The following is a 69381-nucleotide window of genomic DNA, read 5'->3' on the forward strand; positions in this document are numbered from 1 at the left end:
ATGATGATTTAAAGACAAACTTTCATGTCGCGAAGTTTGGTTTTCACGGGTTCCAAAGCTGCATTTTCCGGTGCGAGGGCGGCATTCTAGCACCTTGGGACCCCAACATCTATCGGCTTTCTGAGCGATCGATCGATTATTTTCAATCAAGGAAAACAAACAATCATAAATCTAAACCCTTTATAGTGTTTTCAACGCTGTTTTCAACATCTATCGGCTTTCTGAGCGATCGATCGATTATTTCCAATCAAGGAAAACAAACAATCATAAATCTAAACCTTTTATAGTGTTTTCAACATCTATCGGCTTTTCGAGCGGTCGATCGATTACTTTCAGTCAAGGAAAACAAACAATCATAAATCTAAACCTTTTATAGTGTTTTCAACATCTATCGGCTTTTCGAACGATCGATCGATTACTTTCAGTCAAGGAAAACAAACAATCATAAATCTAAACCTTTTATAGTGTTGTTGAAAACACTATAAAAGGTTTAGATTTATGATAGTTTAACCTTTTATAGTGTTTTCAACATGTATCGGCTTTTCGAGCGGTCGATCGATTACTTTCAGTCAAGGAAAACAAACAATCATAAATCTAAACCTTTTATAGTGTTGTTGAAAACACTATAAAAGGTTTAGATTTATGATAGTTTAACCTTTTATAGTGTTTTCAACATGTATCGGCTTTTCGAGCGTTCGATTGATTACTTTCAATCAAGGAAAACAAACAATCATAAATCTAAACCTTTTATAGTGTTGTTGAAAACACTATAAAAGGTTTAGATTTATGATAGTTTAACCTTTTATAGTGTTTTCAACATGTATCGGCTTTTCGAGCGTTCGATTGATTACTTTCAATCAAGGAAAACCAACAATCATAAATCTAAACCTTTTATAGTGTTTTCAACATCTATCGGCTTTTCGAACGATCGATCGATTACTTTCAGTCAAGGAAAACAAACAATCGTAAATTGAAAATTGAAAACACTGTAAAAGGGCCTTTTACAGTGTTTTCAACGCTTGAGTACTTGAGTGGGTAGGTACTAGATTAACGTCTCATATCAATCTATTTTCAATTCTCATTCTGTATGTTTATTTTGTTGTAAAGTTTTCTCAAGGCGTGATTTTATAGTTTCGCCTAAGGCGTTAAATTTGCTCGGACTGGGTCTCGGGTCGGATTAATGTATTTAACTTTAGGATCTTTGTGATTTTTCAATTACATAAAACTATAGAAAACTCCTTATTGAAAAATATACCTAGGTATACCAACACGTACTGACTGACTTCGTCAAGCTACGATTGCATAACGCACAGAATAGATAAAAGGAGAATAGCAAAAAGTCGAAACTCAAAACTACATCCGCTTCCATAATAATGTACCAACCTATAGCTACGTCATACGCGCGTCATGAATTTGATGTCACACGTATACGCGCGCGGCGCTCTTATTACTTCAACACACTATTTCAACACTATTTTTCAAGGCAGCTTCCTCATGTGATCAGGTGGAAACAATAGTGTAGTTACCAGTTACCTAATCATGTAAGCTCGACTTTCCAAATTAAAAATCTCAAGTTGCCCATGGATACGAAACGTCATCTGAGGAGTAAAATTTCATTCAGATCGTTAGTAAATCCATTTTGTTAGAGTCTAGATCTTGAACTCTATGTTATTGAGCAGTAAGTTGCGAATACTAAGCAACATTTAGATCGGATGCACAATCCTGGACCATATTCGTAGTCAAAAGGGGATATGTCTCAAAAATGGTTCCTATTTCGATGTATTTAGGTTTTCAGCGTCCATCATTATGGGAGATATGCCGTTTTGTAGGATGGAACGTATCTATCATGTGGGCGAGTATCGATCGGTGCGCGAGTGCGCGGCAGGACTCGGAGTAGAGCAGTAAACATGGGCACTGTGTGCTGAACACCTTGAGGCATGCAGACGTTGCTAGCGCTTCTCGCGACAGCCCTCGCGTGCGTCTTAGCCCGCCCACCAGGTAAGCAAACTTTTTCATAACTGCAAATATCAGTGCGAATTTCTACAATGCTTGCTGTGCGATTAAAGTAAACAAAATACACTGAAGCGAGAGCTGTTTTTTTTCTAACAACTGATGAAAGAGCGATTGACACCTGTTACGCTTTGTGTAATAATTCATTATTCAATGATTAGTATATGACTCAATTTTTTTTATCGCATTTAGTTTTTTATTCATTCATTCTTGATCCTTCATTATCTAACGGGGGCTTTTGTTTAACTCTTTGGTTTACTCTTATCGCTTGTACCTATTTTATTTTCCATTCTGTTACCATTTGTATTACTTACTGGTTATGCCATGATAATGCGTCTTTCTATCGTACAACTAACGGTCTGTAAGTATTTTATCTATAGTTTTTAGAATATATTCATATCACTAGTAAGTTTAATTTTGCTGGACTATCTAGACTCTAGAGTAACAACTATAACTTTGACTTTAGCTTTTGGCTGAGAATTTTACGTGATTTTTAAAAAGTCATAAGAGCTGAAATAAAAATACCATAGATCATCCCTTCCTTTAAAAACCTAAATATAATCCTTCATCCAAGATGTGGATAAAGTAGCGCAAAAAAATTGACATTTAAGAAACATTAGATAATTAGTATTTATAGTAGGTATTTGTAAATAGTGCAACTTTGAAAGTCTGGAAATATTAATTATTATTTGATTTTTTCTCTCATTTATTTATGTTTCTCATTTCACCTTATTTTTAAAAATGTTCACAAAACTAAAATAACAGAAATAACAAAAAATTAAATAACAGAAACAATAAAATAACAAAAACAACAGAAAAAATAACAGAAACAACAAAAAATGAAATCACAGAAACAACAAAATAAATAAATAACAGAAACGAAAGAGTTATTTGATTATTATTATTAGATAAAAAGAATCCGGGCTACAAAAAGATAATATTTGAAGTCAGAACTCTAAAAAACTTACTTGTGGTTTGAATTACAATATATGATTGAGCTGCTGTTTTGAGCGTCTCTATGATCGAGATGAGAAGTGAGCATCAAAACTCTGTGATGGTGTATGGCTGAATAGTCGAATTTGAATTCATTAATTGCTTTCTTACCCGACTACGACAAAGCCAAAGGGAAGGCTTAATAGCAGTCTATATATTATATGTATACGTATGTATGGATGTTTGTATCTACGTGTTTTCCACCGTAACGCCTGAACTAATGAACCGATTTTAGGGAATGAGGTGTCCATCGATTCGTCACAATTTATACGAACAAAATCATTATGACAGATGATACTTTCAATCGTCCGTCCATCCATCTGTTGGTCAGTCTGTCTGTCTGCTATTTTTTCACTGCCCATCCATTTAACCAATTTTGATGAAATCTAGTACAGATCCAGCTTGCATTTCAGGAATAAGCTGCTTTTTGTCTCGGAAAATTATAGAGTTCCCGCGGGATTGTTGAAAAACCTTAATCCACCTGGGTAAATCGCGCTTATCATCTTTTTGGTACGGATGTATGTAGCTTGTATTCTTGAGACGGGCATAGGCCACTTTTTATCCTGAAAAACAAACATTATTCACGGGATAAAAAATAAATAAATCCACGCAGATGAAGTCGCTTTATCGTCGTAGTTTATTATAACGGTATTATCAAAGGAATTATTATTAAACGCACTAAACCTGCCTATAAATTTAAACTCCTAGGTTAGTATATGGAAACATTGGTATTAGGATTTAGGGTAGGGTTAGTTAATTAAAGCACTTCAATACATAAATCCGATTTTATTGCAATATTTTCTCTATGCACCTATGCTGAAAACCATTAAAATCGAATGGTGTAACTATAACAGCTAACAAGTATGAAATTATTATTTTCTATTTCCATTAGTCCCTAGCCGTAGTTCAATTATTTACAGTGAGGATGCTTGTCTTCCACAGGTAGATTGTGGGAAATCATGCGAAATGTTATTTTATTTCAGCCTTGCTTCCTATGAAAAATCACTAGGCAAAATCTCACAAAGTTTTAAAATTATTTTAATCCCGTTTTATTCTTGTTAGGGATGAACATTTAGGGTGGCAACGAGACCCTATTAATATGCCTCTCTTGTCTATCTGTCCGTCCGTTTGTCTGTGCGCGGGCTGTATCTCGTGAAATATGTAGAGAGTTGAAATTTTCACAGAATATCTATTCTTATTGCCGTCATAACAAAAAATTATCAAATTCCAAAATGGCTGCCATGAACATTTAAAAAAGTAGTATTTCTTGTACGGAACCTTTTTTGTGCGAGTCCGACTCGAACTTGGGCGATTTTTATCATTGTTGTTAAAGTCGAATAAACAACATTTTTATTATATCAAGCTAATATTGACCAGAGCTGGCAACATAATTATATTTTATAGCCCAAATGCGGTAGGAGTTTAGTTACCTGTATTTAATTAGTTGATTTGTGTCGCGACCCCCTGGGAGAAACAATAGGTCGATCAAAGGTAATTGTTTTTTAGAGTTCCGTAATGAAAGGTTTCTTCGGGACCCTGATACTATCAAGCCTCCGCTGTCCGTCCGTCAACGGATTGTATGTCGTGAGCCATAATAGGTAGAGAGTTGAAATTTCACTGAATTTAAATTTCTATTTCAATAGCAAATAATAAAAATTTAAAAAGGCACAAAAAATGTTATTTTTTGTCACTGTTGTTGTGTTCTTGCTGTTGTAGGTACGGAACCCCAGAGTTCGATTTGCATTTGACTAATTTTTAAAAAGATTGTCACTAACTCCTGTTTTTATTTATTTACTAGCTGTGCCCGCGACTTCGTTCGCGTGGAATAGTGACTTTTCGGGCAGCGTGATTCTTTAAATTGACATAACTTTTTTATTTATGAACCGATTGACATGAAATAAAACCAAACCAAAATCAAATGTTAAGTGAAGCTTACTACAATATATTAGTGAAAACCGTATTTAAATCGAATAAGCTGTTTCTGATATTAGCGTGCACAAACAGACAAAAAAAAATAATTACAATTTCGGGTTCGGCATCGATATAATAACAACCCCTGCTACTTTTTTTTATATATTTCCATTGTACAGGCACCACTTTTCTACAATTTTATTATATGTATAGATTATTAATTTTATTATTAAAAGGGTTTCATAAAAATATTTTAAGTATTAATTTAGATTTAGGTGTTACTATACCCAGAGTAAGTATAGACCCAAGAGACCCCCCGCAAAAGATTCCATAAAAAATTACTTTATTTAGATTTTAGAAAATTACTTTACCGTCGTTATTTTATTTAACTTAACGTGTTATGTTTCTTTGTTATGTGTGTATGTATGTGGTTAAATTTCATACAGTAACTGAATTTCAGACTAGTATTGTACAATTAACTTATCTTTACGATACTCGTAGGCATACAAGATCGTTTCACTTCTATGATACATTATCATCTGTAAACTCAGATCTCTCTTAGTGCAGCAAATTGGTTGGAAAGCAGTTGTCCAGGTTTTGCTCCACTTGAGCTGTAAAGAACCATAATTTGAACTAGAGAAGTAGATGTACTTGCTGATAATACTACATAATACCATCTCTTCGATGAAATAGACTCATTTTGTACTCTCTATAGTATAATACCTGTTTTATAGTCATTACATAATCACAATCATCGCTAAACTAAGAAACGGAATATTTTTCTATCGTTAGGTAACTCAATGCAAAAAAATCTATTTACGCCACCAAAACTGCCAATTTAAACCCCATATTCAAAAAAGGGTATTTCCCCTATTTTTATAAAAGGGCATAAATTATACGTTTAGAGTTTAGACCATTGATTTTGAAAGAGCCACCCCTGTTTAGACTTATAACAATAATGTCCCCCGACCGAATTTTGGCGCCAAATTTCGATGACCGAATTTCGGCCCGGCGCGCGGCCAATCTCTGGAGAGAGATCAGGCGCAGGACAGGCTTTACATGCTCTCCGAGGCACGAGGATTCAAATAACTCCGGGCTAGTAAGTACCTACTGAGAATTTCTTAACAAAAAAACCCCAGTAGGTACCTATTTTTGGCCCGACCCGGGAATTGAACCTGGGGTCTCTTCATCAACAATCAAACATGCTAACCACTAGACCAACGAGGCAGTTTACGTTTAGACTATTGACATAGTAAAACTGTTTGTTTACACCGGTATTCGATTTCTCGTCACGAGTTAGATTCGCATACGCGACCCTGACACGGAAGGCAAGTAGGTACAGTAAAATTTCGATTGTTCGTTACCGCCTGCAGTGCTTTCTAGCGTGAAAAATGCGTTAGCTCTGATATGTGACATGTGGAGTCCACTGACCCACCCCAATCGTCTTATCTGTTGATCGAACGGGTTGATCCCTCACCATCTAAGCTCACAGCCAGGGTCACCTGACGCCGTGACCCCCGGCCGTTTGGTATCCCCTGCCAGGGTGTAATCCTCCGCCCGGTACAAATATGTGTTTATGTATCTTGTATGTAGGTTTATTTATTTTAATGTATGTAACTACATAAATTATATCTGTTTTGGCTTTAATATGTATCTATTTTGTACACGGGCGAGAGGGTAAGTAGTAAGGATAATTAATAATAACTTCACTACACTAACACCAACTTATCTGTTGGTGACAGCGGCGCTAGTGCAGAATTTGGCGTGGAGCCCATGCGACTCGCACTCTCATTCGCGCCGCGTGGCAATCAGAGGCCCTTTGAAAAAGGACCCCAGATGGGTTCGAAACTCAAAACGAATTCAGGCATACTCTGACTATTAGCTATTTATACCTATTTATCTTCCCTAGAAGTAAAATCCTTCGCCAATTCTCTACAACTTGATGTGCAATACTGACAAGGTATTGTTTTCAGCGATCACGGATGGCCCACCGATCGCCGGGGCCTCTCCGGGGCCCCAGCGGCAGCGGGCACCCATTCCGCCTCCGCGAGAGTTCCTCACAGAGTACATCCTCCCGCGTTTCCTGGTGCCCCACTACCTGGGCTACGACGAACAGCTGCGCTTTCCACGGCCTTTGGAGAACAACTTTCTGGACCGGGTAAGTAGTTTCAAAATAATGAAAAAGTCAAAATCAACATGAATTTATAGTCCAGTCATTTCGTGCTCAAAAAGAGGCTTATCTGGAAAGTTTTCTGGGAGTTTTGCCGCCATCTTGGAAAAACGGCGTCCAAAAACAGTTTTTTGACGATAACTTTTTTCCGACTCATTTTACGATGAAAATGGTTATGATGCCCTTTTTCTAAGATAGTGGCAAAGATACGAGGTGGTAAAATGAAAATTCGGAAAGAGCACGTCGAAATCTAGAAAACCACCAATTTGCAAAACTCCCGGAAAACTTTCCATCTAAAACTTCCAAATGACTGGACTATTATTTCATGTAGGTATAAGACAGCAAGTCTCTCCTGTTTTGTCTCTGTGACTCCACCATCCACCGGTTCGGAATGAAGATTCTACGGAGAAGAGCTCCGCAGTTGCTCTTTTCAAACCGTAAAATTAAACAAAACCAAAAAATTACAACAGATATGTAACAAAACAACTCCCTATACCTACTATCTATACTATAATAAATATATCCTGTGGGCAACTGAAAGCTTCATTTGAAAGAAGTTTGATATTGTTAGGATTCTATACCCAAACGCTACCAATGGGACCTTATTATATATACTAAGCTTCCGCTGTCCGTCCGTCCGTTCGTGCATCCGTCCAGAGCTGTATTTTTTGAGAACCTATTGATAGAGTTGAAATTTTCACAGCCTTCATACATTAGCCACACTGTTTATAAACAGTGAATATGAAGTGAGTGATATGAAGGCTGTGGCAGAATGTGGACTTTTGCCGCTAAAAACCGAAAAATTAAAAAAAAAATCAAAATAGCCGCCATGAAGATTAAAAAAAAAGTGTTATTTCTTGTGCGCTGATACGGAATCCTTGTTGTGTGAGTCCCCTCGCACTTGGCCGATTATTTTTATGTAATACCCAATGTGAGCATTAGCTAGAGCCGGTAATATAAGCTGGTAATATAAGAAATGGCTAGTATAAGGCCGCAATTATACCTGTAAGTACGAGTATTACTCAAGTAATTAATAGCTTAAGTAATTAATTGACATTGATTGACAACTTTACTAAGGTAAATGCACTTATATCAGTGTTTACATTAGTGAATTCGTCGTAAGTTATTAATTTGTCATATAAGCTACTTACATGAGTAAAACTTACAGATATATCCGCGACCTGAGAAGAAGGATCTCTTTTATTTTCAATATCGATTTTGTTCTTGAATATGATTAAAAATAAACACCTATGTTACGTTGATTGTGATAATATTGATAAGTTAATAGTATAAGGCCGCAATTACACCTGTAAGTACGAGTATGACTCAAGTAATTAATAGCTTAAGTATAATTAATTGACATTGATTGACACCAAATTTACTAAGGTAAATGTACTTATATGAGTGTTTACATTAGTAAATTCGTCGTAAGTTATTAATTTGTCATATAAGCTACTTACATGAGTAAAACTTACAGATATATCCGCGGCCTGAGAAGATGGATCTCTTTTATTTTCTACTAGCTGATGCCCGCAGCTTCGCCCGTGTGGATTGGTCAGATCCCCTGCAGCATCAGGATTGAGGAGTTGGACTCCAAATTTTTTATGAAACAATGATGTGGCAAAGTTCCTCTATCGATTAAAAAAGAAATGACGCAAATCGGTTCAGAAATCGCGGAGATTTCGGTGTACATAGGTAGAAAAACACAACTCCCTTTTTGAAAGTCGGTTAAAAAGTAGCCTATGTTACACCCTGGTCAATCCTCTACTTGTCTGTGAAAATCCCGTCAAAATCGGTTCAGCCGTTCAAAGATTAGCCTTTTCAAACAGACAGACAGACAGACAGACAGACAAAAACTTTAAAAACGTGTGATTCAGTGTTGGTATCGTTCAAATAACCATATGAGCTTAATATGAGGTGGTTATTTCGAAATTACAGACAGACACTCCAATTTTATTTATTAGTATAGATATCGATTTTTTTCTTGAATATGATTAAAAATAAACACCTATGTTACGTTGATTGTGATAATATTGATAAGATAATAGAATAAGGCCGCGAGTACGTAAGTTTTAGTTTTAGTCACGTAAAAATGGAGTTGTGCTCCCGTCGCGTTTATTCATTATTATTATTTAGTCATATTAGTTTTTTAAAATGATTAGCTCCATTTTTAAAGGTATTTTCATTTACTGTTCATTTTATTTTATTTTACTTTTATTTTTAATGCAAAAATTTAATTTTCCTACTGTAGGTATCTGCATCATATTTTGGTTTTCTGTTTGTTATGGGTTGTGATTTTACTGACTGAAATAAAATTCATTTATTTACATATTTATTTACTTAATCTTATTTACATACTATCTCATTACTATCTCTAACACAACAATAAAATCAAACACGTTCAACTTTATTATAGCTAATATAACTTCAACTTCATTATAGCTCAACTTTATTATAGCTAATATAAATTTGAAAAACATTTGGCATTCTTCTGTAAGTATGTATAAGTACCTACATGCAAACTTAAATTAATATCACTATCGTATACATTGCAAACGCTGGCTGAACCCTACGAGATAGGTTTAAATAATGTAATTACTACAGTATCTTTCTTGAAAAATCTTTACTTGAAAGGATCCAGTTTAAGAAATTAATTCTAGTATTGACTATTCTCACAAATTAGTCGATACTAGAATTAATTTCTTAAACTGAACCCTTTCAAGCAAAGATTTTTATATAAATCTGTGAGGATGATACTGCCATTGTCGCAATTAAAATACCATAAGCCTAAGTTGTCATAATAATTTACAAATTGCGAAAAACCAAATTAAATTTGAATTTCGCGGGCAGACCCGTCGCTTCCACCTTAGAACGGGCATGAGACGGCATCACTATTTTTTTTAAGTTTGCATGTAGGCATATGTATGGAGCAGAAACGTGGACACTGACAGTTGGCCTCGTCCACAAACTAAAGGTCGCTCAGCGCGCTATGGAGCGAGCTATGTTGGGTATCACTCTCAGGGATAAAATCCGGAACGAGGAAATTCGCAGAAGAACAAAAGCGACCGACATAGCTCAAAGGATTAGCAAGCTGAAGTGGCAATGGGCAGGTCGTGTCTGTCGTAGAACCGACGGCCGATGGGGCTGACGTGTTCTGGAGTGGAGACCGCGTACGGGCAAGCGCAGTGTGGGCCTACCTCCTGCCTGCTGGACCGATGACCTGAAGAAGGTGGCGGGGAGCGGGTGGATGAGGAAGGCAGAGGACCGTGTTTGGTGGCGCGCTCTTGGAAAGGCCTATGTCCAGCAGTGGACGCATACAGGCTGATGAATGGATGGATGGATGTAGGCATACACATGGAGACGATGTAGTGGGAGTCGTAGCCTCGGCTTAAAACCCGAAGATGCCTGAAAAAAACATATTTTTTTTGACTACATTAACTTAGTATAAAGTAATAAATACCTACCTACATCTCTTTTGCCCCAAAAGAGAAGGAGGAGTTCCGTCCTCTTTTTCAGAAACTATTCATTAAATCATCACCAAACTGACGTGGTATTAACCTGATAGTATAACCTTTGTAGAAAAAAGATATTGTGAAAATCGGTTCTTTGGCGGAGTTATGGAGTACAAACGATAAATGCTGTTACCCGTTGAGTAGTTCCATCTTCTATTTCCGAAACCGTTCATCACATCTTCACCTAACTTACACGGTACTAGCCTGATAGTATACAGCCTTTGTAAAGAAAAAAGAATGGTCAAAATCGGTTCAGATTTGATGAAGCTATAGAGTAAAATAGAGTCTGATCCCGTATCGCGAAGAATCCCATATTTTCGGGATAAAAACTACCCTATATGTATATGTTAACCCAGGAAATAAGCTAACACTGTGCCTTTCATTTAAATCGTTTCAGTATTTTTCGCGTGATGCGGACATAGACCGACAAACAGACTGACAAAAATTCCAACAAAAAATGTTTTGGGGTCTATATCGATAATAATATTTCCTCCGATTATAATTTTATTATAAGTATAGATAAGGTACCTACCGGATTCGTGATTAAAAGCTGATAATCGCCCGGCAGTTCGGGCAGGTATATGCCCCTGTCCTGATCCACTTTTTGAGACATGCTCGGTGGAATGTGTGGGTGCAGAGAATGGAAACCTCCTGGTGTCTGCACACCACATCCAAACATATCGAGCATGCCTCATCACTCCATGCCCTTTGCAAACTGAAAGAAAAATATACGAATACAACTTTACTTACTTACTAAATACTTACATTAGAATTGTAACTTTATAAATTGTGCCTTATGTCGACGACACTACGATGGTGTGCAGAAAAACTCAACTGAGTTTACGTTACCACAATCGTAAAAAACCTATAAGTATATTCTTTATAACAAAATAAAGAAATAAGTCAATAAAATAAAAAAACAAAAACCTACAGGTTATATATTTTGCAGGGTAAATCAAAAACTATTATGCATAAAATAAATATAATTCTAAGTATCTGTTTCCCTTTTATATGATATCCCACTTGGTATAGTTATCTTACTTTGAAAATTGAAACACATTTTAATTTTTTTGTAATGTAACGTAACAAATTCACGGTTTCGGATTTTTTCTTTACTTGTGCTCTAAGACCTACCTACCTGCCAAATTTCATGATTCTAGGTCAACGGGAAGTACCCTCTAGATTTTCTTGACAGACACGACAGACAGACAGACAAACAGACAGACAACAAAGTGTTCCTGTAAGGCTTCCGTTTTTTCTTTTGAGTTACGGAACCCTAAAACACTTCACGAACAAATAACATCTTTACCTATTAAATCACATCAAGATGGCGCTGTCTGTCATTAACTTGCAGTTGGAGCAAAAAGGCTTGACGGTTTTTTATTACATAACTAGTGAGAAACAAAATAGGCCTGCAGAGGCGGTTCATCTAGACGGCGATTCGCCTTATACACCCTTCAATTAAAATCAAATAAATAAAATGAAAGAAAAAGAATACTTACAACGCTTGCGACTCTTCTCCCTCGTCGTCATCACTGCTGGATAAATCGACGATGTCGATTCCATTTGGTCTGCTGTCGTTGACGAATAAAAGTATGAATAAAGAAATCACATTATCAATAGGGATCATATAGATAGATAAATATATGAGCAACCTAAGATAGGAATTGCGCTTACTAGTAAAATTAGTCACTTTAACTTGCAGTTAGAGCAAATAGATTTCTTGTCCGATGGTACAGCCTACAGAGCCCTTCGTGCGTAAGTCCGAGACAGACTTGACCGGTTTTTAATTACATAACCAGTGAGAAACAGAATAGGCCTGCAGAGGCGGTTCATCTAGACAGCGCCCCGTGCGTCGCTTGGAGTGGAGATACCCTTTATACATCCCTTCATCCCTTCGATTCAAATAAAGTAAATATTATATTCAATAAATAACACTGACAATGCCTGGGACTTATCTCCCTCGTCGCTACTGATTTCATGTGGCAATTCCTCGCCGAAGCTAATGATACTAATCTGACCTGGTTGACGTCGCTGACGAATAAAAGTATGAACAAAGAAGAAAATCACATTAAATATCAATAAGGGTCATAGATATACTATAAGCAATCTAAAGCCTCGATGACACGGGGCGAGTTTACAAGCTGCTAGCGAACTCGCTGCCTTGTAACTTGTAAACTCGCCACGTGTCATTGAGCTTTTTCACAATCTGCTTTTGATTATAAGATTGTAAAAACGCTGCTTGAAAAATAGAAAGCCGGGCTAATTTACTCGCCATTCGCTGGCGTGTTGGCCTGTAAGCTAGCTAGTAGCCACGTGTCATCATCACTGCTAGTAAACTAGTTGCGAGCATCTGCGTTTTGGCAGTTAAAGCTAAAATGTCAACACGCTAGCTAGTTGGCTACTGAGCGAGTGGAATGTTTTGTGTGTCATCGACACTCGCTTAATCGCTCACTCGCTAGCTTTTAAACTCGCCGACTAGCAGCTCGTAAATTAGCCCAGTGTCATCGAGCCTTAAGATAAGGATGGCGTCTACTAGTCAAATTAGCAACATTTCATTAAGCTTCAAATCGCTATTTAAGTATAGTTGGCCTTTTAAGTTTGTTCAAACAAGATAAAGGTCAAAACTAAAACCCGGCTGCGATCGTATTATTAAACGCTGAAATATTACAGTAAAATTGTTTTCCTGTCGCTTGGTATATTTTAATGTTGTTACATATACAAGAAATGAAGGCAATTGACAAGCTACCGTTTAATTATAATATCACTAGTGAGATTGTAATATCACGGCTTTGACAATACCTATACCTGCGAAATTTAAAATACGGGATGTATTAGAGGTATTCAACTCAAATCAAATAAATATTCAAAAACACTTACACTATCACCATATCTTCGTCCTCGCCGTTGCTCTCTTCGTTCGTTTCGTCACTGTCGAATAAAAAGAAAATCATATTAAATATATATCAATAGGGATATAGAGATAGCATGAACATTGAACAATCTAAGATAGGGTTGGCGCCTCCTAGTCAAATCACCAATTTTTGTCCAACTTCAAATCATTCTTTTAGGCTGGTCAAGTTAGCTCAAAAAACCACCCGAGTGCGAGTCAAATTCGCACACCGAGGGTTCTGATAATTCAAAAACTGTAAATGCATAAAAATAAATAAAAATATATTTTAGAATGTACATTGTACAGGTAAAGCCCTTACAGATGATACCCCACTTAATATAGTTTTCTCACTTTGAAAATTATAACACTAATTATTATTTGTTCATTAACACATTTTATTTTTTTTTGTGATGTAACCAGAAATGTACATATTTTAAATGAAATTGCTGCAAAGATATTTTAAATGATATGCTGCAAAGTACAGATCCTAAGCCGTAAGGATTTGGGAATTTTCGCTGGTGGATTAATACTGTAGGTACCAAGCAACGACTTTATGATAAAACTCACAAGTCCCAGCTCTTCCATTCTGATAATGCAGGGTACAGCACTCTTAAGCCATAAAGATTCAGAAACTGCTCTTGGTGAAATAAGGTTTATAATATCAAACATAGACTACAACATTCATCTGAAAGTCGTAATTCTTCAATACTGATGCTCAAGGTACTGAGCTCTAAAGCCGTAAGGATTCGGGAGGTTTCGGTTAAAAATTGATACTGTAGGTATCAAGCAACCATTTTATGATTTAACTTTCAAAATTCAACTCTTTGACCCTGATGATGTAGGACGCAGCACTCCTAAATCGTAGGGATTTAGGAACTGTTCCTGGTAAAATAATATTTAAAATCTCGAGCATAGACTATTGACCTTCAAGTCAAGTCCCAACTTTTCAATCCTGGCGCTACAAGGTGTTGAGCTCCTCCTGTAAGGATTTGGGAACTTTTGGTGGTGAACTGATACTGTAGGCACCAAGCAACGACTTTATGATTAAACTCGCAAGTACCAACTCTGCAACCCTGATGATGCAGGGTACAGCACTTCAAAACCATAAGCATTCAGGAATTATTCCTGGATAAATAATACTATTTAAAATATCGGGCATAGGCTATAATCATTGAACTCCAAGTCCTCAATCTTGATGTTGTAAGGTACTATACTCTGAGTTTAGAAAATCAAACTTCAAATTGCTCTTTAAGTATAGTTGGCCCTTTAAATAAATAATTAGTTCAAACAAGATTAAGTTCAAAACTAAAACCCGACTGCGATCGTATTATTAAACGCTGAAATATTACAGTAAAATTGTTTTCCTGTCGCTTGGTATATTTTAATGTTGTTACATATACAAGAAATGAAGGCAATTGACAAGCTACCGTTTAATTATAATATCACTAGTGAGATTGTAATATCACGGCTTTGACAATACCTATACCTGCGAAATTTAAAATACGGGATGTATTAGAGGTATTCAACTCAAATCAAATAAATATTCAAAAACACTTACACTATCACCACAGGTTCGTCCTCGCCGTTGCTCTCTTCGTCCGTTTCGTCACTGTCGAATAAAAAGAAAATCATATTAAATATATATCAATAGGGATATAGAGATAGCATGAACATTGAACAATCTAAGATAGGGTTGGCGCCTCCTAGTCAAATCACCAATTTTTGTCCAACTTCAAATCGTTCTTTTAGGCTGGTCAAGTTAGCTCAAAAAACCACCCGAGTGCGAGTGAAATTCGCACACCGAGGGTTCTGATAATTCAAAAACTGTAAATGCATAAAAATAAATAAAAATATATTTTAGAATGTACATTGTACAGGTAAAGCCCTTACAGATGATACCCCACTTAATATAGTTTTCTCACTTTGAAAATTATAACACTAATTATTATTTGTTCATTAACACATTTTAATTTTTTTTGTGATGTAACCACAAATGTACATATTTTAAATGAAATTGCTGCAAAGATATTTTAAATGATATGCTGCAAAGTACAGATCCTAAGCCGTAAGGATTTGGGAATTTTCGCTGGTGGATTAATACTGTAGGTACCAAGCAACGACTTTATGATAAAACTCACAAGTCCCAGCTCTTCCATTCTGATAATGCAGGGTACAGCACTCTTAAGCCATAAAGATTCAGAAACTGCTCTTGGTGAAATAAGGTTTATAATATCAAACATAGACTACAACATTCATCTGCAAGTCGTAATTCTTCAATACTGATGCTCAAGGTACTGAGCTCTAAAGCCGTAAGGATTCGGGAGGTTTCGGTTAAAAATTGATACTGTAGGTATCAAGCAACCATTTTATGATTTAACTTTCAAAATTCAACTCTTTGACCCTTATGATGTAGGACGCAGCACTCCTAAACCGTAGGGATTTAGGAACTGTTCCTGGTGAAATAATATTTAAAATCTCGAGCATAGACTATTGACCTTCAAGTCAAGTCCCAACTTTTCAATCCTGGCGCTACAAGGTGTTGAGCTCCTCCTGTAAGGATTTGGGAACTTTTGGTGGTGAACTGATACTGTAGGCACCAAGCAACGACTTTATGATTAAACTCGCAAGTACCAACTCTGCAACCCTGATGATGCAGGGTACAGCACTTCAAAACCATAAGCATTCAGGAATTATTCCTGGATAAATAATACTATTTAAAATATCGGGCATAGGCTATAATCATTGAACTCCAAGTCCTCAATCTTGATGTTGTAAGGTACTATACTCTGAGTTTAGAAAATCAAACTTCAAATTGCTCTTTAAGTATAGTTGGCCCTTTAAATAAATAATTAGTTCAAACAAGATTAAGTTCAAAACTAAAACCCGACTGCGATCGTATTATTAAACGCTGAAATATTACAGTAAAATTGTTTTCCTGTCGCTTGGTATATTTTAATGTTGTTACATATACAAGAAATGAAGGCAATTGACAAGCTACCGTTTAATTATAATATCACTAGTGAGATTGTAATATCACGGCTTTGACAATACCTATACCTGCGAAATTTAAAATACGGGATGTATTAGAGGTATTCAACTCAAATCAAATAAATATTCAAAAACACTTACACTATCACCACATGTTCGTCCTCGCCGTTGCTCTCTTCGTTCGTTTCGTCACTGTCGAATAAAAAGAAAATCATATTAAATATATATCAATAGGGATATAGAGATAGCATGAACATTGAACAATCTAAGATAGGGTTGGCGCTTCCTAGTCAAATCACCAATTTTTGTCCAATTTCAAATCGTTCTTTTAGGCTGGTCAAGTTAGCTCAAAAAACCACCCGAGTGCGAGTGAAATTCGCACACCGAGGGTTCTGATAATTCAAAAACTGTAAATGCATAAAAATAAATAAAAATATATTTTAGAATGTACATTGTACAGGTAAAGCCCTTTCAGATGATACCCCACTTAATATAGTTTTCTCACTTTGAAAATTATAACACTAATTATTATTTGTTCATTAACACATTTTAATTTTTTTTGTGATGTAACCACAAATGTACATATTTTAAATGAAATTGCTGCAAAGATATTTTAAATGATATGCTGCAAAGTACAGATCCTAAGCCGTAAGGATTTGGGAATTTTCGCTGGTGGATTAATACTGTAGGTACCAAGCAACGACTTTATGATAAAACTCACAAGTCCCAGCTCTTCCATTCTGATAATGCAGGGTACAGCACTCTTAAGCCATAAAGATTCAGAAACTGCTCTTGGTGAAATAAGGTTTATAATATCAAACTATGCAACTGAGTGGCCAAGAGTAATACAATGCAATCAGTATTGTTATTCTGTTGTCACAGCTATTTTTTTTGTATGTGAGAAACAGAAATAAATAATAACATCTATCAGAAGTACACATTTACTTAAAGTAATTTTAACACAACTCATAATTGGGTAGTTAATATTTTTTATAAAAAAATAAATGTAAAGATACCAATTTTTATAATAATCTATCTTGAAAAATATAAAATCATTATATTAGGTATCATTTGAAATTAACTGAAAGCTATAAAGTGCGCGTGTGTTGATCATGGTAGGCATATTGCCCTTTTGTCTATATTGCGAACATGATATAAAATGTATATTTGTAATATTTCTTTTAACTAAGTATAAGATTATTTTGTACTGATAATAAATAAAAGTCCACAACCAGATGAATTGCAATGCGACGCTGGTTTGGAAAGTATTATTGGAAAAAAAAAAAAAAAAAAAAAAAAAAAAAAAAAAAAAAAAAAAAAAAAAAAAAAAACATAGACTACAACATTCATCTGCAAGTCGTAATTCTTCAATACTGATGCTCAAGGTACTGAGCTCTAAAGCCGTAAGGATTCGGGAGGTTTCGGTTAAAAATTGATACTGTAGGTATCAAGCAACCATTTTATGATTTAACTTTCAAAATTCAACTCTTTGACCCTTATGATGTAGGACGCAGCACTCCTAAACCGTAGGGATTTAGGAACTGTTCCTGGTGAAATAATATTTAAAATCTCGAGCATAGACTATTGACCTTCAAGTCAAGTCCCAACTTTTCAATCCTGGCGCTACAAGGTGTTGAGCTCCTCCTGTAAGGATTTGGGAACTTTTGGTGGTGAACTGATACTGTAGGCACCAAGCAACGACTTTATGATTAAACTCGCAAGTACCAACTCTGCAACCCTGATGATGCAGGGTACAGCACTTCAAAACCATAAGCATTCAGGAATTATTCCTGGATAAATAATACTATTTAAAATATCGGGCATAGGCTATAATCATTGAACTCCAAGTCCTCAATCTTGATGTTGTAAGGTACTATACTCTGAGTTTAGAAAATCATACTTCAAATTGCTCTTTAAGTATAGTTGGCCCTTTAAATAAATAATTAGTTCAAACAAGATTAAGTTCAAAACTAAAACCCGACTGCGATCGTATTATTAAACGCTGAAATATTACAGTAAAATTGTTTTCCTGTCGCTTGGTATATTTTAATGTTGTTACATATACAAGAAATGAAGGCAATTGACAAGCTACCGTTTAATTATAATATCACTAGTGAGATTGTAATATCACGGCTTTGACAATACCTATACCTGCGAAATTTAAAATACGGGATGTATTAGAGGTATTCAACTCAAATCAAATAAATATTCAAAAACACTTACACTATCACCACATGTTCGTCCTCGCCGTTGCTCTCTTCGTTCGTTTCGTCACTGTCGAATAAAAAGAAAATCATATTAAATATATATCAATAGGGATATAGAGATAGCATGAACATTGAACAATCTAAGATAGGGTTGGCGCTTCCTAGTCAAATCACCAATTTTTGTCCAACTTCAAATCGTTCTTTTAGGCTGGTCAAGTTAGCTCAAAAAACCACCCGAGTGCGAGTGAAATTCGCACACCGAGGGTTCTGATAATTCAAAAACTGTAAATGCATAAAAATAAATAAAAATATATTTTAGAATGTACATTGTACAGGTAAAGCCCTTTCAGATGATACCCCACTTAATATAGTTTTCTGACTTTGAAAATTATAACACTAATTACTATTTGTTCATTAACACATTTTATTTTTTTTTGTGATGCAACCACAAATGTACATATTTTAAATGAAATTGCTGCAAAGATATTTTAAATGATATGCTGCAAAGTACAGATCCTAAGCCGTAAGGATTTGGGAATTTTCGCTGGTGGATTAATACTGTAGGTACCAAGCAACGACTTTATGATAAAACTCACAAGTCCCAGCTCTTCCATTCTGATAATGCAGGGTACAGCACTCTTAAGCCATAAAGATTCAGAAACTGCTCTTGGTGAAATAAGGTTTATAATATTAAACATAGACTACAACATTCATCTGCAAGTCGTAATTCTTCAATACTGATGCTCAAGGTACTGAGCTCTAAAGCCGTAAGGATTCGGGAGGTTTCGGTTAAAAATTGATACTGTAGGTATCAAGCAACCATTTTATGATTTAACTTTCAAAATTCAACTCTTTGACCCTGATGATGTAGGACGCAGCACTCCTAAATCGTAGGGATTTAGGAACTGTTCCTGGTGAAATAATATTTAAAATCTCGAGCATAGACTATTGACCTTCAAGTCAAGTCCCAACTTTTCAATCCTGGCGCTACAAGGTGTTGAGCTCCTCCTGTAAGGATTTGGGAACTTTTGGCGGTGAACTGATACTGTAGGCACCAAGCAACGACTTTATGATTAAACTCGCAAGTACCAACTCCGCAACCCTGATGATGCAGGGTACAGCACTTCAACACCATAATCATTCAGGAATTATTCCTGGATAAATAATACTATTTAAAATATCGGGCATAGGCTATAATCATTAAACTCCAAGTCCTCAATCTTGATGTTTTAAGGTACTATACTCTGAGTTTAGAAAATCAAACTTCAAATTGCTCTTTAAGTATAGTTGGCCCTTTAAATAAATAATTAGTTCAAACAAGATTAAGTTCAAAACTAAAACCCGACTGCGATCGTATTATTAAACGCTGAAATATTACAGTAAAATTGTTTTCCTGTCGCTTGGTATATTTTAATGTTGTTACATATACAAGAAATGAAGGCAATTGACAAGCTACCGTTTAATTATAATATCACTAGTGAGATTGTAATATCACGGCTTTGACAATACCTATACCTGCGAAATTTAAAATACGGGATGTATTAGAGGTATTCAACTCAAATCAAATAAATATTCAAAAACACTTACACTATCACCACATGTTCGTCCTCGCCGTTGCTCTCTTCGTTCGTTTCGTCACTGTCGAATAAAAAGAAAATCATATTAAATATATATCAATAGGGATATAGAGATAGCATGAACATTGAACAATCTAAGATAGGGTTGGCGCTTCCTAGTCAAATCACCAATTTTTGTCCAATTTCAAATCGTTCTTTTAGGCTGGTCAAGTTAGCTCAAAAAACCACCCGAGTGCGAGTGAAATTCGCACACCGAGGGTTCTGATAATTCAAAAACTGTAAATGCATAAAAATAAATAAAAATATATTTTAGAATGTACATTGTACAGGTAAAGCCCTTTCAGATGATACCCCACTTAATATAGTTTTCTCACTTTGAAAATTATAACACTAATTATTATTTGTTCATTAACACATTTTAATTTTTTTTGTTATGTAACCACAAATGTACATATTTTAAATGAAATTGCTGCAAAGATATTTTAAATGATATGCTGCAAAGTACAGATCCTAAGCCGTAAGGATTTGGGAATTTTCGCTGGTGGATTAATACTGTAGGTACCAAGCAACGACTTTATGATAAAACTCACAAGTCCCAGCTCTTCCATTCTGATAATGCAGGGTACAGCACTCTTAAGCCATAAAGATTCAGAAACTGCTCTTGGTGAAATAAGGTTTATAATATCAAACATAGACTACAACATTCATCTGCAAGTCGTAATTCTTCAATACTGATGCTCAAGGTACTGAGCTCTAAAGCCGTAAGGATTCGGGAGGTTTCGGTTAAAAATTGATACTGTAGGTATCAAGCAACCATTTTATGATTTAACTTTCAAAATTCAACTCTTTGACCCTGATGATGTAGGACGCAGCACTCCTAAATCGTAGGGATTTAGGAACTGTTCCTGGTGAAATAATATTTAAAATCTCGAGCATAGACTATTGACCTTCAAGTCAAGTCCCAACTTTTCAATCCTGGCGCTACAAGGTGTTGAGCTCCTCCTGTAAGGATTTGGGAACTTTTGGCGGTGAACTGATACTGTAGGCACCAAGCAACGACTTTATGATTAAACTCGCAAGTACCAACTCCGCAACCCTGATGATGCAGGGTACAGCACTTCAACACCATAATCATTCAGGAATTATTCCTGGATAAATAATACTATTTAAAATATCGGGCATAGGCTATAATCATTAAACTCCAAGTCCTCAATCTTGATGTTTTAAGGTACACAAAGCAAAACTAATCGGTAACCCGGCAACACAACGAAGCATTATGTGTGTGCATAACTCGTTTACTTATTATTTTACACCTATCTCTCTTTAATGCATTGTCGGTCTCTTTTCACCATATCTACTTGCAATAATTTACAAATTACATGTTTCACTGATTTCCCCACAGCAGGCACCAGGTAGTATTGCCGCTTACCCACGCTGATAGAATCCGATCATCAAAGCACAATAATGTTAGAGTAAAATGGCCTTAAACCGAGCTCACAAAGCGATAAATTATGCGGTGTAGATATACCTATAGATTACATTTTTTAAATCTACCCTACCTATTTTATAAATTATTGTCAAATAGAACTTGAGCACGCGGATTAATAGATCCTAGTAGTGAATTAATTTATGGTGTATTGTGTTATTTTTCACACTGAATAACTACTGAACTTCTCACCACCGTGGAACACTTATTTATCTTTGTTTAAAAAGCAGAGATTGTTATTTGAGCGGAATATTTCGATAACCGAAATCGATGATATCGGTAAGTAAACAAATATAACCTACTCGTATTGAAATTATGTATATGCTTTTTATTTATGTGTATTTAGTATTTTGTAAATGTTAGCGTAATGTTTTTAGTCCATTTAATACTTTTAATCAGACGCATTATAATATAACAATGTAACCAATATACTAAATACTAGCTGATGCCCGCGACTTTGTTCCCGTGTATATAGGTTATTAAAAATCCCGTGGGAACTTAATAATTTTCCGGGATAAAAGTAACCTATGTATTAATCCAGGGTATAATCATTTACAGATGAATACCGTGCGCTTGTGGATCTGTCACTACGGAGAAACGAGTAGAAACGGGGCATGTAGACAATTGTTGACCTGGGCCCAAACCATCAGCTTATAAGATGGAGTTACATCACCACGAAGAAATCGTTGCAATGCATATCGTGGATTCCTTTTTGAATACTTGGTTGACAGCGACCAAGCACAATGTAGCTCTGCAAACTGTGCGGAACCATTTGCGTGCTGCCGGAATACATTACGAAGAAAATATTACGAATGGTTTGCACCGGGAACATAGACTTTCATTTTGCAATGGAATATATATTATAAACTTTGACTGATGTAATAACGTTGTTATTTTTACCAATAAAAAATCTTTTGAGTCGGACAAGGATGGACGTAAAATACTATAATAGAACTACAGGAAAACGATATATACTTTGAATAAAGTGGTAACTTCTACCTGGGAGTCTCTGCGGGGCAGCATAGACTTGCTGGAATATGGTTACTAACATGACGAATCGATTACAAAAAGTAATAGCTTACGAGAGTGGCCTACCTTTATACAATATTAAATGAAGTATAGGTAATTAATTTAATTCTATTTGTGAGTGATGTTATTGTTATTGTAGTTAGAAGTTATAATTGATTTTGATTTCTATCTAAGTAATTAACATGTTGATTCATCTCACAAACCTAAAAGTAACCCAAAACGTAAATAAAAGATTACGTTCATACTTGACTGACTTTTAGCATACTTCACATCGATATTGGTTTTAAATTACTGTAGGAGTAATAGGAGTAGATAAAGTATGCCAATTTTTTTTCCTCTTTTGCATATCTTCTGTTAATTTGATGTGTTAATTTTTGACAAGCGTCTTATTTATTTCTTGCTTATTATAATAAATTATGAACTGCACAAAAGACAAATAAATAAATAACTTCTAAAATAGAAAAGTTTTATTATTTTTGTTTTTTCTTGCTTATAATTATATTGTTTGAAAGTATAATAATTTTAACTGTATAAAGAAGACAAAATAAATAAAAAAGCAATCGCCCACTAGGATTAGAACTCACGGCATTTTTAAGAACTTCAACACTGTTACCACTCGGCCATCAGAACTATGTTAACCGATGCGAAATTTGCGACCCTATACGACTGGTAAGGTTATCTAGAAGTGTGAGTGAGTGTAGTAAGTGTGAGTGTATCTATTATCGGATAGCATCGTGTCGTATCTTTGTGTGTTATACATACGCGCGCATTAGTATGCTCTGTCAAGCGAATTATTTTTCCGAGTATACTATACTCTGAGTTTAGAAAATCAAACTTCAAATTGCTCTTTAATTATAGATGGCCCTTTAAATAATTAGTTCAAACAAGAAAAAATTCAAGAACAAAACCCGACTGCGATCGTATTAATAAACGCTGAAATATTACAGTAAAGTTGTTTTTCTGTCGCTTGGTATATTTAATGTTGTTACATATACAAGAAATGAAGGCAATTGACAAGCTACCGTTTAATTATAATATCACTAGTGAGATTGTAATATCACGGCTTTGACAATACCTATTTACCTGCGACATTTAAAATACGGGATGTATTAAAGGTATTCAACTCAAATCAAATAAATATTCAAAAACACTTACACTATCTGGTAATCTTCTTCCTCACCGTTCGCTCCATGTTGCGATTCGTGGCTGTCGAATAAAGAAGAAAATCACATTAAATATCAATAGGGATCATAGAGATAGCATGAACAATCTAAGATAGGGTTGGCGCCTCCTAGTCAAATCACCAATTTTTGTCAAACTTCAACTTTTAGGCTGGTCAAGTTAGCTCAAAAAACCACGCGAGTGCGAGTCAGATTCGCACACCGAGGGTTCCATACTTGGGTATTCTTTCCAATATTTTGCGCGATAAATCAAAAACTGTAAATGCATAAAAATAAATAAAATATGTTTTAGAATGTACAGGTAAAGCCCTTTCATATGATACCCCACTTGATATAGTTATCTCACTTTGAAAATTATAATTTTAATTATTTTGTTCATTAACACATTTTAAATTTGTTTTGTGATGTTTAACAAGTGTTTAACCACAAATTCATTGTAATGTATGTATGAATTCGAGCGAGCATAATATATCTATACTTACCAATAAATCCTGGTGGTCAGACGTTGCAGAAACACGTTGCATCCCGGGGACGGGCTAGTACGGATAGGCTACTTTTGTCCTGGGAAATCAAAAGTTCCCACGGGATTTCAGACCCTAAATCCACGCGGGCGAAGCTGCGGGCATCAGCTAGTAATAAAATAAACTAGAAATCCAAGTGAGAAGCTCGCCCGACTTCATACTTACACTACACGTATAGAAACAAAAATTATATTTTACTTTTTAGTGTTTGTGGTTTTTGAAGTGGATTTTTTTTCTTTTGAATTTTTTTTATTTCACAATTTTTAGTGGCTCCACTGTACTATAATACGGTATACCCAGTTCAAACCCTACTGTTTACTAAGCTATTACACTAAACGCAAGCAATTTACTGTTATCCATTGAGGAGTTCTGTTCTCCATTTCCGAAGATATTCATCAGATCTTCACCAAATTTATATAGGACCACCAAACAAAAAAAAATAATTTCCAAATCGGTCCAGTCGTCTTACAGTAATCGGGGAACATACATAAAAAATTGAAAAAAGATTCCGATGAATTGAGAACCTCCTCCTTCTTTCGAAATTGGTTAAAAATGTACAACGGAACACTTTACTTTATGTGGCATTGTAATTTGCAATGCATGCTGAGTATAATAGCTAGTAAATGAATAAAATAAAACTATGACCGCGCGGGTGTGCGGGGCGTCCTTCCTGCACGACTCACTTCATACCCCAATTGCCATGTTGATCTGTCGCGAACAAAAGTTGTTTTGCGATCACTGTATAATATCTATTATACTATATATATTTATTATACTATTTAAGTAAGTAGGTATTTACCTTTCAGACTCTAGAAGGTCCACAAATAAGGGATAGGAGGGATCGAAGAACAATCGATTTTCTGAGATTGGAGTAAATATGAACTCATCTCCATTCGACATCTTTTTATTTTTCTGCAATAAATATTATATTAATTTAGAAATTTATTTCAAGTAACAGACTCTTTAACTGATGATAAAATACGTCAGATTTTCTAAAAATTGTTAGTGAAATAAAAAACCGGCCTATTACGAGTCAGATACGTGCATCGAGGGTTCCGTACCCGGGTATTTTTCCCGACATTTTGAACGATAAATCAAAAACTATTATGTATAATAAAATCATAACCCTTCCTTTCGGGTAAAAAATAAACGAAAATGTGTTTTAGATTGTACTTAGAGGTAAAGCCCTTTCATTTCATACCCCACTTGGTATAGAACTTAGCTTACTTTGAAAATTGAAAATATTAATTATTTGTTCATGAATACATATTTTTTTTGTGATGTAACCACAAATTCACGGGTTTCGGATTTTTTTGCTTTATTTGTGCTATAAGACCTACATACCTAGTACCTACCTGCCTTTCATGATTCTACGTCCACGGGAAGTACTTTGACAGACACGACAGACAGACAGACGGACAGACGAACAGACAGACAGACAACAAAGTGATCCTATGAGGATTCCGTTTTTCCTTTTGAGGTACGGAACCCCATAAAAACTAGTAAGTACCTAATAAAATCGTGTTGTGCCTGCCAAAAACAACCTAAATTACGTTACACTCAATTAAAGAACTTCGTCATCAGTATGAAACTGTCCAGCAATTTCTGGTTTAAAGGTCTGAATTCAGTCCTCTGTAATGAAACCCTTTCTTCAGTAAAGTAGCAATTTACGAGCAAGTGGGAGTAAAGTACTATTTTTAAAAAATATGTAGGTACCATGGACCTATAAATACTCGTAGTTACATACGTATACCTACTTAGTTACTTAAAACTATAAAGCGATGAAAAAAGTCAAAACTTATATTGTAGATATATATACCTACATATCTACAATATAAGTTTTGGCTTTTTTTTTGGCTTTAAATGTCCATACTAAATCGTTATTACCTACAGACTACCTACCTACCTTATTAGTATTTTTTCTTTTTGGTTTGGAAACGAACATCGAATTTCACGAGATAGGCCTAAAATCATCTGTTCAAGCAATTACTTTAAACTTATTTCATAACAACAGGTAACAACATGCTTATTACTTTATTTTATAATGCAGGTATGTTAACAATTGGTTATCACAAAAACTACTTCTTTAAATGTCGATATTTTGACCCAATTTTGTGGATTGTGGTCGAAGGGAATGCTTCATGTTACGGGATGTTAAATTGAACGTTGAATCTATCACCGACATTATCTTTTACATGCAAACTGGATGGACATATCGATATCTAATAAGTCATTTGCTGTGATACGCGGTACCCGCTTGCATTAAGCGAGGTCGAAAATAGAAATTAAGTTACTTACGAGTACACTTATTAGCACTTTTTCTAACTTTTTATTTTTAACTACAGAAAAATTTACTAAAAACTTTTTAAATATAATAAAAATTGCATTTACGGCCAGCGCACTAGCAAGCAGATCAAAAGAAGTCAGAATGGAATGAATGTTCTTGCATCTCATTTGCAGTTTCGTTCAATAATGAATAATACTTAGATTCCTCATAATTTATCAATTTTCAATATTCCAAAATATTTAAAAGTTTTACTCCAAATATCATAAATATGTCTTAATTCTTTTGAATTCTAGATTTTTAAAATACAATACTCGATACAAAAACAGCTTATTTTAAAATAATTTTTGCGTAGATTACTGAACGCATCCTTCTATATTCGTGGTTCTGTCAGTTTCGTTTAAAATATTTCGGAGGTGGGTATTTTATAAATTCAATCGCTCTTGTTAACTTTTGTTAGTTTCAACTTTCAACCACGGAGTTAGGAATCAGAATAGCTTGATTATTGTGGTTTCAACTGTCATAATAATTTGTTCGTGTGCGAAAGTGATATTAAATCAAGTAAATCAAGACCCAAAATGGCGTACTATGAAGTGTTGTGTAAAAGTAAATAATGGATTTGCATCATTGGATGAGGATAGACCCAAAATAGGTTTGTTATGTATAAACGGTGTCTCGCCGCGTGAGCAATATACAGTGTGTTTTTTTTAACTTGGACAGTATGGGGAAATCTGAAACCATAGAAGATACAGGGAAAGCGTCTTAGGAACCATTTGCTCTTTTTTATGAAATCAATTCTCGCGGAGTAAATTTTTTGTCAAGCGTGAGTTGTCCATAAAAATTAATGAAATCGACAAATTTTTTTTTAATGCCGATCGACTCAGTTTCATGTAAGGATCATTTCATTGTATCGAAACAAATAAATCGGGACAGCAGAAGTTTGTCAAATTTGAGTAAATATTTTTTCATACAATTTCTAAGTAACTGGTAGGTAGGTAGGTAGGTAACCTAATAACACTAGTGGCTCAATAAATGTTTAATATGATATCTTATCTTGTCCTAATTATTTTGCGCGTGTCATTTTGGCATGGTAAATTTTTTGGTCAAGCGTGAGTTGCCCATAAAGTCAATAAAATTGACTATTTTTTTTTAAATGCCGATCGACACAGTTTCATGTAAGGATCATTTCATTATATGGAAAGAAAAAAATCGGAACAGCAGAAGTTGGTCAAGTAAATGTTTTTTCATACATTAGGAGGATGCAATGTATACCTACCTACTAAAACATAGTGGAACGACTTACTCGTGCAAAAGTCATTCAAAAAATGTTCCATAATTGAATATCATGTTGATGCGATTATACGAAATTAAGGGTAGGGTATCTACTATCTACCCTTATTACTTCCTGCTAGTACTTAGGTACTACTTAGCAGGAATTGTATTGAAAACATTTTATTAAATTTGACTAACTTCTGCTGTCCCGATTCTTTTCTTCCGATACAATAAAATGATCCCTTCATGAAACTGAGTCAATTACATTTAAAAAAAAAATTGTCAATTTAATTGATTTTTATGGACAACTCACGCTTGGCCAAAAAAATTGACTCCGCCAAAATTGTTTTCATAAAAAAAGAGCAAATGGTTCCTAAGATGCTTTCCCTGTATCTTCCATGGTTTCAGATTTCCCCATACTGTCCAAGTTAAAAAAAACACACTGTATGTATAGAGGTCCATGTGAGAATTGTGAACTTTGAGTTCAATGATGTAGTCTATGCTCGATATTTTAGATATTATTTCACCTGGCTCAGTTCCTGAATAACTATTGTTTAGGAGTGTTATACCCTGCATCATCAGGGTTGAAGATTTGGAACTTGCGAGTTAAATCTTTAAGTGCTATTTGTAACTTGGTGCCTACAATATTAATTTATGTACTTTAAAAAGTTCCAGAATTTGAGTATCTTAGACGGCAGCTTCAGGTTTAAGGAGTTGGATCCAAAAATTATACGAGTGAATAGAGCATTTATGGAAGTCCGTCAAAAATATAACTTACTAAAACGGAGTTTCATTTATAACGAAAAACGTATAACTTTCCAAAACATAGGATTTTTTTATTCATATAGATGTAGATTTGTTGTGTTAGAAACCTTCCGGACATCCTTGGAACACCCTACTAAAGTTTCATCACAATCTGATAAGTGGTTCAGCAGCAACGCATAGATGACAAACATACAAACATCGATTTTTATTTAAATCTAAGAAGATTTATCAAAGCTAATCTTGAAGAATAGCGACGGAAATGTCTGTCAAGACAAGGGAATCAGAACCTATGGAGTTCCTACTTCCCATTGATCTAGATTATAGAATCGTGAAAGTTGGCAGGTAGATAGGTGCTAAAGCACAAGTAAAGCAAAAATCCGAAAACCGCAAATTTTGTAGTATTGTACATAAAAGTGTTATACTCGTAAGTGTTGTACGATGGTATGGAACCGTTTGTGTGCGGGTCCGACTTGGACTCGACCGGTCATTTAAATTCCAATACAAGTAAGATAGCCCTTAATTGCATCTCGCCTGGTGGTAACTGATGTTGCAGTCTAAGATGGAAACTGTCTAACTTGGAAGTAGAGAAGTACGGCAGTTATATTAAATCCATACCTCTTATCGGTTCCTATACGGCTGACGGCATCGTTCCGGAACGCTAAGTCGTCTGGTGGCGCGGCTTTGCCGGTAGGGTGGTCACTTGCCATGGCCGTAGCGTCCTACTAGACCAGACCTTAAATAAATAAATTAATTAATGGTCTTTATTTGCAAAAAAATATGCTGACATAAATTTTTCACTATTAACTCCCAAAGAAGTAAGAACTGTGTTAAATGGGAGTTACTTAATGCCATCCCTGTTACATTTGTCCTACCTTGTCAAATTTAGCAATCATCTGAAAATTATCTAGTTAGCGGTTATTATACGTCTATGCTAGTTAGTCTAGTCCATAAGAACAGGCACAAGGATATGAATAAAATAAATAAAAACTAAATGAAAAATTAAAGTTAACAAATTTGTGTTGTGTGGTGACTGGTGTGTGCGTGTATTGGTATGTGAACGCATGTGTGTGTGTACGAATTGTGAAATTCTGTAAATTGACTCTGCCGGGAATCGAGCCGCGGACCTGACGCCACTGCACAGCGCTCACCACTCCACCAGGGAGGTTGTCATAGGTACCTAAAACAAACAATTTTTTTTAAATAAACTTATGCCTACTTTTGAATGTAGTAAGTACTGCACTGGTTCGCAATTCCCTTCCCACTCACAAGAAGAACAACTAGAAAGGCGAAACTAGGCTGTTGCTCTTTACAAATAATAATCAATTTATCATACGACTTGACATTGAAATAATCCTACTTATATTTCGGTAAATAGATTCTTATTATTTACATATAAATAATGTACTTAGATAAGTTTTTAGGGTTCCGTACCTCAAAAGGAAAAACGGAACCCTTATAGGATCACTTAGTTGTCTATCTGTCTGTCTGTCTGTCTGTCTGTCCATCCGTCCGTCCGTCCGTCCGTCCGTCCGTCCATCCGTCCGTCCGTCCGACTCTCACTTGGCCGGTTTTTTACGGCTTATAATATATATTGTAATATGAATCCCAAACAAAAACATTTCATATGAGTAATAAGGGCCAGTTCCTATCAAAAAGTTTCGGCCATTAAAAGTACTGATATCAAAAATTATGGCCAGTTTTTAAAAATTTATAACACCTCCGACAAGTGAAGGTAACTAGAAAAGAGCTGATGACTTTCAAACGGTTGAACCGATTTTCTTGGATTACAGCAAAGAACACTCTCGATCAAGCCACCTTTCAACCAAAAAAACTACACTAAAATCGGTTCACTAGTTTAGGAGCTACGATGCCACAGATAGATACACACGTCAAACTTATAACACCCCTCTTTTTGGGTCGGGGGTTAAAAATATGTTCATGAATCAATAAATAAGTATTTTCAATTTTCAAGGTAAGATAATAGTACTAAATAATGGGATATTGAGAACTTTATCTGTACATTCTGAAACAGATAGCCAAAAGCCATTCACTTTTCACCTAACCCCTATCCGTATTCAATTTAGCACGACCACATAATTAATAAAACTTACCTGTTCTCTGTTCTGTTTTCTGTTTATATTCTGTCTTTTGTGAACACGACCCACAAAGGGACTGTGAGGCCTCAGAGATCGATTTGCAACTATTTAGGCATTGTAAGGTCTACATCTTCTGAGGATGCTCCGGTGTCGGGGCGAAACGTGCGTCGAGTGGTTTTGGGATCTGTGTGGTGGCTGCATGGTACCATATAGATTTGTCTGGTTTAGCGGATTATAGCAAATTAAGCTTTCGGTTCCTTGCATATGATGGATTTCCGCAAAGTAACGCGTGCTTCTTATACAGCAGCTATACTCTAAGTGTGTTCCGCGGAACCCTAGGGTTCCGCGATACCTCTGTAGGGGTTCCGCAAGAATTTAGAAAAAAAATCAAAACACCTCTCTCTGGTCGAACGTTTTGACTACGCGGCCGCGCGTAGGTATATTTATTTAGGTATTTATTTATTTGTATTTGTAGAAACATGTGTTACCTAGAATACCAGCTATTCTGCTAATCGTTCCTATCGATCAATTGAGCTATCCCGTGGCCGATTTTATGATCAAACTTGACCAGATCACATATTCACAGTAAACTGTCACCTCTTCCTAAGTAAACAAAGAAAAAACGATTTATTTAAAATTTAAGCGTTAAGAAATTTCTTCCTTGTGCTATTATTTTATCGTGTTTTTAGCTAATTTTCAACTTATTTTAAAATTTTGTACATCATTAGATAGCTGAGAATATGTAGAAGCTTTGCAAATAATTTGCAGGCCAAAAATTTCTGTAACTTTAAAAAAAAATAGCATTTTTGGCAAAGTAACCCAATAGAAATTATGAAATATTGTAAATTGTACATTTTAAAAGAGCAACCGCCGAGTTTCTTGCTGGTTCTTCTCGGTAGGAACAGCATTCCGAACCAGTGGTAGATTATTTTGACGATTCAAAAGCACTTGTAAAAGTTTAATTGAATAAAAATAATTTGAATTTGAATTTGAATTTGAAACTGGTACAGTCTTGGATCCCTAACCGGGGAACCTACAAAGATTATTTTTATTTTAGTATTCACAATTATTAATTGAGATGTCTAGTACTTAGAAATTAAATAAAAAGTCGGCAATATGCCTTACTTTTTTTTAATGAATTTTAAAAGAAACAAATACGTATTTTTCTGAAAACGATCAATAACTCAAAAACGGGCGGTCTTTGCCCATAAGTGTTTAGAGGTCATTTGTAGCATTTGACCTCCTCTACAACTTCTCAAAGAGAAGGTAGCGTTTTTCTGGACTTCGTGTATAAATATCGCACATATGGATAAAAAAATACTAAAAATTATTTCCCCGCTTCAAAACGTTTCTGATTTTAAATCTATACTAATAAATAAAATTGGAGTGTCTGTCTGCAATTTCGAAATAACTACCTCATATATTTGAACGATACTAACCCTGAATCACACGTTTTTAAAATTTTTGTCTGTCTGCTGTCTGTCTGTTTGAAAAGGCTAATCTTTGGAACGGCTGAACCGATTTTGACGGGATTTTCACAGATAAGTAGAGGATTGACCAGGGTGTAACATAGGCTTTTTTAACCGACTTTCAAAAAGGGAGTGGTGTTTTTCTACCTATGTACACCGAAATCTCCGAGTTTTCTGAACCGATTTGCGTAATTTTTTTTTTATCGATATAGGAACTTTGTGACATTGTTTCATAAAAAAATTGGATTCCAACTCCTCAATCCTGATGCTGCAGGGATGGGATTTAGAAACTGTCGGTTATAAATTGTTTGATATTGAAGGTATCTGTACCAAGTAAGCACTTTGTCGTTGACCTCGAGGACCCAACTCCTCAACCCTGATGCTGTAAGGGATTGCATTCCTAAATCCTGGTGATCCCTCGGGATTTTTAAAGGATCATCCGTTTAAATGTCTTTACGTGGTACAGAAACACATTGCATCCCGGGGAATCAAAAGTTCCCACGGGATTTCAGATCCTAAATCCACGCGGGCGAAGCTGCGGGCATCAGCTAGTAATGTATAAAAAACAAGAATTTAAAAAAAAATATCAAAATCGGAGCTGTTTCTGAGGACTTCCTAAGATTGGCTATTTTACGGTTTTATTTACTCCACTAAACTGTTACATTGTACTTTTATTATGCTTGAAGCGAAAATTGTATGTCTATGGTTATACAGCATCGGAGAGTCTCGACCCTTCAAAATCACCTTTAAGTGTACCTGCATGAAATAAAAATCAATTTGAATATTTATCATTGACCACTAACTGCATCAAGCGGCGACAATTGTTAGAACTGGGATCGCTAATCCTGGCGCTATATTTGGCAAACGATCTGGAGATTATTGGATAATGGCCAGTAGGTAGACCTGTCGCCCTCTTACTTACCAGCGAGAGACTAGTGCTAAAAAAAGAAAAGGTGCGATTGAGACTACGCTAAAAAAAGAATATGCCTAATGCATTGTTTTTATGGTCTAAAATAGACTTGCAACGAATAGTATATTCGGCAGTATACCGAATACCGAATATTCGGCGAGGCCCCTGACCGAATAGCCGAATATTCGGCAAAAGTATTCGGCCGGATTTTAGCGCCAAAAACTTGTACAGACGTGATTGTTTCGCGCCTTTGTTTTGTTCTAATGTACTCATCGCTCTGAAGTTGGGATGGTCTACGAGAAAAAAAGAAGTAAACTACTTCCTAAAAATGTTAGGAAAAAGTTAGTCTTTCAGCACCATAACCTTCCCCTTATAAATTTTGATTATGAAAATAATTCAAATGCATAGAAAAATTCTTAACTTGTTTAATACAGAAAATGATTAAATTATGTACCTGTTTTATGTACCAATGACTACTTAATAAATGATTATTAAAGAAATGAGAACCTTACCCTTCTAAAATATTTTGATTACCACAATAATTCAAATACATAGAATCCTCCATTTTTCCAATTCAGAAGATGATTATGTACCTGTGTTATGCACCAATGACTACTTAAATGAATATAACAGAAATGAAAATATGAATATATACGTAATCAATCGATTTTAATTTTTCATTTTACCAATTATTTCTCTACGACAAAATATATTATTTAAGTATTCGGTATTCGGCCGAATATAATAAAAGCAGCCGAATAGGCCGAATACCGAATAGTAACCGAATATTCGTTGCAAGTCTAGTCTAAAACCATTTTTGCACTATTGCCTTTTTAATGAAACTGATTTGGGTGGGAACTGGTGACTTCAAAGTCTATAATGGGCATAGGTAGATACATTTTTGTGTTTTATACTAAAGGATAATAATAGTAATAAGAAAACATTTGTCTTTTTTGTCTGGACAGGAAATAGATTTCATCAAGCAAATGGAATTACAAGAAATTGAATCTAATCCATATGAGGTCCAGTATCCCCGCTGGGAACCCATCGAATCACCAACTCGCTACTTCGGGCACGTCTTAGGTCCGATCGTCCCTGAGGCGCAAATGTACCCTGACCAGAAATTGGACGCTGTCGTGTCCTCACCTCTCAGATACAAGGGGTATCAAGTTTTGAAGAAGAACGAAGCTGACGAGGATTCCAGCAAGGAAAGGTCCACCAAAACAAATAATACTGCTAACCCTGGATCAGATTCTGCTGATGTAAAAAAAACTTTTGCTTTAACGCCTCTTGATTCTGGTTATTACGAAAATGCAAATATTGAAGAAAATGGTAAGTAATTTTAAACTATATTAGGTATCTATTCTATAAACTTTCATCAGACAGTGAATAAAAATCAAAATGAGTAATGAAACGATGCCATGGTTATACTATTCCACATTTGATTATTGCCTGTAGCAGCCTTAATTATTGCCTACAATAAGTACCTATACCTACTAAGGTTTCTTGCAAGCAAAACCATCGTGAATGCTCTCAACCATCTTGTTTTCTTCCATTAACCAATAAGAAATGTAAGAGAAATGTTTCCGAGAGCAATACAAACTTTTCCACATTCTGGGTCAGTTCAATGGATGCTCCATTGAGCATGCGCATCTTATTCTTTTATTTAGTTTCAAAAGAATTTAAAACTTGTTTGTGCACGAAGTGAACGATCAAAAGCATTGTAAAACTTACTTGAAAGTTGAACATGAACCGAGAAAATCAACTTAGCAATATTTTTATGTTCTAAAAAATTTGTTGATTTAATAATCTTCATCATCAGCATGATCAACTCATCGCAGGCTCACTACAGAGTATGGGTCTCCTCTCAGAATGAGAAGGGCTTCGGCCTTAGTCTACCACGCTGGCCAAGCGTGGATTGGCAGCCTTCACCTTTGAGAACATTGTGTAGAACTCTCGGGCATGCAGATTTCCCCACGATTTTTTACTTCGCCGTTAAAGAGAGTGATATTTAAGTACATAAAGTTGGAGGTGCGTCTTCCGAACCCCCGATCTCCGATTAGGAAGCGACCGTACTACCCACTAGGCTATCACAGCTTTTACCAATACCAATCTTACAAACGTGTAGTTAATACGAACTTCTCTATTATATTGCATTCAGATCATGCTGTATCTGAAGTTTTATATTCTTACATTTCAATCATAGATACTCATTACTTATCTCTATTTTCAGCTAGTCAGTAGATTCGCGCTCCAGTATGATGTCGCATAGAAAGATTAGCACGCTTCCATATGTGAGATTACTTACCACCATGTGAGATCGTGGTCAAAGATAAACTTGTCCGTGTAAAAAAAATCAAATCCTTTTATTTTATGTTATGAATAAAGCAGTGACACCAATAGAAGAGGAGCCAGAGTATAACAGCATTGACACGATGATAGATACGCGCAAGATTCGACAAAATCCCAACTTGAGTAAAACGAAGACACTCATCGCCGAACACGTGGACAGGCTTCGCACTGGTTTGTGAGTAAAAAATAAAATAATATTTTTATTTTTTATTTTATTGATGATGGTATAGTTTATTTTCCTTTAACTGACTGAAAAGGCAAACAAATAGCTTCGCGCTGACGTGAAAAAGTGCAACTATACTATAGGGCCTTGTTACCGCGAACTAAAATGAAATCATAATATATCATGACTCGTATACAAGTGATATAACTAATTTCAAAAGGTCCAAACCACCGGAAAAATCGCGTCGCTTACGTCTTCCTCCGAGAAGGTTCTAAGATTTGTTTATCTTTGAAATCAGCTTCGGAAAACTAGTTGGCATACAACAAAACTTAAAGCTAGCTTAACTGGCTTCATGCCTGCGCTGAGCAGCTAAAAAAGCACAAAAATGAGCCAAACTTTCCGTTATTAGATAAGCCACTGAAACGTCTCGTAAGATTTTTGTAGCACTGTCTCCATGGCAAGATATAATTAGAAAATTTATTTTACTTTACTCCCTACTACTGGTTTTATTTCACGATGAACATTAACTCGGAATATCTGCGGTTAGCTAATCAGCGCCAACTTCTCATCTTGTTTTATAAATTACTAGGGGATGCCCGCGGCTTCGCCCGCGTGGATTTCGGTTTTTTTAAATCCCGCAGGAACTCTTTGATTTTCCGGGATAAAAAGTAGCCTATGTCCTTCCCCGAGATGTAGCCCATGTCTGTACCAAATTTCATCAAAATCAGTTCAGCGGTGGGGCCCTGAAAAAGTAGCAGACAGACAGACAGACACACTTTCGCATTTATAATATTAGTATGGATCTGCGGCATTACTCAGGAACATCACATAATAATGCATAAACGTGTAAGGGAGAATGCTTACAGCTCAGCGCTATGCAATAACGTTTCATAGCAATTATAGCAATGCATAGATACCTACCTAATTATTGTCATCCCGTTGCCGACAATCAGCGTGAAAAGAAAACCAGTCGTGATTCTTTTAATTTGTACTTTTTGTTTCTTTATTTTTTATATGAGTTCTTTCGTAATATTATCCGCCGAGGATGTCCGCGACTTCGTCCGCGTGGATTAAGGTTTTTAAAGATCCCGTGGGAACTGTTTGATTTTCCGGGATAAAATGCCTAAGTCAATCACAGGGACGCTAGCTAACTCGGTACCAAATTTCATACAAATCGGCTAAGCGGATGGGTTTTTGGGAATCCCGTGGGAACTCTTTGATTTTCCTGGATAAAAAGTAGCCTATGTCCGTCCCCGGGATATAAGCTAACCCTACACCAAATTTCGTCAGAATCGGTTAACCTGTTGGGCCGTGAAAAGGTAGCAGATAGACAGACAGACAGACAGATACACTTTCGCATTTATAATATGGTATGGATTATTTCTATATTCGCCTTTTTGCGTAGATGTTTTAAGGTAGTATTGGCATTGAACGAAGGTAGATATTACAAACGAGAAGTATCATGTAGCAGAAAGCACGAGTAAAATTATTCTAAATCGACAAACTATATGTAACATCACGCGTGTGGTACGCAAAATTTTATATTATATACCTCTTATAATATGATGTATATATTATCTACAAACTGCAAAGTAGGTTTGCAATCGGAAAAAATGTGATATATATTACAAATTAATGATTTGAGGATTTCTTTCTTTCCTTGTTCTGTGAGACCTTGCTTCTTGCCAAATTTCATGATTCTATATCAATACCTAAACCTATAGCTTTTGGTATTTGGAAGTGTTTTATTTAAATTTAGTTATAGTATTACGTTGACCGTGTTACATTTATTGTACTTTATTGTATTACTTAAAAGCTTTATTTCTGCACAGCTTCTTAAGGGCTTACAGACTTAAGCATTTGGTATTAACTTTCGAACTAGAACGGGTAGGTACTTGTTACACAAACATTCTCCTTCAAGCTAGCTTTTAAAAAAATATTGGAAATGCAATTTTTAAGCTGCAGTAGTTGGTCGCAAAGTGAAGATTTAATTTAAATACTAGATGAAGTTTCGTCAAGTAGACTACTTGCAGTTCCAATTAGCTTGTAATTTTGTCTGTGATTGAGACAACCACGTCTCTTGGAATAGATTTGAAGATACTGGAATAGGTACCTGTTTCCGGTTTCATGAAGGATTTAAAATGCTCTCGCTAATATTTATTAGCATTGATGTAGGTGGAAACGGTGGAAACGTTTATAGTCATAAAATATGGTAATATGAAATATTATCCATTTATAGATACTGTTGCTATAAGTATTATCCTGATGAATTTCTTCTTGTTCTTTAATTTACATATCGTTTTACTACTTAAACAAATAAATTTTGCCAAAATGGTCAAAGCGTTGATTCCTTCGACAGCTAAATGTTGTTAGAGTTCGTATGAGCTCTTAGAATTTCAGATATCTACTTTTTTAATATTAACAATAAAACTTCAAACTAGCCTTATCTTATTACGGTATATTAAAAAAGGTATATTTTTAAGATCATGGGTTCAAGATTATTTATGTGCAGTTGACGATTTCTTAAACCAGAAGCTTAAAAACAATCTTGTTAGAAAGATAATAATTCTTACATCTATTTGATTAATACCTACGTAAGTATTGTAATTATACTGATCAATTTATTTTCATTTCAACGTTGTGATGCTCAAAATGCAAGTGTACTTAGATTTTACAATCTGATACACTTGGGATTCACTTTATAATTGACTTTCAGAGTAGTCGCGATGCATATTACAGTGAATACCGTGAATACCTTCAGGTTTTAAATAAAACGCGTTTCCTCTAGTTAAAAACTAGTTCTTGAATGCATTACAACTAGTTTTTTTTTGTATTTACTGCTTGAATGGTAGATAAATCTAGTGTTTGATTTTCCAATTTTATGAAATCTACTTTTGATCAGTATGTTTTAGATCGAATGTTGTCCAGAACAAAATCCAGATTTCAAACAGCAGTTTAGTCTAATCCTTGAAGGATTCCTGTAGTGCGAAGCCTGAGATTCTCTTTGTAAGGTACCAGGTGTAAGGTGTTGTAACAACGATTTTTATGAACCTTTATAATAAACTAGAGGATATCCGCGACTTCGTCCGCGTGGATTTAGGTTTTTAAAGATCCCGTGGGAACTGTTTGATTTTCCGGGATAAAAAGTTGCCCGTGTCAATTACAGGGACGCAGGTTAACTTCATAAAAATCGGTTAAGCAGATGGGTCTTTAGGAATCCCGCGGGAACTCTTTGATTTCCATGATAAAAATGAGCCTTTGTCCGTCCCCGAGATATAAGCTAACCCTGTACCAAATTTTGTCAGAATCGGTTACACTGTTGGGCCGTGAAAAGGTAGCAGACAGACAGACAGATATACAGACAGATACACTTTCGCATTTATAATATTAGTATGGATATTGGCCCACGGCACAAGCTAGCAGATAATAACAATACTCTATCCCACACATTTTGCTATTCAGAAAATAAGAAAATTCTGGCGGCATCGGCAGTGGGGTCTTGCTCTATTAGATATTTTTTTAATCATAAAAATGTGCACGCAGGCCACGAATGGCTGACACCGTAAAAATAGGTGCTTACAAAGTGAAAATATCAAAATATTTTCCGTGTTTTTTTTTTTCACGTGCCTCGCATCAGATCGTCAAATCGCAGGTACAAAGCTTTATGAATTTCCGTAAAATAAATTATTTTGTCCGTCAAAAGTTTTGTAACATAGCGTATGAAAGCTATATACCAGGGTGATCCCTTAATGACCTGGCCTGATATAGTTATATGCAAAGGTTGTGCCATATTATGGTACTTTTTCTCTGTTATTAGTAAATAAACATGCGAAGCCCTTAGTCGCAGAAGAAACATGATAAAAAACCACAGAAACAATCTCTCTACAGTTTTTTTCCAGCTATATGATAACGTATTGCCAATGTTCCAAAATCGTGAGTGTGCCTTTGGTAATACCGATCATCCCCCGTATAGTCCAGGCACAGTGCTGTCTGATTATTTTCTTTTCCTTATGAAGCCGAACTTTTAAATTCGAATTCACAAGCGACGAACAATTGCAATAACAACAAACAATTTGAAGACATAAAATCTGCATATTTTAAAAACGGATAGAATTAATGTTAATTGAACTTTATTCACAGATATCAAAAGTGTGTTGATATTTAAAAAGAAACATTTCGTTATCTTTACTAAGTAATTATTCATAGTTAGGCCAGGTCATTGACTACCCACGTGCCTACTTAGACAATAGACAGCTATTTAATTTATTTACTATAGCGTTATCTTACTTCGTAGTTAGATGGGACATTACGCCCGGTTGAATATGGTTTCCGTGTTTCACAAACATGTAACATAAATAAAAAATTACTTTAAAGATGACAAAGAGTAGTATCATTTTTCTCTCTGTAAGCAATCAGCAGAAAGCGGAATAATTGCAGGTCTAATAAGGACTACCGTATACCTGTCTCGTTACTGCCAACCAATCTGCGCTGGTTGAAAATAAATCGTCCTAACGACCTTGAGGAGAGGTGATGTTCAAAATTTTAGCACTTAGCGTCTGTTTACCCCAGTTATTTGTTAGAAGCATGGAGTCAATGAGTTTTAGGTGCAATGAAAACCAAATTTTTGTTCCACATTGAAAATATTATTAGCAGTCAAAAAATTGCACTGTTTGACATAGTTTTAGAAATAAGCAACCGAATGAGAAGAGTTTAGAAAAGAGACGAAGTGAAAATCATGATTTGCTTAACTTAAGTTTCGCTTAAACGCATAACAGATCAACTGCATGATACCTACCCTTTTTCACTATAGTTAATACCAAAATAGGAGATTTGAATTTAGCATGCATCACTAGCCTTAACCTTGCGTGAGTAGCATAGCTAATAAATAATAGTAAGTAGGTATGATTAAATGGGTTTTTTTTTTATTTTGTGCACAAAATTATATTTCCTCTTGTTTAATAAATCAGTTTCACAATTTTTCTAGGTGGTTGGGCGGTTTTCATCAAAAGAAGCTACAATAAAACAGAATTTCATACCAGCCTACCCCATTTAATCGTACTGCCCGTAGATAACTTTATATAAGGCCCCCCTGATACCTTGATAGAAATATTTAATATTTATAGTATAAGAAGTTTTGTAATGTGTGTTAGAAGGGAGTGATCTTTTATAATATGGGCAATGTACTTGAGCGATGATAAAATCTGCAAATAAGTTGAGCAGATGCGATTTCCTTTGTATTACTTAAACACATTTGTACTTTGTTTAAGATTTTATACTATAAAGTTCTTCCTATTTAAACCGTACCGTGGTTCAAAACAGAATTCGCATTTAGCTTTCAACAAATTTACTCGAATCTTGAGAAATAATGGTACACATATAAAGCTCCTCGAGATTATCATATTATTATGCTATAAACTTCACATGCGCTGTCTCCGGCATAAGCATCACGGGTTGTGTAATATATCCGCTTAAATGAAACTTTTTGACTTACTAAAATAAATATACTATAAAAAATTACTTAATATCAGAAACAAAGATTACTTCAAGTTTTTGACTGGAATAGATAAGCTACGCCACGGTTTTGCCTAGTGAGATGAAAGTAATGTTTGTAATGTGTGGAAAAGTTATACATTTTACGTGGCAGTGATATCTACTGTGTTCAATTTTAGAAATTAACTTAAGTAATAAACGTTTAATGTTTTAAAATGTCTACCAAACTGCTGCCAATCGCTACAAAAATTCTTATTTAAGTATGTTTTGCCATGTTCAAAGTTTTCCAGTTAAAATGTCCCCAATTTTCGGTACGTAGCTTTCATAAATAATACAATGAAAATGAAGCCTGTAGAAAAAATCAAATTCACTACGACATTTTAAGACAATATTCGGAAATTAACCACTTGATTTCAAAGCAGCATTTATTTTGAACGGTACGTAGCGTACTGTAAACCTTTTCCATAACTTTATTCAATATGATACAAGTTGTATACTTTTGCATTCTATTTTTACTTCAAACTTCAATTTGTTTTTAAAACAACAATAGTCTAGAAAAATAAAGAAAAATGGACAAAGCTGCTTGAAAACAAGTTATTAAAATATGTTTATTAAGTACCTAAGTAGGTACAACATATTTTGTCACAAGTAAGGGCCTAATTTCGAAACTGCAATGCAATATTTCAAGCCGTAAGGCATCTTGCTTTGTTTTACAATAAAATACACAACGCGGATCCCCCCGCAAGTTTTTGACTATACAACATCACGTCATCGCACTTTTGAATTTCGGCCCATGATAATATTGCTTGTATATGTCTATCACAAACAGCACACACGAGGATGTCAAAGGTACAGCTAAGCCACACCATATCCATATCCTGGAGACGCCTACACCAGACCCCGGGGAGTCCATATATAGCATTGCCCTCCTTGCCGCTGTTGGTGCTGCCCTGACTGTGGCGATCATAGGCTTAGCTTTCGGATGGTACACGTAAGTAAATCACTACCCATTACTACCCGTACTATTAATGTGAAAGTGTGTTTGTTTATCCTTTAATCACGCTGTAACGGAGCAACGAATCGGCGTGATTCTTTATATAGATATAGTTGACAACCTGTATATACATTTTTTGTCCCGGAAAATCAAGGAATTAGTATGGGATTTTAAAAACCGGACTTTAACGTCGCGGGCATTATCTAGTTTGATATATTTTGAACTATGGCATTTTAACCGAGACATGCTATTTACCTTCATATCACATGACGTACGTACCAAAATACGTTCTCGCTCATAGAGCGTAGAAATAATTAAAAATTAAATTAAATAATACAAAACTTTCGTGTGATATATATAATGTATTTATCCTTTTTTATTTAATGATATTTAAAATATACAAGATGTCATTTTTACTCGTTAATAATAAAAACTATTAACTTTTAAATAAAATAATGGGAGCTGTGAGTCGTGTATGCTTCTCCGTTGAAGATGAAATTACTATTAGGTAGGGCATGTGTTTTATGACAGCTTAACTTTAAATGCGTAACTTTTTTTTAAATAGGTATTTAATGTTATTAGGATAGATTTTGAATCATATCTCTAACACGCAAATCACAAGCCCTATTTGACTTCTCAACAAGTGAAGTCACAGACAAATAAATTGCCTTTTTCAGAACAGCACTCAATATATAACATAATTGAACTGAATCGTGCATTTATTATATTTATTCATATTTTAGAAGAGAAAAATTGAATAGCTTTATTAAATAAAAGTGAAAAAAAAAATTATTGCACATTTAAAACTTATCTCTTCTTGAATTTCCTTTCGTGAGAAGCGATAAACTGGTATACCTAAGATCTCCATAGTTGTTAAAACAAAATATGAACTTGTATTAAAAACCATATTTTCAGTTTAATAACGCTGATGTCATGGCCAGTCTTATAATATTACCAGAAAATAAATAGCTTTTCATTGGAAAGGTACCTACATATCTACTATGCAAAGTAGAAGACACGCCCTTGTTCGTAACATGGGTACAATTAAAGAGACAAAGGTCGGCTACGGTTAATAATAATAATTATTTATTAATCGTAAGGTGACGGCAATTAATCGATATAAAGATATCGATATAACGAATTTTTTTTAACATAACTTAACAGTTATATACTGACAAACTGTAACAATAACTAATATCGAAAAAGCTAATACCTATTTGTGTAAGTACGATTTGTAATGCAAAGAAAAATGAAACACGCTATATTACATATTAGACAGCTTCTACGAGTAGCACGCCTCGCAGTGTGAAGCTTTTATAGCGTTAAGGGGCATGAGAAGAGTCTGCCCGCGAAATTCAAATTGTAAACTAATATGACAACGTAGGCTTATGACATTTTAATTGTGCGAATGGCAGGATCTTCCTCATATGTTTATATAAAAATCTTTACTTGAAAGGGTCCAGTTTATGAAATTAGCTTTAGTATCGGAGTTATAGTCGCCTATACCTAGTGCATGGTAGGTACTTGGTTTTTTTATACAAAATCGCCAACAAATGAGATTGCAATGAAGCACAATCCCAAAGACCAATATCCAAAAAATAAAATTTCCAGGTTTCAAGAATACGTTCGCTTCACTGGCTGGCAGAGATTAATGAAAAATTGCGAGAGTAGGCACAATAGTATAAAATCTTTTGTTACATTATTTATACACACAAAGTGCGTCCGTTTGTCTTTTACCTTTTCATGGCTCAGACGGTGATCCGATCTTGGCGAAGTTTGACACAAAAATATCTTGCATTCTAAAAGACGACTTTTTTTTAGAAAAATAAATCCAAACGAATTAAGCCGCGGGCATCAGCTAATATAAAATTAATTAAAAAGGATTTTGTTTCAAATTTCACTTAAGGTCCCAACGCACTTGAGCTAGGCTGCGCAAAAATTGGTTTATATGATTGAGTTTGTATGGAGCAAGGGGCTGCTATGTCGTGTCGCGTCGCGCAGCACAGCGCAAATGCGTTCGACCCACAGGTTTGGACCTTAAGGGTGATTAATTAAATGAAAAATATAGATTCTTTGCTCAGGGCAAAGAATCTTCTGGCTTCTTGTAGTAGCTTTCGCATCTACAGGGTGTTTGGTAATTAGTATATAATGACGACACGTACCCATGCTACTTTGATCTGATAAATCCAATGCTGAAAAAAATGACTAAATAAAATTATAAAAATTTCCATACAATTTTTTTTTTTATGTCCAAGTTTTCATGACCCTAACGTGCCCTAAGCCACTGAGATTGTTGGCTATCTTTAGATAGGCCAAGGCCAGCGATCTCAGTGAGAACTTTGCCATAATTTTTTTTTCAAGTTTTGTATGGAAATTTTTATGATTTTATTTCATCATTATACTTCAGCATTGTATTTATCAGATCAAAGTAGCATGGGTACGTGTCGTCTTTATATACTAATTACCAAACACCCAGTATAAAGACGCGAGTTCGGTCTACACTATGTTCCCATTACCGCACTCAGCAGTGGCTTGTGCAATCGCTCTGTCACTCAAGCAAATACGGGATGGTTGCTTTTAGGTGGTCAGTCGCTTTAGCAATGAACAATAGCGCGAGCTACTATTGTGACAGCAATAGTCGCTCGAGTTTTTGGGCCACGAATATTTTTGAAGAGAAGCTTCGTCACGGGGGTTCGGGATGGGGAAAGAACCGTAAATGAATGATCACGACGTAGAGTAAACAGTAGCGCGTATTGTTGGCCATAGAGTATGAGAGACAGAATAGATATGGTGTAACAAGTCTTAGTATCCAATTTGAATAAATACGAGCCATATGACCGCGCATTGTACAAAAACCAAAAACAGATCTTGACTTGTGTATTAATTTATTTCTAAGTCGATGATCTGCGCAAACCACCATTTTACAACTTCTGATCGGACGTACATGTTTTGCGCGCACTACATATATACTTAGGTATTAAACCTGGGTGTATATAGTGCTATATACATATAAGATTTTATACACAGTGGGTAAGAAGCTTCGTTTCGAGTACCGCACCACCTCACGGCTTTTTTAATTTTATATTATAGATAACGGGTACATACTACGATGAACTTGGCGTTGTATTTGCATGAATCGTGATCACGACGGGACTGCGAGAGATGAAATTCGAGCTGCCATGACCACGACTCGTGCAAACTGAGTCGAAATATCGCCAGTTAAAAAACACCACTGTATGTAGGTACCCGTTATCTATAAAAATGTCGTTAAACCGCGAAATAAGCTTAAAATTTAGTTTTTTTAATTTATTCGCAATCCTTAACAGTTTATCGAAGAAGGCAAAAGCTGCTGCTGATGTAGACTACCCCGCATACGGCGTCACTGGTCCTAACGTGGACACCTCCGGAGATCGCAAGCTAGCACAATCGGCACATATGTATCACTATCAGCACCAGAAGCAACAAATTATAGCTATGGAAAGGTAATTTATTGGCACATTCAAATTCAGTTTGTTTCGACCCTATATCTTTGCACTAATGACTGATTCGTAGATCTATTTGGTTGTGTGAAGTAAGCATAGATTAATTATTTATTATTGGTCTTCGCAACGCTTCAACAATCATGGAGGTATGAACTTGTGCGCTAGTCTACTTTGCTTTTATTGGTGGTCAAAATTTAACGGTAACGGTAACGTAAATTTAACCACTTGCCATGTAACGGGGTCTAAGTAAACACACTTAAACATGACAGTGACTCACTTCCCTATTGATCGAGAGTTTATTAAAGCAATGAACCTTCTAAAGGCTATTTATGATGATCACTTTCATGGCGCCTTGTGCTTTACAAACGTATCCAATGGTTGATATGATATATTACTAGATGATGCCCGCGACTTCAACCGCGTGGCATTGGAATTGAAGGGTGAGATTTATAAAGCGCACTTTAAACGAGACAGATTTATGTGAGAGATATACATCTGTCTCGTTTTAACTCTGGCTTAAGTCTAAGCAAAGTCTGAGTGCGGTTTATAGATCTCACCCTCAGAAACACTTAGCTACAAAAAGTTGTTTTTGAGTTATCCCCATGAGTTTTTTATAAAATCACGCACTAATATTTTTCTAAGAAAAGAATGCTAGTAGGACTTAGGTTTAAGTTAGTTTTAAGTTTAGTAAACTTTTTTAGAAACGTCAATTTATCTCTTAGCCCAGTAATTTGGTCGTCAAAAAGGGGCTTATCTGGAAAGTTTTCAGAAGGTTATGCAAATCGGTGGTTTTATAGATTTCGATGTGCTCTTTCCGAATTTTTATTTTGCCACCTCGTACCTTTGCCGCTCGCACCGCCATCTTGAAAAAAATGGCGCCCAAAAACAGTTTTTTCACGATAACTTCTTTCCCACTCATTTTACGATAAAAATGGCTATGTAACAATTAAACTAGAGACAATTTCCTACAATTTGTGTAGTCACCTTTTTTTGTAGAGTCAATAGTTTCAGCGAACGAGCGCCACAAAGCCCACTCCAACACTCGTTTTGGCTAAATAACTCATTTCCACACCACCATGTGGTAAACGTAACAGAGAGAGCGTTATACTAACTCATTATAGTAACTTATCCGCGGAATGAACTTTGTATAGCGCTTTCTGAGTTTTTGTATGATATTACGTAACAGAGAGTGCGTTGTACTTACTAACTTCGCGGATAGGTTTTCGGGCACCGTTTTAAATCGTTTTCAAATGTATCTTAAACATACATCCTACATAGCATATCCTGCAGCCTAAAAGTAAATATCCATCCATACTTAATATTATAAATGTGAAAGTGTGTCTGCCTGTCTGTCTGCTACGCTTTCACGGCTTAACCACTGAACCGATTTTAATGAAATTTAGTATAGACTTAGGATACATTCCGGGGAAGGACATATGCTACTTTTTATCCCGGAAAAACAAACAGTTCCCGCGGGATTCTTAGACTGGACCACGCGGACGAAGTCGCGGGCATCCTCTAGTACTTAATATTATAAATGCGAAGGTGTGTCTGTCTGTCTGTCTGTCTGCTACGTTTTCACGGCCCAACCGCTGAACCGATTTTGATGAAATTTGGTACAGACATGGGCTACATCCCGGGGAAGGACATAGGCTACTTTTTATCCCGGAAAATCAAAGAGTTCCTGCGGGATTTAAAAACCCGAAATCCAGGCGGGCGAAGCCGCGGGCATCCTCTAGTGAATATATAAAAGGAAAATCTGACTGACTGTCTGATCTATCAAGCTCAGCTCAAACTATAACTGTACGGATGAAAAAAGGATTTTTGAAAGTTCATACCCTAAGGGGGTATAAACAGGGGATTGAAATTTATGTAGTCCACGCGGACGAAGAAGCTCGTAATTAATAATCGAATACACAGACAAAAGCGGATTGCGACTTTGTTTTATACTAATTACGAGTAGAGAAGAGACATAATATAATGCATTAATTAGTATACCTCACTGTTTCTTAATTTAAGGAACGGCATGGATCGCAACGCCTCTGTATCTGACCCGGAGTCCGAAGAAGAGAACGAGGAAGGAGACTACACCGTGTACGAGTGCCCTGGCTTTGCTACCGTAAGTTCCTACAGCAAATGGACATTGAACCTAGTTGGGATACCTACGAGTTCGCCATTTTGAAAAACCCTCATTTTGATGGTCAATCGGTAAACTAAGTGACCACTTACTCCGTCGATCGACTCAGAAATACGTTAAATCACTGGCCGCTAACACGAGGTTTTTTTCAAAATGGGTAGACTTGTAGCTATGACAGGTACCATACAAAAATATTCAAACCTTTTCCACGTTCATGAATATGCGAAGCTAAAGCTAGTTCATCACTACCCGTCTACGCTACACACACACCCATAGTAAAAGCGAAAGCGTCTTTATGTGTTGGTTTATTAGGTTGTATAGTTGTTGGTTTGTCCTTCAATCACGTCGCAACAAAGCAATAAATGGACGCAATTTTTTGTATAAGTTACTTTAATAGCGGAAAATCGAATTGTTTTACGGGATTGAATGAAGTCGCAGGCATCAGTTAGTACCTATTTTTAGTACTATTGTGGACTGTGAACCCCTAAAGCGGTATATAAAATAAAATATACCTATAATTATAAAATTAAGTATAGGCCGTTAAAGATTTAAATAAAGAAGTAAACCAACAGGGAACACTCAGTTCTCTATTGGTTTATTTAACGTATCCACACTTATCATCATCATCATCTCAACCCATCGCCGGCTCCTTACTGAGCATGGGTTTCGTATCAGTACGAGAGGGGTTTATACCATGGTCTACCATCTTAGAAATGGTCTAATGAATTTATGTATCATGATTTTAGACTGGCGATATGGAAGTGAAGAACCCACTTTTCAAGGAGGAGGGCACACCCGCTACCCCTGGGAAGAACGACGGAGGAAAGGTCCAGCCTAAGGAATAATCGCTACCCCTTCGCCATACCGGCGAGGCCCGACGTTTGACGGGAAACCTCCTGTCACCGCTTTATTTGACGAGGCATTTCGGCACCCCAAACTTTATTATACACTTCATACGTAATCATTTACTTTAAACGATCGTCGCATGAGTGCTACAAGAAATCTATTTCAAGTAATTATCTATAACCTTTTCGTATGCAGAGGAAATCCGGGGCAAAGTGATAATGCCACAGCTATATCCCCACGTCAGTGTGTCTAAACACTTCATGTTACACGCTTACAAAGAAAAGGACACTATTAACTAGTGCAAGTAGATTTTATGCAATGACTCTGGCTTGATTTTACTTCTAGATATTAAATGTCTCTTATCGGTAAGCTATCGTAGAGTAAACTATTACTTCTTTGATTGTTGTGTAAAGTTGAGTGAATGTTTTGATTACTATTACCGTTATCAACAACTACACATTTAGCATGACCAAGTCCGCACACTGTCATTTCCACAATCAAAGCGGGACATAGTTTACACAAATACTTGCGAATATTGTTGAGAATGTCCCAGCCAATTGTAACTTGTGTCAACTTGTGTTAATACTTATTGTAAGCATTGATATTGCCCGACGCGACGTATGACTGCGACTTGAAATATTAGAGACTCAAAACTATGCGAGATTACGACACGAGTTTGGGCACTCGGGTCTTGGCGTCTTCGTAGTGCTGGAGTATTCAGTCAGTATTTCAAATCCTTATTTTGTGGTACATAGGAAAAATAAACAAGGGTAAAGACTTGATTTTATTATTACATGTTATGTTAAAGCTGGAAATTGTCACTAACAGACGCTAGGCCACTGAACAGTCTACGTACATTTGAATTTACGCGCCCTCGCACGCATCCGCGCTCCCATGCACTCCGTTTAAACACTAACGACTCAAGTCCCCCGAGAAATTATTTTCTTGGCATCATGCTGTGACTGCAAGGAATTAAAAATAACATGTTTAAATTTTTTTTCGACAGTTATCACATCCAGTGTATAAAAACACACCTTGAACTGAATAACGCATTAGTCAAACAAGTGTTCGGCTAAATTATCAATGAACTATTTTAAAAAATATCAACTAATCAAATCACCGCTATATTCATTCGAATAACCGCTTAACACCAACACTGACAACACTAGCTAGAGTATAAATTTTTACTTGTATATAAAGCAGTAAGATATTACGAGACGTTTTGACTGACTGTTAATGACGTAAACGCCTCCAGTATTTTGTCTGTCTACGTACTCGTATATTAAGCACAGCACCTTGGGCTGCGTGCTAAAACATGTAACCTTTATATACAGTGAGGTTATAGTTAGATAACTTTGTGCGGCCTATAGAGATATATACGTATAATTCTATCGATCATATGACTTTTAAGAATTTGGTGACAAAATTTAATTAGAAAAATTCTATGTGCCATGTTTAAATTGGAAATTACAGGAATACATAGTTTATTATACTGTTTGTAGCGAAACAATTATATTCACTTTGAATTATGAACGTCAATTGCTGCAATGGATCTCTGTAATTAAAAGTATTATATATTAATATTAAAAGAAATATTATAAGAATATTGTTATATTATATAAAAATCAAACTATGTAGAATTCTGAGGTGTTATTTTGATGTATATTTTTATCTTAACATACTCGTAATGTACGCTTTAAAAATTTTATCCAAATTGTACCTATATCTTTACAAAATATTAAATTAAAGCACAAGGGAAATGATGCTATGTACAGATTATGAAAAACAGCATAACGATACTGAACATTAGGTTCAATACATTTATTATAAAATAGTTTAGTAATTTATAAAATATTTACACATCGGAAAGTGGAATTCTACGAATACCTACCTAAGAATAATTTTATTTATATATGAAGGTATGAACAAATGATATAAACATATCTTTCTACACTTCTTCGCACAATTTTAGTATGAATATAAACGAAGGATGCATTTTAACAAATTTTTTAATATATATTATATATATGTATGAATGTCTATCTAGCTATTTGAAAGAACTAGTTATGTTTTGACTTTTAAGGAAAATTGATTCCACTTATAATTAAAACTCTGACAAATTCTGGGATCATGTCATTTAAATAATCATATTATATTTAAAGTAGATAGGAACTAATTTTGATGTTACGTGTATCATACAGACGGACTTAAAACGCAAAAAAATATTAATATTAAAAAATTAAAATGAATCAAAATATATTTTTAAATTAATTTTAAAATGTATTCACATTAAAAATATATGTTGGTAGAATAAACTTACACTATATTTAATTTAATTGCTATTTACCGTAGATATGTGTTTCATAAATAAATGTTATGTGTAATTATATAATTACCTATACGTATTGAAAGGGTTAAACCCGCTGTAAGTAGGTAATAAAACTATATTTCTTGATGAGTGCTCTTCACCATAAAATAAAGCAGAAATACCAAAATGCTGATGCAAATTCTTTTATTCAAAATAATTATGCATATTTTTACGTATAAGTATACTTATTGAAAAAATAATTTACATTTATCCTTGTATGTCATTTTAGAAGTTGGTCAATTCTTTGTCAGAGGATTTTCAAATTCACAGATTTTTCCTTGGATTTTTCTCTTTTTTACCGGGCACAACTTAAGAGGGCTCTCTCCGTCACTCGTTTCCACTCGTTTCATACAATCGTAGTTCCAATTTCATTTGAATATTAAGCAACCTAAGTCAATGAAATTTTGCAGACATATTCTAGAAACTAATAACTGTGTCTGTGGTGTTTTAGATTTTTCTAAAAATATGTAGTTTTAAAATTACAGGGGCTCAAAGATTTGTATGTAAATTTTTAAGACCGCGTAACTTTGAAACCGAATATTTTAACAGAAATCTGGAAAATCACAGACATAGATATTAGTTTCTAGAATATGTCTGCAAAATTTCATGGACTTTGGTCGCTTAATATTCAAATGAAATTGGAACTACGTTTGTATGAAGCGAGTGACGGAGAGACCCCTCTTAATATCTTAATCGAAATACCTATATAATACCAATTATTATTTATAAGCTCATTGATGCGACTTTATTTGCGTGCATTTACGTTTTTTAAAGATCCCGTTTAAAATGCTCAAAGTTTTTTCCTTGTACTTATGGTCCTGATACCTGGGGTCCCGACACGACACCACAAATGCCTGACCTACCAATCCACCGACCATCCAAACATCCGTTTATCTAACAGCTACTTATTGAGACTAATCAAATGACATACCTACAAGACCTACATATAATAGGGCTGAATCTATGTCACCACCTCTCTGCATCATCACCACACTAGACATTTAAAAAAAATTCACCATCCGTTTATGTAAGCTCGTACAGCTATAGGTACAAACTACAAAACTCTTTCTGGTACTCTCATCTATATCGTACAAAGTTAACAATTTCGACCATCAAAAAGAGTACAATTGTACTTTGAATAAATGATTTTGACTTTTGACTTTGACTTTGACTTCATTATCAATGGGAGACCATAGCCTATCTACCATCATAACCGCGAGTGGAGGCAGTGCATAGTTGTGGAGCAGTGCAAAGTCGGTGTTTACAACTGACCCTAGACTTTCATTTTATAATATATTATACATCTAGGTCGGTATACTTAGATAAATCGAACTACCTAATTACTTTTTAACGGTCTTAAATGCCGACCAACTATCTATTTGACCAATTGCTATTGTGTAAAAATTCTGAAACACCTTACATATTTTATCAATGGCAAATGTTGTTTTATTTACCTAGTACTTTTCCCTCACGCCAGCGGGCTGATTCACTTACTCAGTGATCAACACTGAATGTTAGCCACCATGCTTATTTGACGTTTACTTTTAATTTATTAAAGGTTTTGTAAGAATTTTTTTAAGTAAATATGAGACAGTAATGTAGAACCAACCAATGTCAAATAATCTACATGGCTATCATAGTGTTACTCACTAGTTAGCGAACTACTTACCTCGCTGATGGACTCGTAAGTATGTATCCTGCGTAGACTGTACGCTAACGGGTGGGTGTGTCTATTAGGTACTGAAATAGACATTATACAAGTACCTACGTAGGTACTTGGCAGTTATTTTTTGTGCCGACTTATATACTACCGTCGGAAGATTCACAAATAATACGAGTACAATTGATCTAAAGATTTTATTGACCAACAAGTGAATTACATATTTTAATTTTATACTAAGCACAAAAATACGTGTACAATTGAATAAATTAATCATAATAATATGATATTTGCGGTACTTTGCCCACCATAGATTAAGGTTCTTTGCTTTCTTTTTACAAAATGCTCCTTGTAAAGTTTGATTGCCTGGTATAGAAGTGTGGCCATGACGTAGCGGCCTTTATATAACGAAGTAGATATACAGTTATTCCCTATCCGCGGATGAAGTTAATATAGTGCCCCCTCTGTTTGGCTTCACGTAACAGAGAGAGCGCTATACTAACTTATCATGTTAGTATGGCGATCTCTCTGTTTTGTACGGGATTACGTACCAAAGAGAGGATAGAGTATGGAGAGAGTGTCATGGCTCACGATGGTTGTCAAAAACGCTCTCTACAAAATAACGCCTAGCAAAGGTTCATTAATGTCGACATTATAATAAAGAGGTCGCTGATTGTTCATACTTCATAACTAGCTGATGCCCGCAGCTTCGCCCGCGTGGATTGGTCAGATCCCCTGCAGCATCAGGATTGAGGAGTTGGAATCCAAATTTTTTATGAAACAATGTCGCAAAGTTCCTCTATCGATTAAAAAAGAAATGACGCAAATCGGTTCAGAAATCTCGGAGATTTCGGTATACATAGGTAAAAAACACAACTCCCTTCTTGAAAGTCGGTTAATAAAGTAGCCTATGTTACACCCTGGTCAATCCTCTACATGTATGTGAAAATTCCGTTAAAATCGGTTCAGCCGTTCCGAAGATTATCCTTTTCAAACAGACAGACAGACAGACAGACAGACAGACAGACAGACAGACAGACAGACAGACAGACAAAAATTTTAAAAACATGTGATTCAGTTATGGTATCGTTCAAATAACCATATGACCTTAATATGTGGTAGTTATTTCGAAATTACAGACAGACACTCCAATTTTATTTATTAATATAGATATGCCAAACTTCATAGTCGCGGATCCCTCCCTGTGTTGGGGACAATACGTAGAGAAAGAATCAGCTTTTATAAAATAACCAAGGTCTGGCACGTGCTTGCTCTTAGTCCATACTCAGACATGTTTTTATATGCAACTACACAAAGAATTAATGTTGAATTAAGCTATTTTAATTAGAACTTTATTTATCACCGTGTTTAATTGCCTCATCAATAATATTCTCGCTCATTTTTGCTCAAAGAGTCAGCTCGGCTGTTCCGTGCGGAAATGCAGCCAGTATTCTCGGCTCCATCCGACGTGCACATGATTTGGTGCAGTCATTAGATTAGACAGTAATAAGTTTTACGAAACACTTTCTCTATTAGACTTTATATTCCCTCTTTGTGCAGTTACTACAAAATCAGATATCAATCCTTCTTCGGCAATACATATTACAGCTTATTCAGTACAAACTAAAAATACCTATTCATTTAGGTCACGTTTAGGTACACGATTTTATCATTCTAATGAATCTAGTTCTTCTCAAAATATTTACACTCCTATTAATTAATTTAGAATAATAAACTTATCTACTAATATTTCTTAACTAATACAAAAAATAAACTTTTATAAGAGTAATAAGTTCGCGTTTAATATAAACGTTATAATATTTCTCAGTAATACAATTTTATTCATATTTCTACTAATGACAGTTATTAGTTTTATTCATAGTTATACTAATGACTACAAATTCTAGCGAAAAATTGACTAAAAAGCTGGGGCAAATCTAGGAGTGTGGAGTTGTAAATAATTAAAATATTTTGTGCTACTTCTATATTAATAGACAGTATATAAATATAATAGCGCATTTAAAATACACGTCATCAGCGTTGTAATTCATACGTAGCAATAATAGTCCGTTTGCGTCCACTGTCAAAAACGCGCCACCACAGATGGTCCTCCACCTTCCTCGTCCATCCGCTCTCATCTGTTACACCCTTATAATATGCACCCTTACTATCCCAGGCGAAGGTAACTAAATACTACGGCAACCATATTTAAGTATTCATGGCACTCATTCATTCACATTAAAACATTGTAAAATATATTGTCATTTATTTACAATGCAATTTAAGGCTATCGTTGCCAACGATCCCCCGTCGATTTCCTACGTATGATATTATTGTTCTTATCTCTATCTGCCCTGGTTCGTGCATTCTCGGTTCCTAGATCGGTACATTTGTGATAACCAAATTTCAAATTGCTGTGATTGGCTGAATTTACCATGTTCTTGCTGCGACAGTGAGTTTGAGCCACTAGCGGAACAATGTTAGCCGGTCAGAAATGATTGCAATTAGTCAACCTGTTTGACGTCCGTGTTCTGTTTTCGATTACAAAAAAGAAAAAATTGTTGTTGCAATCATCAATTTTAGCAAATAGTGAAAGAGAGTCGGCCAATCAGAGGTCACAACTACCGTCACACTTTCTGTCACACTATGGCAGTAGGCATACCGAGTAATGAAAACAATTTTTCATTCTGTCTAGGTCGAAGTAGGGTTGCCACCTGGCTCTTTTTGATTTACAGGCTACCACCATCAAAAATACGGGGTTTAGATTTGAAGAAATTTGAAAATTTGAAGTATTTGAACAAATAGGCGGTGGTTCTCTCTGAAATGCATGGAAAGCCTATTTAGATATTTCAGTTTATTTATAAGTTTTGTATTTTTTCTCTGTATGTTGCCGTATCTTGATTGGTGAACTGTGTTTGCAATGTGGTTTTAAATAAAAGATTTATTTATTTAAATAGCTTTTAAAAACTCTTAGTGTTGTAAAGCAAAATGTTATACATTTCATGCATACAATCTTCTCATTTCAACTTAAAATTACATTTAATTTGTAATTCCACCTTCACAGTATCAATACTATGGCCGTAGCCAGGAATCGATTGCGGGAGAGGTTTTATTAGGGCCGGAACTGAATCCTGTCATGAGGAAAAAAACATTCGCTCAACTTTATGGGCTAATTACCTGGTTAGTGGAATTTCGCCTTTCAATTTGACAGTGAGATAAAATACAACAATAAAAAAGCGCGAGCGCAGTGAGCGTAAGTGTTTTTGGTTCAATACAGAAAAAATTAAAGTGAAAGGGAAACGAGTGTAGCCATAGCAAGATTTTATTTTTAAAGCTTCCTATCCATACTAATATTACGAATACGACAGTATATCTATTTGCCTATCTATTTGTTACCCTTTCACGGCCCATCTTCTTTACCAAAATTTTGGTACTTACTATTCAGAGGTAACTTGCATCCCAGACATTTTTTTAGGCGGCTTTTTAGCCCGGAAAATCCCCCACGGAATTTTTAAAAATCTAAATTCATGCAAACGAAATTGCGGGGTTTACACCAAGTAATAGAAATTCAAAGCGCGAGTGAAGTGAGCGCGAAATGTTTGATATATTTCCAAAAAAAAATTGGTAAGCAAATGCAAGAAATAGTGTAAGTATTATTTTAGGCTTAGGTTTTTGACGGCTTCCCAGGCGCAGTCGCCATTTCAAAATTTCTGGTCTGGTGGGAGGCTTCGGTCATGGCTAGTTATATGGTTAGTATGGCCCTAACGGCCAAGAAATTAGACTGCATCATCACTTACCACTAGAAAAGATTAAAGTCACGGGCTAACTTGTATAAAAAAAGGCTTACATCCTCAAACCAAGCCCCGCCGCCTTGGCTACGACCATGATCAATATCGAGTGGGTTTCGGCTACGCATTGCCGCAAAAGGAAAATATTCTTTCTACTGGACATAACGTCAGTGTTTGATTTCGCCAGCCAGCTCCTGCTGAATTTGTAAAAAACCGGCCAAGTGCGAGTCAGACCCACGCACCGAGGGCTCCGTATTCGGGTATTTTTTCCGACATTTTACTCGAGAAATCAAAAACTGTTATGCATTAAAAAAATAGGCATAAAAATAAATAAAAATCTGTTTTAGAATGAACAGGTAAAGCCCTTTCATATGATAACCCACTTGATATATGTAGTTATCTGACTTTGAAAATTGAAAATACTAATATTTGTTCATGAACACATGACAGACGGATAGAAGGACAAATGGACAGACGGACAGACGGAAAGACTGACAGACTGACAGACAACGAAGTGATCCTATAAGAGTTCTTTTTTGCTTTTGAGTTACGGAACCCTAAAAATATTTAGTTTTATTTGCCCCGTATTTTATTTTCATAATTACAGGTTTCTGTATCCTGAAATACGGGGTAACCAGTAAAATACGGGGCCTCTGGCAACCCTATTCGGAAAACACTGTCACATTCAAGTTAATGTCAAATATTTTGTTTTCAATTACAGAAAGCTGCATCAATCATTATTACAATATTTTCTTTGTTGTGATTGGCTGAATTTTTGAGTTTCAGCCAATAAACAGACTATTTGCCAATTAAACGTCATAACAATATAAATGCCAGAAAGTTTAACCAAATAAAACAAACTTAATGAGAACCTAGTGAGAATGCAAACGGCACACAATTTATAATACATATTATGTTAGTCGTATATAATAGATATTATAGTAGTCGTTCACTTTGGTAATAGTCAGATTGTCATCAGTAAAATTGATATTGGTCGATGTATCGTAAATTATTGTTTCGGTGACAAATATTTTTATTATCTATTTATCTTTGAACAGAATGGAATAGAATGAACTGGAATGGAATACAATGATAAATTTTTATTCCTGTAAACTTTTAGGTAAACTTCAAAGTGTTTTTGGATGGTCAGAAAAATTTACCACTGGTTCGGAATGCCGATCCTACGTTTTCTAGGGTTTCGTACCTCAAAATGAAAAACGGAACTCTTATAGTATCAGTTTGTTGTCTATCTCTCTGTCTGTCGTGTGTGTCAAGAAAACCTCTAGGGTACTTCCCGTTGACTCAAAACCATGAAATTTGGCAGGTAACCTAACTGCGTAATTTTGGGTAGTTTTTTTAATCGATAAAGAAAGTTTGCGACATTGTTCAATAAAAAATTTGGATTCCAACTCCTCAACCCTGATGTTGCAGGGGACCTGACTACTAAAGCTAATGGGATTTAAAAAGTGTCGATTATTAATTGATATTGAAGGTATCTATACCAAGTAAACACTTTGTCGTTGACCTCAACCCTGATGCTGTAAGAAATTGCATTCCTAAATCCTGGTGATCCCTCGGGATTTGAAAAGGATCATCCGTTTAAATATTCTTACGTGATACAGAAACAAGTTGCATCCCGGGGACGGGCTATTACGGAGAGGCAACTTTTGTTCTGGGAAATGAAAGGATCGGGATTTTTAAAAACCTAAATCCACGCGAGCGAAGCTGCGGGAATTAGCTAGTTGTAAATATATTTAGAAGCTACTATAAGATAATAGATAAGGTACTTATTTCCTTATATTTTTATTGTATGGCAGCGCGCGGTTTTAAATTATAAATTGCACGTCCTGTCCTTTTCTGTAATACATTTTTTTCTCAATATCTACCGCTTTATCTCATAGCAAGAGTCCGTAAGACATAATACAGTGAAAATAGGCAAAATATACAATTTTTGCAGTTTCCACGTCAGTACCTGTTGAATTTTTCTAACAGTGTAAGCAGCAGAGCTGAGTTTACCATCAAGTGTTGATATGTGGGTGTTCCATAGAAGCTTTGCATCTAACATTATACCGAGAAACACGGGGTTCTCCTTTATTGTCAACATATGATTATTTATCAATGAATTTATGTCATTTAAGGTCCTGGTATTGGGCAGTGTGAATTCAACACACTTAGATTTCTTTGCATTTGGAAGTAAATTGTTAGCAATAAATCAGAGAGTGACCTGTGATATGGCATTACATAATATAGTATACATTGTCAAAAATTATAATATTAAAGCTGTGCGTATTGCGTGAGGAATAGGTTGCAAGAGAGTTGCAACTTGCAGGGTTTGATGCATGCGCTATTGCCAGCAAACATGAGACATATTTTTATCTACAGGCAACGTCTGAGTAGGTAACGCATACGTCTAACGCAAGTTGAAATGTACCAGTGTATTTAGTTAGACCTATCGACAAGTTTGGAGTTGGGTGCAGTCTAAATGTGGCCCGTGTGTTTAGACTGTCAGTTTCTGTCAGTTTCACGTGTCGTCCCCCGCACTTCACCACCCCGCTTGCACAAATCGAGACAGCACGAAATTTTCAAGATTTCTGGGTGTAATTTCTGGTTTTCGTAGTTCCCACATAATTATAACAATATAAAATATATAACGATAATTTTTTTACTACATAATATTCATTAAATTTTCTAGGTCTGTGGTTTTTCCAAATTTCATTAAATTGCTTCGTTGTCTAGAAAAACGAGCACAAATTTGGGCCTTTTTTTAAAGAAAAATACAAATCTTTGAGCCCCTGTAATTTTAAAACTACATATTTTTAGAAAAATCTAAAACACCACAGACACAGATATTAGTATCTAGACTATGTCTGCAAAATTTCATGGACTTTGGTTGCTTAATATTCAAATGAAATGGGAACTACGATTGTATGGAGTAAGTGACGGAGAGAGCCCTGTTAACGAGTTCACGAGCCTTGATTACGATTCAAATATTCACAACCATGACAGGATGGTGTTTATCGGACGAAAATGATTTTTGTTTTTGATTTTAAATATAAATATTCAGTTTCCGTATATTTGTGTCTGCAAAACTCGGAGAGTAGTTGATGGACTGACTTGAGTTGTGTACACAACATTGCATTTGAAACACAGAAAAATGTTAATTATTATATACTTTTCTTCTGATGTTTATTTACTGCAATAATAAGAGTAGTTCCTGAATAACGTTTCAGCTTACACACGCGCTACATTTCGCACTTCAATAAATGGGGATAATGCCTAAGTCTAAAATATATTTTTTTAATTCTAATTTGCCAGTAACTAGGTAATTAGCTCACTATAGGCTTCAAATATTATATATACGCCGTTGCTCGAACGCCATTTATATATTATATACCTACGCGTAGTTTCCGAAAATCAAAAACCATTCTCTTCCGCAAAGTTACCCAATAACTCATTTTTAAAACGCACGTGCCTTATTATAAAACAAAATCATACCTAGATTGACCCCAACATGTGAATAAATCTTATTTCATTCGAATAATATTAAAATAAAAATCGTTTTACAAAGATAGTTATTTCTCCTGAAAAAACAACGAGATGTTGTCAGCGAATGATGGATATTAATATTTATATTCTTTACTTAATTTAACTTTTAAAGAAATGTATTGGGAGAAAAAACTTTTTATAAAATCGTCCACCATATTTCTAAAAACTCAAGTATACTTTCATTTTTACATCATTTTAACAATTAAAATATAATTCAAGATATTTTTAGTGTAATAAGCGCGATTTAATAATTATTATTTAGAATCTACCTACCTAATCTACACATTCATTAGCTAGCGATACTAACAAAGTTGGAAAACTACACCATATAGCATTTAAATAGGCGATCATCAATAACAAGCAAAATATTATATTGATAAAAGTTGGTTGTCGATATCATTGAATGATTTTGGAATTTATTTATTGATTACATTCAGCGACGCATGCAGCTTTTATTTATTATAGCTACATAAACAATATAGGCATCAATATTTTTGAAAATTGTAATAACATTTCGGCAATCTTTGTACGCAACGCGGCAGGCAGCGATTGCTGCTGGGGACTATAGCGGAACTCCGTCCAATGTGTCGGAATTACTGATGTAAACCCGCGATTACTGCGCATAATTTCGCTAAGTTATGACCTTAAACTGATGATCACATCGCAGTTCGCGCAACAAGAAATATTTGACGCACTACCTGCTTAGGCTGGTTTCACAGCTGTCCGGGAGATCCGTACGGATCGCCCGTAGTACGAAAGACCCGTACGGGTAGCATCCGCAGAGCTGTGAAACGAGTGTTGAGTACGATTCGTTGTACGGACTCTACCCGGAGCTTGTCCCGTACGGGATAATCCGCGTCGCTGTGAAACGATGTTCACGCGCCTCACGCGTGTCTCCGCTCCAGAAGCCTGTACGGGTCTCCCGGACAGTTGTGAAACCAGCCTTACTTAAAAAAATATACGGGCCGCATTGAGGATCTCTTACTTTTTGGAAATCGGTTAAAGTTGTCTGTGAATACGACGATGAGTCATACGCATCGAAGACAACGAATTTTTCTTTTAGAGGAAAATGTAAATGACGTCAATGGTCGAGAGCATCGGAGACGCCCAAGGAATGAGGACGACGTCGTTTGAAGCGCATACAGCGCTTGAAGCAGCACTTTGATTCAGCATTAATAAATAATTTAGTAGATAATGGCAGTATTTAGCGCTTGATTGTATCACATCTAATTAATAAACAGTAACTAGGTAGGTACTATCTCTGATACATTATGTATGGTTTCAACTTAATTAAGCTTTCACTCAGACACATTATGGGTAAATCTGATCTTAGAGACACATCTTTTTTATAATGTTTGTGCATTTTTTTTTGTGAACGCGAATATCTTCTTCGCCCATCGTACCACATATTCGAAGAAAGTTGGTGTGAAGCAATACGCGTAATGAACTTTGTATGAAATGAAAAATATTAGGTATGTAGAAATTCAGTTTGCTACAAAATATTTTTAAAAAGACGCGTCACTTCACTCGATTTAGCCGCGATGTGTCTTGAGCCTTATCAATACCTGGCCACACCTAATAGTTGATTAATATAATAGTGAACAATACAAAAGAATAGAATAGCTACACAGATTAAAACAAGAGTAAGAGAAATAGTACAATTATAAAAATTTGTTTTGAATTTGTTAAAAAAACAGTGAAATTAAGTCGTTTCGTTACAATTTCATCATGAACAAACTAAAAGTTCTATTATTTTTACCCTTAGTTAATGAACACGAAAATCTAAATAACTGCTAATAAAAAATTTCGACGGTATTTAATTAATTACTATTTTCAATTTATTTCTTACACATATTATGATATTAAATTACGCTATAATAAAAAAAATGATTTCCAGTTAATTTAACCATACTTGCTTCAATATTTTATATAAACTGTCATACTGTAAGTACCTACACACATACTCGTAACTGTACAAAATTTTTGTTATATGATTAATTTAATATAAGACGTGTGAAAACAAGTATCAGAACCTCACATGAATATCCCAACTTTGTTCGGGTAGGTGTAGAGTAGGTAAATGGCAAAAATATACGACATCTAAACATTGTAAGTTAAGTGTAATTTACATGGACAAACTTTGATACATGATTAAAGTAAAAATGCACTGGATTTTATGCATTGTGGTTAATTAAATGAATAACGTCAGATTAAAATTATACTATTTAAAACTAGTTCTGGCTGAAAATCTTTTGTGTCATGTATGTAACATAGACTTTCAGTCAGAATTAGTTTTCGATATAGACAAAACGAGCTTTAACCATAAACCGGTCTTATACCAGCTTCCCACGGTGCGTTATATTGTGACACAGACCAGTCCACACCGACGCACCCTGACGTCCGTGGTAGCGCGGACAAGTCCGTCATGGTGTGGCTGATCCGCAGCGAGTCGGTTACTTCAAAAGTGTGGTTACAAAGTTGTGCGCGGTCATCCGCATAAACACAGAAGTCTATAAATAACATAGTCCGTAGCACGGCGTAGCGTCATAATCATTCAATAACGCTACGTCGTGCTACGGGCTACGCGTACTACTACTTAACAGAGCTCTCTCCGTCACTTACTCCATACAATCGTAGTTCCCATTTCATTTGAATATTAAGCAACCAAAGTCCATGAAATTTTGCAGACATAGTCTAGAAACTAATATCTGTGTCTGTGGTGTTTTAGATTTTTCTAAAAATATGTAGTTTTAAAATTACAGGGGCTCAAAGATTTGTATTTTTCTTTAAAAAAAGGCCCAACTTTGTGCTCGTTTTTCTAGACAACGAAGCAATTTAATGAAATTTGGAAAAACCACAGACCTAGAAAATTTAATGAATATTATGTAGTAAAAAAATTATCGTTATATATTTTATATTGTTATAATTATGTGGGAACTACGAAAACCAGAAATTACACCCAGAAATCTTGAAAATTTCGTGCTGTCTCGATTTGTGCAAGCGGGGTGGTGAAGTGCGGGGGACGACACGTGAAACTGACAGAAACTGACAGTCTAAACACACGGGCCACATTTAGACTGCACCCAACTCCAAACTTGTCGATAGGTCTAACTAAATACACTGGTACATTTCAACTTGCGTTAGACGTATGCGTTACCTACTCAGACGTTGCCTGTAGATAAAAATATGTCTCATGTTTGCTGGCAATAGCGCATGCATCAAACCCTGCAAGTTGCAACTCTCTTGCAACCTATTCCTCACGCAATACGCACAGCTTTAATATTATAATTTTTGACAATGTATACTATATGTAATGCCATATCACAGGTCACTCTCTGATTTATTGCTAACAATTTACTTCCAAATGCAAAGAAATCTAAGTGTGTTGAATTCACACTGCCCAATACCAGGACCTTAAATGACATAAATTCATTGATAAATAATCATATGTTGAAAATAAAGGAGAACCCCGTGTTTCTCGGTATAATGTTAGATGCAAAGCTTCTATGGAACACCCACATATCAACACTTGATGGTAAACTCAGCTCTGCTGCTTACACTGTTAGAAAAATTCGACAGGTACTGACGTGGAAACTGCAAAAATTGTATATTTTGCTTATTTTCACTGTATTATGTCTTACGGACTCTTGCTATGAGATAAAGCGGTAGATATTGAGAAAAAAATGTATTACAGAAAAGGACAGGACGTGCAATTTATAATTTAAAACCGCGCGCTGCCATACAATAAAAATATAAGGAAATAAGTACCTTATCTATTATCTTATAGTAGCTTCTAAATATATTTACAACTAGCTAATGCCCGCAGCTTCGCTCGCGTGGATTTAGGTTTTTAAAAATCCCGATCCTTTCATTTCCCAGAACAAAAGTTGCCTCTCCGTAATAGCCCGTCCCCGGGATGCAACTTGTTTCTGTATCACGTAAGAATATTTAAACGGATGATCCTTTTCAAATCCCGAGGGATCACCAGGATTTAGGAATGCAATTTCTTACAGCATCAGGGTTGAGGTCAACAACAAAGTGTTTACTTGGTATAGATACCTTCAATATCAATTAATAATCGACACTTTTTAAATCCCATTAGCTTTAGTAGTCAGGTCCCCTGCAACATCAGGGTTGAGGAGTTGGAATCCAAATTTTTTATTGAACAATGTCGCAAACTTTCTTTATCGATTAAAAAAACTACCCAAAATTACGCAGTTAGGTTACCTGCCAAATTTCATGGTTTTGAGTCAACGGGAAGTACCCTAGAGGTTTTCTTGACACACACGACAGACAGAGAGATAGACAACAAAGTGATCCTTGTTCCGTTTTTCATTTTGAGGTACGAAACCCTAGAAAACGTAGGAACGGCATTCCGAACCAGTGGTAAATTTTTCTGACCATCCAAAAACACTTTGAAGTTTACCTAAAAGTTTACAGGAATAAAAATTTATCATTGTATTCCATTCCATTTCATTCTATTCCATTCTGTTCAAAGATAAATAGATAATAAAAATATTTGTCACCGAAACAATAATTTACGATACATCGACCAATATCAATTTTACTGATGACAATCTGACTATTACCAAAGTGAACGACTACTATAATATCTATTATATACGACTAACATAATATGTATTATAAATTGTGTGCCGTTTGCATTCTCACTAGGTTCTCATTAAGTTTGTTTTATTTGGTTAAACTTTCTGGCATTTATATTGTTATGACGTTTAATTGGCAAACAGTCTGTTTATTGGCTGAAACTCAAAAATTCAGCCAATCACAACAAAGAAAATATTGTAATAATGATTGATGCAGCTTTCTGTAATTGAAAACAAAATATTTGACATTAACTTGAATGTGACAGTGTTTTCCGAATAGGGTTGCCAGAGGCCCCGTATTTTACTGGTTACCCCGTATTTCAGGATACAGAAACCTGTAATTATGAAAATAAAATACGGGGCAAATAAAACTAAATATTTTTAGGGTTCCGTAACTCAAAAGCAAAAAAGAACTCTTATAGGATCACTTCGTTGTCTGTCAGTCTATTAGTCTTTCCGTCTGTCCGTCTGTCCATCTGTCCTTCTATCCGTCTGTCATGTGTTCATGAACAAATATTAGTATTTTCAATTTTCAAAGTAAGATAACTACATATATCAAGTGGGTTATCATATGAAAGGGCTTTACCTGTTCATTCTAAAACAGATTTTTATTTATTTTTATGCATATTTTTTTAATGCATAACAGTTTTTGATTTCTCGAGTAAAATGTCGGAAAAAATACCCGAATACGGAACCCTCGGTGCGTGGGTCTGACTCGCACCTGGCCGGTTTTTTACAAATTCAGCAGGAGCTGGCTGGCGAAATCAAACACTGACGTTATGTCCAGTAGAAAGAATATTTTCCTTTTGCGGCAATGCGTAGCCGAAACCCACTCGATATTGATCATGGTCGTAGCCAAGGCGGCGGGGCTTGGTTTGAGGATGTAAGCCTTTTTTTATACAAGTTAGCCCGTGACTTTAATCTTTTCTAGTGGTAAGTGATGATGCAGTCTAATTTCTTGGCCGTTAGGGCCATACTAACCATATAACTAGCCATGACCGAAGCCTCCCACCAGACCAGAAATTTCGAAATGGCGACTGCGCCTGGGAAGCCGTCAAAAACCTAAGCCTAAAATAATACTTACACTATTTCTTGCATTTGCTTACCAATTTTTTTTTGGAAATATATCAAACATTTCGCGCTCACTTCACTCGCGCTTTGAATTTCTATTACTTGGTGTAAACCCCGCAATTTCGTTTGCATGAATTTAGATTTTTAAAAATTCCGTGGGGGATTTTCCGGGCTAAAAAGCCGCCTAAAAAAAATGTCTGGGATGCAAGTTACCTCTGAATAGTAAGTACCAAAATTTTGGTAAAGAAGATGGGCCGTGAAAGGTTAACAAATAGATAGGCAAATAGATATACTGTCGTATTCGTAATATTAGTATGGATAGGAAGCTTTAAAAATAAAATCTTGCTATGGCTACACTCGTTTCCCTTTCATTTTAATTTTTTCTGTATTGAACCAAAAACACTTACGCTCACTGCGCTCGCGCTTTTTTATTGTTGTATTTTATCTCACTGTCAAATTGAAAGGCGAAATTCCACTAACCAGGTAATTAGCCCATAAAGTTGAGCGAATGTTTTTTTCCTCATGACAGGATTCAGTTCCGGCCCTAATAAAACCTCTCCCGCAATCGATTCCTGGCTACGGCCATAGTATTGATACTGTGAAGGTGGAATTACAAATTAAATGTAATTTTAAGTTGAAATGAGAAGATTGTATGCATGAAATGTATAACATTTTGCTTTACAACACTAAGAGTTTTTAAAAGCTATTTAAATAAATAAATCTTTTATTTAAAACCACATTGCAAACACAGTTCACCAATCAAGATACGGCAACATACAGAGAAAAAATACAAAACTTATAAATAAATTGAAATATCTAAATAGGCTTTCCATGCATTTCAGAGAGAAACACCGCCTATATATATATTCTTCAAATACTTCAAAATTTCAAATTTCTTCAAATCTAAACCCCGTATTTTTGATGGTGGTAGCCTGTAAATCAAAAAGAGCCAGGTGGCAACCCTACTTCGACCTAGACAGAATGAAAAATTGTTTTCATTACTCGGTATGCCTACTGCCATAGTGTGACAGAAAGTGTGACGGTAGTTGTGACCTCTGATTGGCCGACTCTCTTTCACTATTTGCTAAAATTGATGATTGCAACAACAATTTTTTCTTTTTTGTAATCGAAAACAGAACACGGACGTCAAACAGGTTGACTAATTGCAATCATTTCTGACCGGCTAACATTGTTCCGCTAGTGGCTCAAACTCACTGTCGCAGCAAGAACATGGTAAATTCAGCCAATCACAGCAATTTGAAATTTGGTTATCACAAATGTACCGATCTAGGAACCGAGAATGCACGAACCAGGGCAGATAGAGATAAGAACAATAATATCATACGTAGGAAATCGACGGGGGATCGTTGGCAAGGATAGCCTTAACATCCGCTATCCTCACGGATACCGGATGTTAAGTAAGGTTACGTCTAGAAAATTTCACTTGATCTTTGTCCAATTGTACAAGAAAACAAGATACGTATACTGTTGCTAGTAACGCTATCTTTACTAGATACGCTTTTATTTGAAGACTAGATGATGCCCGCAAATTCTTCTGTGTGGATTTAGGGTTTTTAAAATTCCTAAGGGAACTACAATTTTCTGGGATTAAAAGAAGCCTCTATCCATATTCGAGATGCTATAGCTATATCAAATATATAATGCTAGCTAAGCAACTTCGACCAAATGGATTTCGGTTTCTTAAAGATCCCGTGGAAATTCTAAATTTATTTTTATAATAAATAAATAAATAAATTGACGGGACCAAAAGTAGCTTATATCCATCCATGGCAAGCAAGATATTATACAGGTAGACTCTTACATTGGAATTTATCTATACATGAACACGCCAATCATATTATTACATTTTACAAACTGTCAAATATATAACAAAAATAAGACAAAAATTTGCCATTTCTGATTGTTATTATTATTAGCTATGTTAAAAAATCCTTGAGTACTCAAACTCAGTAACAACGGCAGTTGATTGTTTGTTGACTTATAAATATAAATACAAAATAACGATTGCTAGCTTTTCCTATAGCTAATACTACACTCATTAATATAATAAGTATATGACTATAATATCTGCCTACTATTGGTTGCTGCACTAGACTTTATTTCTTCATCAGATTTATTAATACAAAATCATAATAATAATGTCACTTACGTTACACAAGAGTAGTTACCACTCTATGTGTCTGTCCGTTCGTCCGTCCGTCGTGTCTGTCATGAATACCTATAGGGTACTTCCCGTTGACCTAGAATCATGAAAGGTAGATACGTAGGTCCTTTGATACGGAACCCTTCGTGTGCGAGTCCGACTCGCACTTGACCGTTTTTTTAAGATTTTGTTATTTCTTTTCTATTCAACTTGGAATTAATATTTGATTAAAGGTGACCTCAGAATAAGTGGCGCTTCCAAAATCAATGACAAATGATCAATGAACATTAGAATATGATAAAATGTAGAAACAAAAACTAAACCTTTCTCTATCTTCCTGTTCGTACATTACCTTTTTGAAGGTTTTTGAGAAAGTGCTGCCAACATACAATACATTACAATGCATGCTAGGTTTAAATTGTTGTCTAGTAAGATTTTTGACTAGATTTTATCTTTATTTTTAAAAAGCTAATCCTTAGGTATTCTCTCTATGGATGGAAAGCTATCCTCACTCTCCTTACACGATTATCATAAATTCAAAACGAACGTTATCACAAAAATATGCCTTATTAAAAATACAATTGTGATTTCATGAAACACTCTTGGGTTTTGTCGTATCGGCTGATTAGTCGGCTTGAACATTTTATTGACCTACTACGGAATCATTGACTGAGGCTAGCATTTACCAGGTTTCTTTTTGTTGGATAACGTTGATTAATTCTCATGCTTATAAAGATTTAATTAAAGTAGATATTTTCATATATGTGCTTGGTATATGTGCAACTCAAAATATGACCTGGTACAGCTAATAATACAAAGCAAGATAAAAGGCCAACGTAGACCTGAGCGTAGATGAATATCCGGTTATATGGTTCAATATCACTAAATTGGTGTAATAAATCATTTTTAGCTACACTTCACAATATTTTACTAAGAGGTAATTGTTAATAAAAACGCAAAAGCGACCATTTTCTCTTATTCTATGTTACTAAATAATAAATAATATTAAGAATAAGATTTTGTTTTACTCCAAAATACTTTTTTATTTTACATTAGGCTACGTCATAATGGCAACTAGACAATCGATTCAAATCAATATGTATTAATTTGTATACAAAATATTGTCTACAATATTAAGTAAGTAGGTATACAAAATAGGTATTCCTATTAGAATTATGTTAAATGACATTTTAAGTAATTTGACAACTGGAGGAGTAGGTATTGTAAAAAAGTACGAGTATTATAATAATTGTGTGATAATCGGATACTCACATATTACTATACTAGCTGACGCCCGCGACTTCGTCCGCGTGGATTTAGGTTTTTCGAAATCCCGTGGGAACTCTTTAATTTTTCGGGATAAAAAGTAGCCTATGTGCTAATCCAGGATAATATCTATCTCCATTCCGAATTTCAGCCAAATCCGTCCAGTGGTTTTTGCG

At 35.3% G+C, this 69381-nt stretch overlaps 1 protein-coding gene and 1 long non-coding RNA gene across 4 annotated transcripts; one reads left to right on the plus strand and one right to left on the minus strand.

Annotated features, from left to right (window-relative positions):
* The first annotated feature begins 1889 nt into the window (after window positions 1–1889).
* Window positions 1890–49624, plus strand: LOC123880268. 3 transcript variants are annotated; one of them, XM_045928307.1, is made up of 9 exons: window positions 1890–1998; window positions 6888–7072; window positions 34240–34606; window positions 35657–35801; window positions 40227–40316; window positions 42109–42270; window positions 45600–45755; window positions 47775–47874; window positions 48639–49624. In XM_045928307.1, exons 1-9 carry the CDS (start codon window positions 1938–1940, stop codon window positions 48735–48737), a joined length of 1365 nt encoding a protein of 454 aa, XP_045784263.1. In that variant the 5' UTR covers window positions 1890–1937; the 3' UTR covers window positions 48738–49624. The 3 variants fall into 3 exon arrangements, with proteins under 3 accessions (XP_045784263.1, XP_045784264.1, XP_045784265.1); XM_045928308.1 differs by having other exon boundaries at window positions 35663–35801; XM_045928309.1 differs by lacking the exon at window positions 40227–40316.
* LOC123880289 lies at window positions 49494–51485 on the minus strand. Its single transcript, XR_006799201.1, has 2 exons — window positions 49619–51485; window positions 49494–49586 (listed from the first exon to the last, which is right to left on the minus strand). It is a non-coding gene; the product is annotated as an uncharacterized LOC123880289 (long non-coding RNA).
* Window positions 51486–69381: the final 17896 nt, after the last annotated feature.

Source organism: Maniola jurtina, chromosome Z (genome assembly GCF_905333055.1).
Source record: "Maniola jurtina chromosome Z, ilManJurt1.1, whole genome shotgun sequence".
NCBI classification, from domain to species: domain Eukaryota; kingdom Metazoa; phylum Arthropoda; class Insecta; order Lepidoptera; family Nymphalidae; genus Maniola; species Maniola jurtina.

Bases quoted from the DNA above. Each gene is read 5' to 3' on its own strand.
- LOC123880268 (XM_045928307.1), top strand. From the start codon at position 1,938: ATGCAGACGTTGCTAGCGCTTCTCGCGACAGCCCTCGCGTGCGTCTTA. The intron at 1,999-6,887 runs GTAAGCAAACTT...TATTGTTTTCAG, and splicing joins CGTCTTAGCCCGCCCACCAG to CGATCACGGATGGCCCACCG. The intron at 42,271-45,599 runs GTAAGTAAATCA...AATCCTTAACAG, and splicing joins TTAGCTTTCGGATGGTACAC to TTTATCGAAGAAGGCAAAAG.